This window comes from Quercus lobata, chromosome 11, assembly GCF_001633185.2.
Source record: "Quercus lobata isolate SW786 chromosome 11, ValleyOak3.0 Primary Assembly, whole genome shotgun sequence".
Classification (NCBI taxonomy): Eukaryota; Viridiplantae; Streptophyta; class Magnoliopsida; order Fagales; family Fagaceae; genus Quercus; species Quercus lobata.
The window spans coordinates 22149701-22221789 of record NC_044914.1 but is presented as its reverse complement, the minus strand read 5'-3'; the positions used below and the strand labels follow the sequence as shown (position 1 = coordinate 22221789).

The 72089-nt window shown below is 38.3% G+C and overlaps 3 protein-coding genes and 1 long non-coding RNA gene across 4 annotated transcripts; 2 read left to right on the top strand and 2 right to left on the bottom strand.

Annotated features, from left to right (window-relative positions):
- Window positions 1-44782: 44782 nt before the first annotated feature.
- LOC115966583 lies at window positions 44783-45367 on the bottom strand. Its single transcript, XM_031085792.1, has one exon. The coding sequence runs from the start codon at window positions 45365-45367 to the stop codon at window positions 44783-44785; it is 585 nt and encodes a 194-aa protein (XP_030941652.1).
- Window positions 45368-45594: 227 nt separating this feature from the next.
- LOC115966582 lies at window positions 45595-46245 on the bottom strand. The gene has a single exon (XM_031085791.1). The coding sequence runs from the start codon at window positions 46243-46245 to the stop codon at window positions 45595-45597; it is 651 nt and encodes a 216-aa protein (XP_030941651.1).
- A 6063-nt stretch (window positions 46246-52308) lies between these two features.
- On the top strand, window positions 52309-55791 carry LOC115966581 (putative disease resistance protein RGA3). The gene is made up of 2 exons (XM_031085790.1): window positions 52309-53793; window positions 55669-55791. The coding sequence occupies exons 1-2, from the start codon at window positions 52309-52311 to the stop codon at window positions 55789-55791; spliced, it is 1608 nt and encodes a 535-aa protein (XP_030941650.1).
- A 5791-nt stretch (window positions 55792-61582) lies between these two features.
- Window positions 61583-63964, top strand: LOC115968859. The gene is made up of 5 exons (XR_004086810.1): window positions 61583-61824; window positions 61983-62074; window positions 62210-62292; window positions 62497-62585; window positions 63499-63964. It is a non-coding gene; the product is annotated as an uncharacterized LOC115968859 (long non-coding RNA).
- Window positions 63965-72089: the final 8125 nt, after the last annotated feature.

Sequence of the window (72089 nt, the reverse complement as noted above, 5' to 3'; positions counted from 1 at the left end):
TCTATTATAAAATTTCTTTGGAAGTTGAGAAATGTGAGAAACTAGTAGAAAAAGAGCATTTTCAAAATAAAACCAAACACTTAAATATATTTTCCAAAGCAATTTTCAGAAAAATGCAACAAACACTTGAAAATATTTTCCTTTCCCAAAAATATTTTATACTTGGAAAATATTTTACATGTTGCCAAACACAGCCTAAGAGCAGGAATCAAGTATTGAGGAAAATTTTAAAGTACTATACAAAAAGAAAAAGAAAAAAAAAGGATATAGATAAATCACTTCGCATTCCATGCTCTAAATATTAATTACTATCTTAAATATTTATAATCCACTTAATAATATAAAATTTACAAAAGAAAAAAAATTGAAAAAAAGAATTTACCCAGTACTTGATTTTTTAAAAATAAAGTACCATACAAAATGACAAAAAAGAAAAGAAAAGATAAATCACTCAACAGTTCACAATCTAAATAGTAATTACTATCTTAAATATTTATAATTTGCTTAATAAAATAGAATTTTCAAAAGAAAAAAAAGTGAAAAAAAAAATTACCCAATACTTGATTTCTTAAAATTAAAGTACCATACAAAAAAAAGAAGGAAAAAGATAAAGATAAATCACTTCACAGTTCACAATTTAAATACTAATTACTATCTTAAATATTTATAATCTACTTAATAGTATAAAATTAACAAAAGTAAAAAAAAATGAAAAAAAATTTACCCAGTACTTGATTTATTGAAAATAAAGTACCATACAAAAAAAAGAAAAACTAGTCCACAGTCCACAATCTAAATACTAATTACAATTTTTAATATTTATAATCCAGTAAATAATATAAAATTTACAAAAGAAAAAAAAAGTGAAAATAAAAAAATTTACTTAGTACTTGATTTCTTAAAACTAAAATACCACAAAAAAAAAAAAGATAAAGATAAATTATTCCAAAGTACACAATTTAAATACTAATTACTATCTTAAATATTTATAATCTACTTCATAATATAAAATTTACAAAGGAAAAAAATGTGAAAAAAAAATTTACCTAGTACTTGATTTCTGGAAACTAAAGTACCATACAAAAAGTTAAAAAAAAAAAAAAGGATAAGGATAAATCACTCCAAATTCCACCCTCTAAATACTAATTACTATTTTAAATATTTATAATCCACATAATAATATAAAATTTATGAAAAAAAAAATATGAAAAAAAAAATTTCCTCAATACTTGATTTCTGGAAATTAAAAGTACTATACAACAAGAAAAAGAAAAAGAAAAAAAAAGGATAAAGTTAAATTACTCCACATTCTACACTCTAAATACTAATTACTATCTTAAATATTTATAATTCACTTAATAATATAAAATTTACAAAAAAAAAGAAGGAAAGTTTAAAAATTTTTTACTCAGTACTTGATTTCTTGAAAAGAAAGTACCATACAAAAAGAAAAAGCAAATTACTCCACAGTCCACGATCTAAATACTAATTACTATCTTAAATATTTATAATCCACTTAATAATATAGAATTTACAAAAGAAAAAACATTGGAAAAAAAAATGTACCCATACAAAAAAGAATGAAAAAAAAAGATAAAGATAAATCACTCCACAATCCACAATCTAAATATTAATTACTATCTTAATTATTTATAATCCAGTTAATAATATAAAATTTACAAAAAAAAAAAAAAGAGGAAATTTTTTTTTTACCCAATACTTGATTTCTTGAAAATAAAGTACCATACAAAAAGAAAAATCACTCCACAATCCATAATCTAAATACTAATTACTATTATAAATATTTATAATCTACTTAATAATATAAAATTTACAAAAGAAATAAAAAAGTGAAAAAAAAATTTACCCTGTACTTGATTTCTTAAAACTAAAGTACCAAACAAAAAAAAAAAAAAAAGATAAATCACTTGACAATACACAATCTAAATAATAATTACTAATTACTATCTTAAATATTTATAATTCACTTAATAATATAAAATTTATAAAAGGAAAAAAAATGTGAATTTTTTTTTTACCCAGTACTTGATTTTAGAAACTAAAGTACCATGCAAAAATAAAAAGAAAAAAAATGGATAAGAATAAATCACTCCACATTCCACACTCTAAATACTAATTCTATCTTAAATATTTATAATCCATTTAATAATTGTAAGGACTAAGTTTCGAGCCCAAGCCCGAACTGTACGGAATCCTTGTCCAAAAAGCCCAATACAATGAAATTTGTACAATATGGGTCAAAGGACTAAGTTTAGATGAGTTGAGCAACGGCTTCCATGGGGTTAAAAAACAATCAGATAAGAATAAAAGCTATTATGATCAAAGGACCTTCCGTCCGAGGAGACTAGAGTTTTACTTAGAAATACAAATCACCACCTTAGGGTTCTTTTACATACTACAGTATTCTCTTTTTCTCTTTTTTGTTGTCCCCTCTTCATGGGGGTTTTTCCACATTATATAGGCTCTTCCTGATCATCTAGACCTTATAATTGTTGATCACCTGGGCCCCCACTTGAGCACCCATCCTATCAAACACCCCTTTTAGTCTTTTGTGAGTTGCGACAGCCAAAGCAACATTGTTCAGGGGTCTTCTCCACATTAATGTGGCCATAAAAGTAGCTGCAGTGCATTTAATGTGGTGGTAGCAGCTTTTCCTTAGATATTTTGAGTTTTCTTCCCTTTCATGTGTTCAGGGGACGTACTTCAACTGCTTGAGTATACACTTGGCCTGGGTCTGCCGTGTCCGAGGAGGAGTTCCTTCTCGGACCTTCTTCTCTTTGTCTCCCACTGATGAAGCTTGTAACGTAGATAATCTAAGTCTTGTTTCTCTCCTCGGACTTGTTAGTGTTCTCGGACAAGGCCCAAGGCCCAATACATTATTTTGGGCCATAGTCCCCACAATAGCCCTTCAAAACTCCAATTTTTCTCTCCATTCGAGGAGAAAAGCGGGGTTTTGATTTTTTAAGAGATAAGACCAATTAGTTTTTGATTCACACGTGCGGGAGTGGTTGCTTCTGACGCGTTGTAGATTACGAGGCACTATTAATTGCTCCAAGCAGCTTTGTGTTCCCCACATCCAACGGCGAAGCGTAAATGCAACGGCTGGCATTCCTCCTAGAATTTTGAGCGGGAGCAACCTTTCCCCTCCTCTCCTGCTATATAAAACCTTGAAGAAACTCTTTTTGCCTTTCTTTTTTACGAACATCCAAGAACTTTAGAGAATTTCAACGCCTAGTCTTCATAAAACATACCATACCTTTGAATTTCCATAGTTGTTCCTGTGAGGAGTTTTTCCTCGAGAAGATCTTTGAAAACTTTAGAGATTATTGTACGGATACTCATAAGTTCTCATTCCTTTACATTACCCTATTTTCACCTCGGCCTTCCTCCTCGACCTTTCAGCTCAACTAGATGGGTAAATTCAAGTGTTTAGTAGATACACCAGACACTATGGAGGCTTTTAGAGCTAGGTACCGCATTCCGCAGGGGGTAGTTTTGGAGTATTATCCCCCGGATCGAGTACTGACCGATAGAGATATGGGTGAAGTCGTCATTCCTATGATTGCTTTCATAGAGGGAGGAATGACGCTTCCCATGCGTAGGATTACTTTGGATTATTTGCTCAACCATAGGTTGACACCTTATCAGTGCACCCCCAACCTATTTAGGGTCTTGGGTAGCATAGATTCCCTGAACGAGAAGATAGGCTTAAGTCTCACATAGGACGACGTGGTTCACATGTACGAGTGCCACCATCTTGCCAAAGCGGGGTACTACCTTAAATCTCGGTTCGAGATTGTTAGGCTAATCTCTTGTCTTCCTAAGTCCAATAAGGGTATGAAGGATGACTACTTGATTGCCTCAGGAGAATGGAGCGACGATCTTCATTGTCTAACTCGGGCAGGAGATCTAGGTGCGGTACCTTTAGGATCAATCCTTTGGGAAGGGGATTTAACCCTTTAGTTTTATTCCTTTTGCTTGGAAATTCAAACTTTTTTTTTTTTAAGAAAATATCCTTTTAGCGATTTGACTACAATTCCCTTCTCGGCTGTTTTGCAGATAGAGCCCATGTTGCTCCTCGGCTCAGCCATACAAATGTTCAAGCCCTTAACTACTTCTTGAGGTCAAAGATCTTTGTTCATGAGGACGGATAATTATGTGCTGGCCATTTGATCTTAGGTTACGAGCCCTTCTCCCGTGCTATCTTGGACGTCGACCAATCAATAAGAGCTGGTAGTACGAGGTTATCCCAGATTAACGTATCGAAGCCGAGATTCTTAGCTCGAAGGGACCTTCCGCCGATTATCTTGCCCATTCTTCAGAATCCTCCACCAGCTACACAGCCACCTCTATAAGACCATCTCAGAGCTACGGCATCTGTTGAAGAGGAGACTGAGTCATCTCGCCTTTCACTAGAGGAAGAGATACATGAGTTCTATTTTGAGGAAGACAACCCAAAAGCTCCTCTAATTGAACTCTCAAACGCCGAGGGCCAACCGGATAGCAACTCCGCAATTTACATTCCTCCCCTTGTTATTGCTTGCCATAACGATTCCTCCAATAAAGAGGTGGACAACATGGCTTTAAACAAAGGCAATAAAAGTTTGCGTGAGCTTATGGCTGCTCGGGGTAAAGGGACAACATCTAAGGTGCCCACAAAGTCCCAGACTCTGTCCAACCTTCCTTCTGCTCCTCCATAGGTCCCTTCCAACCTCGGCCTGAGAGTCAATCTTGACTTGAAGATGAAAAGGCCAGTTGAGTCACTTGAGGAAGGCGAGTGGGTCCTCGCCAGGGCGTGAAACAACAAAAGGTGACTCAAGAGCCTCGGGACAAAAGGGCTCCATCGATGGAGAGTCGAGATGAGCTGGAAAGGGCTGAAGTGCGCGTGACATAGCATACTCGGAGCCCTCGACTCGAGGTGGACGGAGCACCAATTCCCTACAATGCCTCAATCTGGGAGTACTAAAAGGGCCAATTAGGGTACATTGTTGAAGCCCTGGAGCAGCCCATGCTCTTTCCCAAGGACATAGACGCTTACAGGCGCTTTTCGAAGAACAAACTCTTCCTGTCCTTGAAGAGGGACCTGGCAATGGTAAGGCAACTTATCCTCTTACAAGCATAATTATTGGATCATATTCTATTTTAATCCATGTCATTTTGTGATCTTTGGGCAGATTACTCAATAGGTTTTTGTGGCTGAGGAGTGGTGTCACAATGCTCGCAAGATGGCTGACACTGAAGCCCTCTCTTGTGCCAAGATAGAGAAGACATTTAGGGCCATCAAGCAGGAGCAGTATGAGCTGGTTGAGAAGTTTAAGGAGGTGAAATCAGGCTGTAAGAGTGCTAAGGCTGGCCTGAAAAATGCTAAGAAGCAAGTTGAGGACCAACACCAGCAGCTGCACGTGACTGAGATCAACCTTGCCACCGAGAAGCAAGTCGTTCTAGATCTTAAAGCCGTGTTGCAGAAGGCTAAGGAAGAAGTCCAGCTAGCCAAGGAAGCAGCCGAGGCCGAGAAGAAGGCTGCTTATCAACTGGGAGTGGAGGAGACGAAAGTAAGGCTCATCGAGGAACTGTCAGAAGTATGTAGGGACTACTGTAGCATTACATGAGATAAAGCTCTTAACGCTGCGAGTGTTCCTGCAGATTCTGCTTGGAGACTGGCTAAAAACTTCTTCTATCCTCCAGAGATCTGGGAGGTCCCTGCTGATGCCCTTGAAACTTCTGAATAGCCTACGGCTATCCCTGATGCTATCCTAATAGCTGAAATTACTAAAGGATCTAGCCAGGTCATCGTCCAAGGTGAGGATACTGAGGGGGAGAAGGGCAAAGGCAAGGGCAAAGGGAAAAAACCCTCCTCCAAATCCAAGGATCCCTTTAAGGAGAATGTTACTGAGGCTGAGGGTCATAGGGTTAACCCAAAAGCCAAGGATGTTCCTCCTCCTCAGACAGAGCAAAAAGAAGATCCCCCTATTGAGGCTTAGCACCTAAGGCTTTTCTCTTTTTTTCTTTTTGTATCATTTTGAAGAGGAGTTGTATTATATTTTTGTTTTCAAAGACTCCTCATTCGATAGTATTGTATTATCTTCGTTTCTTAATATGAATGCTCTTTCTCTCATTTTTTGTTTTTCCACTTGATGTTGATTGGATTTTATTGCATTGTTCCGAGTCAATGTGACCGTGCCTTCTGTTGAAGTTTATAATAACATTTTGCCAATATAACTATATGTTAGGAGTAGGACTGTGCAATGAATTTTAGGTAGTGAAGGCTGCCATGTAGGACTTAGGTTCTGTTTAAAACTTGGATAGATGCTATAAGTTATTAATTTCCCCTAAGCTTGTGGTCCGAGGAGCCATGTAGGACATAGGTTCTGTTTAAAACTTGGATAGATGTCATAAATTATTAATTTCCCCTTAGCCTGTGGTCCGAGAAGCCATGCAGGACTTAGATTCTGTTTAAAACTTGGATAGATGCCATAAATTATTAATTTCCCCTAAGCTTGTGGTCCGAGAAGCCATGTAGGACTTAGGTTCTGTTTAAAAGTTAGATAGATGCCATAAGTTATTAATTTCCCTTAAACCTATGGTTTGAGGAACCATGCAGGACTTAGATAATGGTGAACCAGAAGGCGCACAGTTACCATGAAATATAGTGTAGGCAAAACCGTTTTTATTAATAATTAGGTTATTTACATTCCATGGGTGGGGTATAGCTCTCTCATCTAAGTCTTCCAAATAATATGCACCTATTCCTGCTACTGAAGTGATGTGATACAGGCTTTCCTAGTTGGGTCCCAGCTTTCCCCAGGATGGATTCTTGGCATTACCCAAAATTTTTCTCAGCACTAGGTCTCCTGGCCGTAGTTTTACATTGGTATCATACCCCTGCTTGAGTTTCTGGTGGTAATAGGCCAGTTGGATCATTGCCTTTTCTCTTTTCTCCTTGATTAAATCCAAACTTCTTTCTAGCAGTTTGTCGTTGTTACTTGGGGTGAAGGTGCTTGTTTTCAACGTCGGAAAGCTAGTCTCTAGAGGGAGTACAGCTTCGACCCCGTAAGTCATAGAAAAAGGTGTTTCTCCCGTTGACCGTCGTGGCGTAGTTCGATAGGTCCATAGGACGTGTGGCAGTTCTTCCACCCATCTTCACTTTGCATCATCCAATCTCTTCTTTAACCCATTAACTATGACCTTATTTACAACCTCGGCTTGCCCGTTTTCTTGAGGATAGGTCAGAGTGGAATATCGGTTCGTAATTCCCAGGTTGCAGCAGTATCTCCTAAAGGTCTTACTATCAAATTGAAGGCCATTGTCCGAGATGAGGGTATGAGGAATTCTGAAGCATGTAATGATGTTTCTCTAGATGGGAGGAATTCTGAAGCATGTAATGATGTTCCTCTAGATGAATTTCTTTGCATCCACGTCCCTGATGTTGGCCAGGGGCTTAGCTTCTACCCATTTAGTGAAGTAGTCTATGCCGACCATCAAGTATCTCTTGTTTTCTGCTGCTTTTGGGAAAGGGCCTACAATATCCAAACCCTATTGAGCGAACGGTCAAGGACTGGAGAGGGGATTAAGGACCCCACTCGGTTGGTGGATATTTGGGGCAAACCTTTGACATTGGTTGCACTTCTTGACATATTCTTGGGCCTTTTTCTGCATGCCCGGCCACTAATACCCTTGAGTGAAGGCTCTGTGTGCCAGTAATCTTCCTCCTGTGTGGCTCCCGCAAACTCCCTCATGCAATTCTTCGAGTTACAGCTCTGATGCTTCGTGGTGTATGCATAATAGGTATGGCCCAGAATAGGAGTGCTTATACAGCTTGTGATCCTCTAACAGCCAGAACCGAGGAGCTTTTCTTCGTATTTTCTCGGCTTTTGATTTCTCTTCGGGCAGTACATCATCCTTGAGAAAACTCACTATGGGATCCATCCAGCTCAGACTCACTCTGACTTGATGGATTCGAACCATGTCCTTTTTGATTACATCTACCTTGTACAAATCCTTGACGAGGATGATTTGAGGTAAACCCTGCTCCGAGGACGTGGCAAGAGTGGCTAATGAATCCACATGTGTGTTCCCGCTTCTAGAGACGTGCGTCAAGTTGAAGAATTCAAAGTCCGATTGCAAGCGCTTGACCTGACCAAGGTATTCCTGCATTCTTACATCTCTAGCTTCCAACTCGCCCCTCACCTAGCCTATAACCAGTCTAGAATCCAAGAACACTTCTAATGCCTTTCCTCCCATTTTTTGCACCATGGTCATTCCTTGCAATAAAGTTTCATACTTGGCTTCATTGTTTGTAGTCGAGAATCCTAGTCTCAATGACTTTTCTATGGTAATCTTCATAGGGGATATTAGAACCAGCCCTACCCTACACCCCCTTTGGTTTGCCATGCCATCAACATACACTTTCCACCATGAGGCTCCTTGTGCAGAGATTGTTCCAACCGATTTTCCATCCATGTTTTCCTCCCCTGCTACTGCTTCTATTGGGGGTTTAGTAAACTCGACTATTAAATTAGTGAAAACTTGGCCCTTGACGGAGGTCCGAGGCATGTATTTAATATCGAAAGCCCCTAGAAGCGTGCTCCACATGGCAATTCTTCCTTTGTAATCGGCGCTTCGGAGTACCGACTTGAGGGGAAGTTGAGTTAAAACAATGACCGTGTGTGCCTGGAAGTAGTAGGGGAGTTTCCGTGTAGCATGCACTACTGCCAGAATTGCCTTCTCCAATGGTAAGTAACGCACCTCGGCCTCATGTAATGATTTACTCACATAGTAAACTGGCCGTTGTACGCCATCATCAACTTGTATCAACATCAAGCTTAATGCGTAAGGGGCCACTACGATGTAGGCAAACAGAACTTCGTCAGCCTCAGGGCTAGACATGATGGGTGGCCGTGACAGGTACTCTTTAAGTTGCTGGAAGGCTAAGGCACAGTCCTCGGACCACTCCAATCCTTTCCACTTGTTCATCAGGAGGTAGAAAGGACGGCGTCGGTCTGTAGATCGGGAAATAAACTGATTCAATGCCGCGATCATTCCAATGAGTTTCTGGACTTCTTTTGGGTTCCGAGGAGCTTGTAAATTGTGAATCTCTTTGATCTGATCTGGGCTCACCTCAATTCCCCTATGAGTTACCATATAGCCCAAAAATTTGCCGGACCCAACACCAAATGAGCACTTAGAGGCATTGAGATGTAGTTTGTGTTTTCTTAAGATGCTAAAAATAACTCCGAGATCTCTCACATGCTCGGATACCACTTTACTCTTTACTACCATGTCATCTATGTAGACTTCAATATTCTTGCCTAGTTGCGGTTTGGACATTCTGGTCATCATCCTTTGGTAGGGAGACCCTGCATTCTTTAAGCCGAAAGGCATCACTTTGTGGTGGTAGTTTCCGATAGGAGTCATGAATGCTGTTTTTTCTTGATCTCTCGGGGCTAGTGGTATTTGATGATAACCCTAGAAGGCATCCAAGAAGCTCATTTGAGGGTGGCCTACAGTTGCATCTACTAATTGGTCCATCCAAGGCATTGGGAATGGGTCTTTTGGGCATGCCCTGTTCAAGTCTGTGAAATCTACGTAGACTCGCCACTTCCTGCTCTTCTTTTTTACCACCACTGTATTTACCAACAAATCGGGGTAAAAGACTTCTTTGATAGCCCTTGCCTTTTTTAACTTTGTTACTTCATCCTTAACAGCGTCGGCTTGCTCTTTTGACGGGCGTCGAGGTGGTTGCTTTTTGGGAATAAAGGATGGGTTAATGTTTAGGTAGTGGCAAATGAGATTCAGATCAACCCTTGGGGCATCGTAGGCATCCTATGCAAACACATCAACATTTTCTCTCAGAAACCCAATCAATTCCTCTTTCTCTCAGAGGGGTAGTTCCGAGCCAACTTGAAAGAATTTCTCTGGGTCGTCGTCAACAATAACCCTTTCTAGACTTTTGCATTTTACCTTCTCGGCTGGCTCATCAATGGGTATTGCTGAGGTGGCTGATTGCTATAAGTCCTTTCTTATAGAGGCCGAGGATTCTGAATTGGATTGGCGTGAGATGGCAGCCACTATGCATTGTCTAGCCATGGCTTAATTTCCTACAATCTCCTATACTCGGCCCTCTGACGGGTATTTCACCTTCTGGTGAAGTGTAGAAGAAATGGCTCCTAACGTGTGGAGCCAAGGTCTAGCCATTATAGCTGTGTATGGCGAGTAAGCATCGACCACAATGAAATCCACCTCCACCATGTCTAAACCGGTTTGTATGGGCAATCTGATCTGTCCCCTTGTATAACAGTCTTCCTTTTGAAACTTACCAAAGGGGAATCATATGCCGTTAGGTCTTCAGGCTTTAGGTTCAGCCCCTTGTACAGATCAGGGTACATTACCTCCACAGCACTGCCCTAGGCTACCAGTACTCTCTTCACGTCAAACCCCCCAATCCTAAGTGTAACTACCAAAGCATCGTAATGGGGTTGGATGGTTCCAATCTTATCCTCATCCGAGAATCCCAGCACGGGTGAGGCTCCCTTTTTAGACCTTTTGGATTCCTGATCGTTGTCCTCGGTGGAAGGCCAAGCCACAGACATTACCCTGGAGGGAAAAGAGCTGGTTCTTCCTGGAGTGGCAAGGATGACATTTATCATACCCATGAGAGGTCTTAAAGATATGTCTCTCCGGGGTTCTTGGTTTGCTTGACCCAGATAACCACTGGAAGAATGTAAAAGGTGCTGCAATTTTCCTTCTCGGACCAACTAATCTAGGTGGTTCCATAGGTTCCTGCAGTCTTCGGTGGTATGTCCGTGGTCTTGTTGGTACTAACAATACAGACTCTAGTTGCGTTTTAAAGAGTCTCCAGCTATCTTATTCGGCCACTTGAAGAATGGTTTATTCTTGACTTTCTCCAATACCTGTTGTACCGGTTCTCTAAATACGGCGTTAACCATTTGCATGTCGGCTGATCCAGGTTACCCCACAAAATCTCTTCTTGGATGGTTATTGTTGTATCGTTCCAACCTGAAATCATTCCTCTTGTGAGGAATGATCTTCTCCTTTCCTTTCCCTTGTAGTTGGTCCTTTTCCATCTTTTTGTATTTGTCAATCCGGTCCATAAGTTGACAAACGCTGGTAACAGGCTTACCAATTAGGTATTTCCTTAAACAATGCTCGGTGGGGAGACCACTTTTAAATGTGTTGATGGCGACGTCGTTGTAGTTACCATTCATCTCATTATACATTTTCCAATATCTGTTTGAGTATGCTTTTAAAGTTTCCCCTTCGTGAATAGACAATGACAACAATGAACTCAGAGGCCGAGGAACCCTGCTGTTCGTAATGAAACAAGAGCCAAAGGCTTGGGTGAGCTGCTTGTAGGAATCTATGGAGTTTGTTTTCAAACTGTTGAACCACCTTATCACCACGGGTCCTAGACTGGACGGGAAAAATTTGCACATCAAAGCCTCGTTTTGAGAATGGATGGCCATTATTTGGTTAAACTGGCTCACATGCTTCACAAGGTCCGTTCAGCCATTATAAATGGCGAACGTAGGTTGGTGGAAACGTCGAGGTAGTCTAGCCCCTTCTATCTTGTGTATGAAGGGTGACTTAGAGATCTGATTCAGGGCTTTATTCATGGCATCATTACCCAGGCCCTTACCAGATGGGCTCTTATGTCTCCATCCATGACGCTACTCTTTTTCATAAGAGAAGGTTTCGCTTGGGGGAGTTCTTAATCTCCGCCTGTAACTGACGTTCTCCTTATCATTAGAGGATATATCAAAACTGGAAGGGGACTACCTTTGTTGTGCAGGCGCAATCTTCTTTTCAAGTCATCGATCTCTCGTTGCATGGCCTGACGATTGTTTTGTCTTTGGGATATGCGACTACCTACTTGGGAATGGCTTTGGCTCGTCTGGGTAGTATGCACACTCCCCTCTCTATTCCTTTCATTGCCCCGATTTTGCTTAGGCTCAGAAAAATTACTTTGCCGCTGAGGCCCAATAGGTTCTGTCTGCTGGGGATCGGTTTGGCGTGGGTTTTCTTGGTGTGGACCTGACCCTACCATGTTTAACCGTCGCATTCACTAACACACGAGTTCTTCCCACAGACGGCGCCAATTGTAGGGACAAAGTTTGGAGCCCAAGCCCAAACTGTATGGAATCCTGGTCCAAAAGCCCAATGCAATGAATTTTGTAGAGTATAGGTTAAAGAATTAGGTTTAGATGAGTTGAGCAACGACTTGCATGGGATTAAGAAACAATTAGACATGAATAAAAGCTATTATGATCAAAGGACCTTTTGTCCGAGGAGACTAGAGTTTTACTTAGAAATACAGATCACCACCTTAGGGTTCTTTTACATACTATAGTATTCTCTTCTTCTCTCTTTTGCTGTCCCCTCTTCATGGGGGTTTTTCCACATTATATAGGCTCTTCCTGATCATCTAGACCTTATACTTGTTGATCAGCTAGGCCCTTACTTGAGCACCCATCCCATCAGACACCCCTTTCAGTCTTCTGTGAGTTACGGCAGCCAAGGCAACACTGTTCAGGGGACGTACTTCAACTGCTTGAGTATACACTTGGCCTGGGTCTTCCGTGTCCGAGGATTTCCTTCTCGGACTTTCTTCTCTTTGTCTCCCACTGATGAAGCTTGTAATGTAGATAATCTAAGTCATGTTTCTCTCCTCGAACTTGTTAGTGTCCTCGGATAAGGCCTAAGGCCCAATACATTATTTTGGGCCATAGTCCCTACAATAATATAAAATTTACGAAATAAAAATAAATGTGAAAAAAAAATACTCATTACTTGATTTTTGGAAAGTAAAGTACCATACAAAAAGAAAAAGAAAAAAAAGAGTAAAGATAAATTACTCCACATTCTACACTCTAAATACTAACTACTATCTTAAATATTTATAATCCATTTAATAATATAAAATTTACGAAATAAAAAAAAAAAAATTACTCATTACTTGATTTTTGGAAAGTAAAGTACCATACAAAAAAAAAAGAAAAAGAAAAAAAAAAGTAAAGATAAATTACTCCACATTTCACACTCTAAATACTAACTAATATCTTAAATATTTATAATCCACTTAATAATATAAAATTTACGAAGGAAAAAAAAAAAAAAAATTCCTCAAGAGCATTCACAGGGCACGCGTACATATCCATATTTATAGGATAAAGGCAAAGTTGGACAAACTAAATAAATAATACAGTTATTATAAATAGAAAATAACTATGATTTGTAGTGAGTCATGACCGAGGCTTACTGGTTAAACAAACTCGATTTTTGTCCTCTTTACTATGGTAACATAGGGAAGAAGACAGCTGGAAGGAAGCCAGAACGCATTATTCTTCTTAGGCTGCTAACGCTGATGGAAACTAAGAGTCTAAGATATTTTGATCCTTCAAATTGTTGCTTAAACAAAAACTAGAGTCAAAGCTATCAGATTACTGAAATTATGAATAGACATGTGGAAGTAAAATTTGGAGATGACATAAATTGATAAACCCGTAATCTGGAAATTTCAGGTACAAAGAGGGAAGAAAATTGATTTATAGATCCAGGAGCTCAATATGCAAAGAATAGAACAGCACCCCGGAGCTTCCAACCTTGTCATTTAAGGTGAGGATTAATTAACAGAGTTCAATCAACTGCAGTAAATAAATTCAAAAAATTTTAAAAAGAGAAGTGTTAGAAATACTGAATGAATTGTATTGTATTTCTAAAGTAATAGAATATACATAAGTGCCTTTATATAGGAGGCAGAGTGTGCAGTACAAGTAAGTGTGCTATACAAGTAAACAAGGTGGGCCTAAAGCCCACATAGCCTAATACACATTAACAGCCCTCCTCAAACTCAAGGTGGATGTGAGACCAACTTGAGGTTGTCAACCAAAGTGCGAAGACGTCCCTTAAGATGTGACTTGGTGAAGATATCTGCAAGTTGATCTTTAGAAGAAACTGAGATCAGCTTGAGAGCACCATGGACAAGATGATAACGGATAAAATGACAATCGATCTCGATGTATTTAGTCCGTTCATGGAAGACATCATTGTGAGCAATATGAATGGCACTCTGGTTGTCACAATAAAGAGGAGTAGCAGAGGATGTGGATACACCTAAGTCTTTGAGAAGCCACCGTAGCCAAAGGAGCTCAGATGTGGTATCAGCAAGGGCACGATATTCTACTTCAGTACTGGAGCGGGCCACATGAGTTTGTTTCTTGCTTCGCCAAGAAATCAGAGAAGAACCAAGAAGAAAGCAATAACCAGTGGTGGACCTGCGATTAGTGGGATCTCCTACCCAATCAGCATCAGAAAATGCACGGAGACAAGAGGAGACTGAGAAAAGTAGAAAAGACCATGGAAGAGAGTGCCCTTTAGGTATCGAAGAATGCGCAGAACAGCAGCATAGTGAGTCAATTGTGGAGCAGACAGATACTGACTCACCTGGTAAACAGCATAGGAAATGTCTGGACGAGTGACAGTGAGATAAACTAGGCTACCAACCAAGCATCTGTAAAGAGAGGGATTAGACAACGGTTTCCCCCCTAAAGGAATCAGATGCGCATTAAGCTCAACTGGAGTGTCAACAGTCTTGCTATCAATGAGTCCAGCTTGAGACAAGAGTTCAAAGGCATACTTGGCTTGAGTAATATAAATTCCATCTGTAGAATGAGTGATTTCAAGACCCAAGAAGTAGCTGAGATGTCCAAGATCTTTCATCTCAAACTGCTGACTGAGAAAATCCTTGAGTTCTTGAATGCCACTGAGTTCATCACCAGTTATGATCATATCAACCACATACAGGAGAAGTAAAATAGTGCATTTGTCAGTGCGATGAAGAAATAAGGTAGAATCATAATGACTGGTCATGTAACCTAAGCGAGAGATGGTAGAGTTGAATTTGACAAACCAAGCTCTTGGAGCTTGCTTAAGGCCATAAAGAGCACGCCGAAGGTAACAAACCTTATTTGATTCAATAGAGAGACCAGGAGGAGGTTGCATATAAACTTCTTCACTTAAATCCCCATTAAGGAATGCATTTTTGACATCCATCTGAAAAAGGTCCCATTTTCTGGCAGCAGCAATAGCTAAGAGAGCTCAAACAGATGAGATACGAGTAACCGGAGCAAATGTCTCTTCATAATCAATCCCATACTCCTGTGTAAAACCTTTTGCAACAAGACGAGCTTTGTAGCGCTCAATGGACCCATTAGAGCGAGTGTTAATCTTGTAGATCCACTTACAACCAACTACAGATTTTCCAAGGGGGAGAGTCACCAAATCCCAAGTATAGTTTTTAGATAATGCATCAAGTTCCTCTTTCATTGCAATCTGCCATAAAGGGTCAGTGGAAGCCTCACGATAGGTGTGAGGCTCATGCAGTGTAGCAAGGGCAATGTAACAATGATAATCAAGTAAATGTGTACGAATGGATCTTACCCGAGTTGAGTGATGAGGTGGAATGTCTTATGCAAGATATTCAGGCAGAGCAGGAGTAGGGGACCCAAGCTCAGGGTTGGGTAGCTCGTCTTCAACCTGTTCATCTTCCACCTGTTCATTAAAGGGTGAATTAGGAAAAGGATCAAAGGTATCTGGTGGTTGGACAGAAAAGTCTATAGGAGGATCAGGAGCAACTATAGGAGGATCAAGAGCAGTTACAGAAGGAATATGTGCCTCATCTAGAAAAAGATCTAAAAAAAAGGAGGAAGATAGAGAGGCACAGAAGTGAGAGAGCTCGACAAAGAAGCGATGTTCCTAAAAGACAACATTGCAGGAGACACAAAGACGATGAGAGATAGGATCATAACACCAATACCCCTTTTTAAGTTTTGCCATAACCAAGAAAACAACAAACCTTGACGGAGACTTAAGTTTGTTATGCTCATGTGGCTGAAGAAGAACGAAACAAGTAGAACCGAAGGAGCGAAGGTGGTGATAATCTGGAAGTGACCTAAAAAGGCGCTCATATGGAGTTTGATTTTGAATAACAGGACTTGGAATGCGATTAATAGCATGAACAGCATGAAGGGCAACTTTACCCCAAAAAGGAGCAGGAACTTTGGCAGAGAGAAGAAGAGCACGAACAATGTCAAGAATATGATGAAGTTTTCGTTCGGCTCTACCATTTTGCTGAGAGATACCTGGACAAGTTGATGAACAGTGCCATAGGAATGCAAAACAGCTTGGAAAGCATATTAAGTGTACTCAAAAGCATTATCAGATCGAAAAATTTTGATACGTTTGGAAAATTGAGTTTCAACCATTTTTGCAAAATTAGAATATACTTACAATAACTCAGAACGATGTTTCATATTAAAAATCCAGCTATAGTGAGAGTAGTCATCAACAAAGACAACAAAATATCGAGACCCACCAATACTAGAGACAGAGGAAGGCCTCCAAACATCAGAATGAATAAGGTCGAAGATATCAGTGGATATTGATTCACTAGTATTGAAAGGCAAAGCTGGTTGTTTTCCTAACTTACATGAAACACAATCAAAATTTTCTGTAGACACTGAACCTAACAAACCTCTAGAAGCCAATTGTTGTACTTTAGAGGAAGATGCGTGACCAAGTCGAGCATGCCAAAGTGCAAGGGAAGGAGTAGAAGAAATAGCAGCAGCTGCAACAACAGAAACAGGAGCAATAAGTGGAAGACGAAGGTTGTCCACGGGAAACATATGCCCAACTCTGGGACCGGTTCCAAACTCCTGTCCCGTCCTTAGATCTTGCACAATACACCCAGAATAATCAAAGATAATGTGATAACCTAACTCAGCTAATTGTCCCACAGAAAATAAATTGTAAGAAAGGTCAGGAACATTAAAGACACCAGGAACCGAGAGATTGGAGGTTGAAACGGAACCTATATTATGAGCAGACATAGTGGAACCATTTGCTGTGTGAATATTAAGAGGGTGTGGTGAAGGTTTAAGTTCAGAAAATAAGGACGAGTAAGGAGTCATGTGGTTGCAACAAGCAGAATCCATAAGCTAGGAGGAGGGAGACATACCAGATAAAGCTGAGAGAGAAGAGGAATAAGATGCATTACGAACCATACGAATGACATTGGCGATGATATTTTTAAGGTCATCTGTGGAAATGGTGAAAGTGCGACCTGAAGACTTAGACTGTGCAGAGACGGGAGCCATTGGTTGGACACTCTCAATATTAGCAATAGTAGCAGCGGAAATTGACACAGCTGATTTATTGCGATGATAGCAAGTCTCAATATTGTGGTCAAAATATTTGCAAAAACTGTAAAAACGTTTGCTGGATTGTCGGCGACGATTATTGCAACAAGAAGAAGACCTGGACTACAAAAAGTCAACTCTGACTCAAAGTCAACGGTCAACGGCCGGTCAGGTCAACGGTCAATGGTCAACAGAGGCTAACGTAAGTGCTGACTGGGTCTCAATGGATGATGATGTCAGCAAATGACGTCAGCGAGAGAGCAACTAGGGCTGACGTGACAGATGACGTCAGTAAGTGACGTTAGTGGGCAGCAGGCGGCACGTGTAATGCGTGTGGCACGTAGTTGACGTTGCAGTGACTTTCGGTCGGTGCATGGTACTTTCGATGAGGCCGATTCTTTTCCGGCTATGTAGATCAGAGAAAGACGATTCCAACAGAGGTGGCGGCGATAGGATCGGAGCAATATTGATGGCGCGTGAGGCATGTGGATGATTTTGCAGAAACTTTGACCGGCGCGTGGCAGCGCGTGGATGGTCAGATGAGGATGTTTCCGGTAGCTTTGTGTAGAGGGATTGAAAAGCTACACAGTGATATGTCTTATGTCCTAATCGGAGGTCAGAAGTGATAGATCCGATGATGGCAGTGATTTTGGCGGCAGAGGAGGAACTTCTGGTGGCGGAGATTCAACCCTAAAGGGTTTACTGACCACAGAAGTTGAGGCGGCGGAAAATACTGACAAAACAAGACTGCAAGATACAAGAAAATTAGAGCAGTGGCTCTGATACCATGTTAAATTACCGATTGTCCCAAAAGCTTAAACTGTCAGGAAATGGTGAATTTAATCACTTAACCATTAGTCTAATACTCCCCCTCACTTGTGGGCCTAAATTTCCCCTTAATAAGTGGGGCCCAACAAGTAGGAATTTTACATTTTAAATGGGAGGTAGAGTAAAGTTAGGGATCGAACTCAAGAACTTAGCTCTGATACCATGTTAGAAATACTGAATGAATTGTATTGTATTTCTCAAGTAATAGAATATACATAAGTGCCTTTATATAAGAGGCAGAGTGTAGTACAAGTAAGTGTGCTATACAAGTAAACAAGGTGGGCTTAAAGCCCACATAGCCTAATACACATTAACAAAAAGAAAAGAAAAGAAAAAGAGAAAAAATAAGACAACAATTAAATAATAACCATTTCTTAAAGTTTCACTCCAAATTTTGAGCATCAAAGTTTACTTAGTGTGTTTTACCTTTCGAATCTTCAAGAAGTACTAAAAAAGGACATACCAATTAAGGAAGTAACAGAGAGTATGACTTTAAAAAGAAAAAGAATACATGTGACTGACTCTGACAAGTTTGTTGAGGATTCATGGCAAACAAAAAAAAAAAAAATTCTGGGATTAAGGGCTTGGTGGTGGTAGTTGTTGTTGTTATTATTGTCGTCATCATTGTTGTATTTGGATAGATCATAGATGTAAAGCATTCTTTGGGACTCTAAAACTTTGTGCCGCAGATGAAAAAGGAATTATATTAATTTTGTATTGGATTTAGGTACATTTACATCTTACATAAGGCCAGTTCTAATGTTAAAGTGAATGATTGAGGCACACCTAGACGTGTTAATCTCATATCATTTAACCCTTGAGATTCAGTCAAGTGTCAATTTAATTGAGAATTTCCTGAGAAGTTAGCCTAAAGACTCTTCTGAATTATGCCATGGTAAGGGAAATTTGACTCTATTTAGAAAAAAAGAGTGGTACCATCTATCTGTGAATGGTTTCCTCTCATGTCAAAGAAAGGCAAAGAGCAAAGAAAAGATGCTACAAAATAAGATGATGGCAACCAACCAAAATATAAAAAGGAAGCGAAACCTTCACAATCAGCATAAAAATATTATTTTCAATTCATTACCGTGGGATGAAACCTCTTTCCTTCCGCCCCCATTTTGAGGAAGACTCACCAGCGGAGGCAAGCTTAGAGCATTAGCATCAGAAGATGCTAATGCCATATCTAAGAGTATTTTAGCATAAATGCACCAAATAACCACTGCTTCAGAGAATTGCATAAGGAAGTATTGCAAAAATATTTAGAATTGTGCTACAGTACAATTCTAAAGGTAGAATAGTACTGTAGCACAATTGTAAAAGTTATATTAGTTTTCTATTCCTCATTTTCTGACTCTCTCTCTCCCTTTGTTTCTCTTTTCATTCCTCTCTCTCCCCAACGGCTCTCTCACCACAATGGCTTCTCATCACGTCTCTCTCTCACCACAACGGCTTCTCTCTCTCATCACGTCTCTCTCTCACGGTGGGCTTTTCTGGCGTGGGTCATGGGTTCGGCGTGGAGGTGAGATTGGGAAGTCTGATCAGCGTGGTATGGTGGCGATTTCTGGGTATTTTTGATTTGCAGCGGCAATTTCTGGATTTCTGGTGTGGTTTGCAGCGGCGAGATCGATTTGTAGCTGGGTTTGTGTAAATTTTGACTTGATTTTTTTTTGTGGGTCATCTTGTGGATTTGGAATTTGCTATTGGTTTGATTTGATTTTGGGATGGATTTTTTTTTTTGTGGGTTCATGGTGGTGGTGTTGGGGGTTACCGTGGTGGTGGTGGTGGTGGTGGAAGGGGGTGGGGTTTTTATTATAGGTCATATGTGGGTTCGTGGTGGTGAAGGTGGGGGTTGCCGTGGAGATGTTGGTGGCCATGGGTTTCTGGGGTTGCCGTGGGGTGGTGGCATGGTGGAAGGGGGTGGGGTTTTTATTATGGGTCATGTGGGTTCATGGTGGTGAAGGTGGGGGGTTGTCGTGGTGATGGTGGTGGCCATGGGTTTCGGGTTTGAGGTTTCTAGGTTGCTGTGTGGGTTGTTGTGAGGTTTCTGGGTTGCTGTGTGGGTTGCTGGGGTTTATCTGGAAGAGAGCTGAAAATGGAAGAGAGGAGAGAGATGAGAGAGAAAAGATATAATTTTGATATATATTATTTTATTTTGTAAATATATTATTTTAATGAGTAAAAGAGGAAAATAGAAGTTTGGGATGTGGAGGTATTGTAAAATAAGATGGTATAATGATAAAGTGAGTTTTTAGAATTGTAAAATAGAGTAGCATTAGCATTTCCCAATGCTAATGCTCTTAGGGACCTGTACAGGAAAATATTTTTGAAATCCTAACCATCATTGGTACTTTTGTTTTTGGCTCTACTTTTTGCATGACTTAATTATTATGAGGCACTCTATATATATATATATATATATATATATATATATATATATATATGTATATATATATATATATTTTTTTTTTTTATGTGAAATACGACTAAACTTTATTAATCAGAAGAATTGACAAATACATCCTGGTTGAGAGCTTGTTCAAGAAAACAAGGGGTCTCTTCAACCCAAACAGATAAATCTGCAATGCCTAAAGCATGTCTAGCAAGTGAATGAGCTGGCTTATTTCCATTTCGACCAACATGAGCGAAATCTACATGACGGAAGCTATGAGCAACAGTAATGGAACTAAAAACCAGAGCAGCAACAGATAATGGAGGAGGAGATAACTCCCTCAAAGCATTAACTAGAGACAACGAATCACCCTCAAGCGTGAAGTCATGTATAGACATGTCTTTGGTGAATTTAAGGCCCAGCTCAACAGCCTTAGCTTCAACCTCCATGGCACCTAGAGGAGCATCAAGTTTTTTACTGCAGGCACCGATCATCTGACCCGCTGCATCTCTAATTAAAATCCCCACCCCCGCCATTTTCTGCTCTTTGAACACAGCACCGTCTACATTAATTTTGTAGCGATTAGGAGAGGGAGGCGTCCATACCACTGCTGCAGCAGGCTGCTTCGAATCTGTATCCTCCAAACACGCCTGATACGCAACTAAATATTCCAACGCACCCTGTACTACGGCCTGTGCTGACTTCTTCGCACCGCCATGTCTGTGTTCGTTCCGGTTTGACCACAACGCCCAAGCTATCACAATCAAATGTTCCACCCCACTGTGATCCCATTGAGCAATCATCACTACGTGCCACAGCAAGTCCATGAATGAACCGAAATGGTGTTCCACAGAACCCAAAAACAGAGAGGACGTGCGCCACACTTCTCTAGCACGTTGATAGCGCCAAAATAAATGGCCTGAAGATTCGTCCTCCATCTGGCATTCGTCACAAACACTGTCCAGCAGCACCTTGCGCCTAACCAAATTCTCCTTTGTGGGTAAAACATCCTTGCAAGCCCTCCAAGCGAAGTGGCGGATCTTGTGCGGGATATTATAGCTCCATAAATACTTCCAAAATCTTCTTAACTGACTGCCATTTGATACACTACCCACCGGCACAGTTGAGCTCATCTCCATGGCTAGCTTATATGCACTACGGACACTAAATATTCCATTATGCGTTAAAGCCCAGGCCTGCTTATCCTCTGGCAGATTCGTACTCAGAGCTATACTACAAATTAAATCAGCTTCATGAGGAAGGAAAGTTTGCCGCACCACCTCCTTTTTCCATGCACCCTTCTCTTCGTCAATAAGGGCTGCAACTCGAGAGTCCTCAGGAAGATTTGAGATTGGAGATACTACCTTATAAGTTGAGGGAGAAGGCATCCATTTATCCTTCCAAATCATGATACTATGCCCATTCGCTTGAGCTGCCAAAATACTCCTCCAAGCAAATGAAGGATTTTTTCCAAGATTAGCATCAACAAACTCACACCTCGGAAAATATTTGGCCTTAAATACCTTATACAATAAGGAATCATTCCCAGTCTGGAGCCGCCAACCTTGTTTTGCCAACATGGCCAAATTAAATTGCTTCAGTTGCTTAAATCCCATACCCCCACAAGCCTTTGGGGCACAAAGTTTCTCCCAACTGATCCATGCCATTTTCCATTCCTCCTTACATTGCCCCCACCAAAAATTCCTAATGATACTCGTCATCTCATCACAAAGGGAATCAGGAATTTTAAAGCAACTCATAGTGTACGTCGGAATAGCTTGGGCCACCGCTTTTATCAGAACTTCCTTTCCAGCTTTAGACAATAGCTTTTCCTTCCAACCAGCCAATTTCTTAGCCAGTTTTGTCTTGACTTCCTTGAAAGTATTCTTTTTATTTCTTCCCACCAAAGATGGGAGGCCCAGGTACTTTTCATGCTGCTTAATCACTTGAGCCCCAAACCTCACCTTTATCTCCTCCTGGATCTCCTTTGCGGTGTTAGGATTGAAAAACAGAGAAGTTTTGGCACGGTTCAACTGTTGGCCAGAGGCTTGCTCATACGTAATCAGTACTCTTTGGAGGGCTACACATTCATCAACAGTGGCTTTGCAAAAGATTAGACTGTCATCTGCAAAAAATAAATGAGATAGACAAGGGCCACCCCTACACACAGATACACCTTCCAACAAGCCATTAGCTGTAGCTTTTTTAATTAAAGCAGAAAGACCTTCAGCACAAATCAAAAATAAATATGGGGAAAGTGGATCACCTTGGCGAAGACCTCTGGAAGGAATAATATGGCCACTAGGTTTACCATTGACACAGACCGCATAAGTGACAGAAGAGATGCATTGCATCATCAAGCTTCTCCATCTTGAGTGAAACCCCAATTTCTCCATTATCTTCTCTAAACATGCCCATTCCACCCTATCATAGGCCTTACTCATGTCTAGCTTGAGAGCCATCTCACCTTTAGCCCCTGATTTCTTCAAATTAATCTAGTGCATTGCCTCAAAAGCGACTAGAACATTATCAGTAATCAGTCTACCATTCACAAAAGCACTTTGGGTGTCACTAATAATAGATGGGAGGATTTTTTTAAGTCTGTTGGCAAGGGTTTTAGATGCCAGTTTGTAAATAATATTACAAAGACTGATTGGTCTATACTCCGTTACTCTTTTAGGAGAGGTAGTTTTAGGGACCAAAACAATATGGGTTTCGTTAAATTTTGGCGGAGTAATGCCCAAATTTAGGAAATCCAATACTATCTTAGTCACTACTCCACCTACAATAGCCCAAAATTTTTGGAAAAAAAGAGGGGGCATACCATCCGGACCCGGGGCTTTTAAAGGATACATCTGCTTCAAGGCTTTGTGCACTTCACCTGTTTGGAATTCCTTCACCAGCATGGAATTCATTGATTGGGTGACTCTACGTTGAACGGCCTCCATAATTTTAGTGAACTCTGATGGTGCTGAGGAAGTGAACAAATCAGAGTAGTAGTCAATAAACACCTTCTTAGTCTCCCCTTGATCAACCTGCCCCACATCTTCGACATCTAACACCCCTTCAATTAAGTTCTTTTGAAACCTTGCTGAAGCCTTTGCATGAAAGAAACGGGTATTTCGGTCTCCCTCCCGAAACCAGTTTAGCCTTGCTCTCTGTTTCCACACTGCATCCTCCTTATCGAGCCAACAATTCAATTCCACTCTAGTATCTCGTAAGTCTTTTATAACTGTAGGTGATGACTCTTGCATCTCTAGCCATTCTAGACGTTTTTGTAAGCAAGCAATCTTCTTTCCCACATGCCCATACTCATGCCCATTCCAAGCCTCCAATTTGTTTCTGCATGACTCCATGCAAGATAAGATAGGAAAATCTGAGGCCATGCACAACCCTTCCTCCCATGCCTCTGTCACCACATTCTCACATCTCTCATCCTTCAACCACATCGACTCAAATCAAAAAAATTTCTTGTGTTTCAGGTGTTTTTTCTTGGAGAATAGATGCAGCAGAAGAGGATTATGATCCGAAGCAGATGAGGACTTATGATGAAGCTTAGCATTAGGGAAAAGAGAATGTCAATCTATAGAAGCTAAGGCCCTATCCAACCTCTCCCTAATTTGAGTGCCATCCCGTTTCTGGTACAACCATGTGAATTTAGGACCTACAAAACCAACCTCCTTCAATCCACAATAGTTAATAGAAGCATTAAACCTGGCCATTTGTTGAACCGGCCTAGATGCCCCTCCCTCCTTTTCTGCTTGACATCTAATTTCATTAAAATCTCCAATAACTAGCCACAGCAACTGTGAGCTATCCCTTAGAGAGTTAAGCAATCTCCATGATTCCAACCTTAGTGCAGTCTCAGGGTGGCCGTAGAAGCCTGACAAATGCCAACACCCAATTCTTTCACCCCCCTCAATCAACGCATCAATAAAAGAAAGCGAAGAATCCAGCACATCCACTTTGATATCAGATTTCCAAAATAAAGCTAACCCCCCTTTTAACCCATCACTAGGAACAATAAAACTGTCTTTAAAGCCACACTGATCACGTACAATTTTTACCCACTCTTCATTCGACTTAGTTTCCATCAAGAACACCAACATGGGATCTTCTACCCTAATAACCTTTCTCAAGGCATTAACTGTCTGAGGGTTCCCAAGCCCTCGACAGTTCCAGCTTAATAGACTCATTGGACTCGGCGGGGTTGCCCAGCAACCTCCGCCGATCCCAAATGTGTAGCAAATAGGACACTGAGCCTTTTTGTCTCCTCATCCACTTTTTGCTTCTTTTCAATTTCAATCCCATCCTCCTCTGCATTCCTTCCCTTCTCAGTTTTTCTTTTTGGGCCTGAATTCTCTACTTTCTCGATCTGCATCTACTCAATATTGGGCTTACAAGGAAGCCTAGTCCACGTACCTTTTTTATTTCCTTTGGACAGGACAGCTCCACCCTCCTCAGCTGAAACATTTGACCCTATAGAGACTTGTTTACTAGGACCTGATTTCACTTTTGTCTTCTTCTCTGAAGCTTCAGACCACCCCATCGAAAACTCCACCTTATCCAAACTAGGCTGCATTACGTCTGACTCCTTTAACATTTTCATCGACCCATGCAACTCCTCAGGACCCTCCTTCGTCCCTTCCTTGCTTCTAATGTCACGGATCACCTCAGCCACTAATGCATTCGAAGGAAGCTCACTATCAGTAAGCTCTTTATCCAAATCCTCAATCACTGCTTCAAAGTCTGCTGGCTTTTGTGAATTTTTTGAAGTCCCTGGTATCTCAGATAGTACACCAGCCAACTCCCCAGCCACTCTATCATTCCTAGACTGATCGGCCAACATATGCATTCTACTACTGCCCAAACGGTCCACCTGAGATTCCTGGATCAGTGCAGCTTCAGGTTGAATATCCCCCCTACGGGGAACCCCCATATCACCCCCAACGGATTTATCACTCATGCCTCTGGCCGGCTCAGCATCATACCCCTTTACTTCAACAACAAGCCTCTTGGCCAGACTGAATACAGAAGCTTTAATCCAGTGTCCATATTGTTGACGATCCAGCTGCAACGTTCCATTGCTTTTCAACCATAATTCGCATTCCTTATCATCATGTGACAACATCCCACACCAAAAACATAGATTACTCATATATATTACTCATAGACTTTAGTAGCACAACCAATCTGTATTTTCTATAATTCATGTATGTATGTATGTTCTTTTTTTTAGAAGATTCTAGTATGCATGTGGTTTCTCCTTTCATTAATGAATCACATCTTCCTATAGTTTTAAAAACTGAAATGGTTAAAGTATTGAAAAAAAAATGTTTGGTATTCAATTTTTACCGGTTGAACTAATGGTTTTTACAGTTAAATTTTATCAGATCATAAAAAGTCAAACATTTTGCTTTTATGTTACATAAATGTATGTTAAAAAAGGACATTAGAGCATAATTAAGTGATTAATCGTGGCAGGCCTGCCTAGATTCAATGGTTCCAGCACTAGTATATGACTAGTTAGGCAATAAGGTTATCCATTACTATAACTGAGCTCATTCAACCAAAAAAAAAAACTGAGCTCAAGGCGAGAATATTAATGGGTTCATTATTGGTCCACCGCCATCAGTGAGTTACAAATTACAATACAACAACAGGTAACATCCTGTGGGGAAGAACTTTTGTCAAGTTGTGGACTTTTGTTACATACTTTTTGCTGTCTGGTCACATCATGGGTCTATTTTTAAATTATTTCACATTTGTCCAAAGGAGTAGGGGTCACATTTTTTTTTTGATTTGCACAATTTTTTATATGTATTGCAGCAGCAATAATAATAATAATAATAATATAAGTGTAGATTGCACGCATTGTCAATTGATTGAATCATTTTGGTTTCAAACTAAAAGTTTCCCGTTGCAACAATTAACATAATTCTCATAAATATTGTTTTTTCTCCCCTTCTTTTGTCTAGAATCCCTAACTTTGTTTTTAAAATTTTGCAGTCTAAGAATTTGTTTGGATATCGTTGAAAACTGAAAACGGAAAACACAATAACAAAATAATTTTTAAATATGTGAATAGTGTCATGGGATCCATTTTTAGTGAAAGTTTTGTTGAAAAAGAGGTTTGTAGGTCCCGTGAACAGTGCATGAGACCCACTGAAACTCAGTTAACGCTCTTTTCAAAAAAAAAAAAAAAAAAAAAAGAAGAAGGGTGAAATGCAGACGTGTCTCGCCAGATGTGTATCCAAACAGATACTAAACCTATTGGAGAAGTACACTTTGTACTCGTGAAAATTGTTAAGCAAGGCTGCTTCCCAAAAAGCCTTGTCTTACAATTTGGCACAAGATAGCTAATTGATGAAGCTCCACAGGCAAAGCTCCCTTTTTCATTCGTCCTGAATCATTGACCTCCTGAATCATTGACCTTGTTTATAAAACTCTATGCTCAGTTCATGGATGCAACAAAAACTGATAGATGATGCTCCATTCAACATGATGAATGTAGCATGTCATGGATGTCAAGTAGTTATGCATGAACAAGAAACTGAGCAATTGCCTTTATGTGTATCTGTAAATTATTCTTTCCAAATTTTTATTTTGAATGTGAATGACGTTTATCTCCATCCAGGCATATGCTTGTGTTTGTGGCAAAATTGATTTGTATAAGCAAAATGCTTTTGTTAAATTTCACTTTTCTGATGATTAATATCCTAAGATAGCTTTCTTTTTTTTTAATTTATTTATTATTTTTTTTTAGTATTGCAGCTGAAAGAAGTGTTAGAGCATCTCTAGCAGACTATACAAATTTTTGTACTGTTTGGAAAATGAACAGTGACATTTAGCTTTTGCCTACCTACTTTTCAAATACACTTTCCAACTGACTCTCTATCACATTCTCTATCTTATTTAAATATTATTTCTTCATTCATTCATTATTCATTCTTTATCATCATTTATTCTCCCTATATTTATTCTCAACAATTATATATTTTTATAAAAAGTGTTATATTTACAACATTTTTCGCAATACTTTCACAAGAATTATAACAAAATCTTATATGGAAAGTTATTACTAATTCTAATTTGAACCCACCATTGAAAATATATTTTTACTCACCAATATTAGCTAATAACAATATGTTATTTAAGATTTATTATAAAAATATTGTGGTAGTATTTCCATTCTTTCATCCATATGTTTCCTTTTTTATTTTTTCTTTTTTTTTCCTCTTGTTTTTTCTACACCACACACGTATACCCATATATCTCATCCTCTACTTTTTTTTTTTTCTCTACTTTCCACTTCCAGAACCTCCCTCTCTATTTCTTTCTCTAGCTCTCTCCTTTTCTACTATTTTTCTTTCCTTTTTCTACCATTATCTTCAAACACACACAAACACGCATGGAGAGAAAGGAGAAATCCCCCTTGCTTCACCACACCGCTACTGCTGCTCCTCCTCATCGCTGTTGCTCCACCACACACATATGTCTCTATTTTTTTTTCTTGATCTTTTATTGTTGTTCTAATTTTTTTTTTTTTTTGTGTTCTTGATCTGTTGTTGTTGTTGTTTTGATTTTAGATTTGTTGTTTAAATTAAATCAGTTTTTTATGAGAGCAAGAATTGTTTTGTTAGAGCATGAATTGTTCTGTGAGAAGAAACAAATCAAAGAAGAAAGAGAAAGAAGTGATAAAATATTAAGTGCTGGAATTTTTTAATGAAAAAAAAAATCAGTTGCTAATCTACGATAACCCATCAGACTTGATGGGCTACTGTTCATTAGCCACAAAAAAAAAAATCCAGGTATACCGAATAAACAGTGCACAAATTCTCCAAATTTTAGCTAACAAACCCGGATACCGAACCTGTTGGAGATGATCTTAGAATTAATAATCATCAATAAGCAAGTTGTATGGTTCATGTTTGTTGTGCTTTTGTTTGGATTTGCAAGCTTGTATAACTAAAATTCAAGTGCTGTTGGTGCCGCTTTCCATAAGATTTAGATAGGGACCAGTCAGCATGGTTGATAAGAAATTGATGCCCTTCAATTTTAATTTGTCATTGTGATCACTCGGCCCCAGCATGCTTTTGTTGTAAATGTATGTTAAAAGAACATTAGTGCAAAACTAAAAGTGAAATAATCATGTCACCTCTGCCTAGCTTTAATGGTTACAGCACTAGTAATATGAGTAATTAGGCAATAAGGGTTGTCCATTACTAAAAGCAAAACATCCAGCACTATAACTAAGCTCTAAGCGATAAGAATATTGGTCCATCACCAACAGTGATGAGTGGCTGCAGTACAACAGCAGGCAAAATCCTATGGGGAAGACCTTTTGTCACATTCTTTTGCAGTCTGGTCACATCACAGGTCTATTTTTAAATTATTTCAAATTTGTCCAAAGGAGTAGGAGCCACATTTTTTTATTTTTTTGTGTGTGTATTGCAGAGATAATCAGTCAGCAACAATAATAACAAATTGGCGTAAATGCTCTTTTCATCCCTATATTTTGGGATCATTTCTATTTTGGTCCCTATATTTATATTTTACCACTTTTAGTCCTTAATCCAATTAGCGCTTGTTATTTTAGTCTTTTCCGTCACTCAACTAACAGAAAAAGCTGACGTGGCAAATGGAGTGTACTGTTGACACAGTAAATGCTGACATGGCGAATAAAATAATAATAAAAAAAATTATTTATCATTTAATAAATACCAAGTCAGCATAAAATAATAAAAAAAATAATAATAAATGCCACCTCAGATCCATTTTAATTGATCAATTTTTTTTTATAAAAAAAAACAGAATTAAAAATAAAAAATACATGAATTTAGATCTAACATCATCTTCATCAAGAACATAGAAGAGCACAACCCAGAAAAAATCATACAAACCCAGAATATCAAACACAAAGAACACAAAAAAATCAAACTCAGAAAAATCATAAATGAATATTGTACAAAACAAAATCAATCCACATATATACATAAACCAAATTAATAAATAAATAAAACTTGAATTCAGATATGGTTATTCATTGGTTTCTCCATCTTCATCTCTCTCTCTCAAACACAGAAAAGAAACAAAACAAATCTAAAGTTGGGCTTTGAATCTAACAGCAAACCATGAATACAACAATTACAACCAAATCTGAACAAGGTGGAAACCCAGATCAGCAAAATCATAACCTAAAATTACATGGACAAAATTTTAGAACCCAAACCCAAAATTTTTTTTTGAAATTTGGGTTCTGAAATTTTTTATTTTATTTTTTCTTCTCTTGGAACCAGATTTGGGGAATCTAGATTAGGATTTTAGGGTTTCTTCGTTGATTTTCGATTCCGCCATTGAGGGCAAAGAAATCAAATCCATCACAGTACAACACAGCTACAAATCTGAATGGGGAAGAATGAGTTCCTAACCCCAAAAGCGATCGCGAATCAGATCAAAGCGAAGGGGCTCCAGAAGCTCCGATGGTACTACCAGATGTGCCAGAAGCAATGTCGTGATGAGAAAGGTTTCAAGAACTCCTTATTGGAGTTGTACCGAGGGCTATTCATACCGCCCTGGCCGGACAAGAGCGTGGTGGAGAGCCAAGTGATGCAAAAACAGGAATTCGTGGAGCAGAGGAGGGTGGCATTGGAGAAGTACCTCTAGAGACTCGCGGCGCATTCGATGATCAGGAGAAGCAATGAGCTAAAGGTGTTTTTGCAGGTTCAGGGGAAGCTGCCATTGTCGACAACTATTGATGTGGCTTCGAGGATGCTCGATGGGGCGGTGAAGCTGCCGAAGCAGTTGATGGGGGAGAGCACTGTATTGGCGCCGCACGAGGTGGTGTAGCCGACTAAAGGAGGGAGGGACTTGTTGAGGTTGTTCAAGGAGTTGAAGCAATCCATGGCCAATGATTGGATTGGCTTGAAACCAGCTATGGTAGAGGAAGACAAGGAGTTCTTGGAAAAGAAAGAGAGAGTGAATGATCTGGGTTTCCACCTTAGATTCAAAGCCCAACTTTAGATTTGTTTTGTTTCTTTTTTGTGTTTGAGAGAGAGAGAGAGAGAGATAAAGATGGAGAAACCAACGAATTACTAGATCTAAATTCAAGTTTTATTTATTTATTTATTTATTTTAATTTGGTTTACGTATATATGTGGATTGATTTTGTTTTGTACAATATTCATTTATGATTTTTCTGAGTTTGATTTTCTTGTGTTCTTTGTGTTTGATTTTCTGGGTTTGTATGATTTTTTTTGGGTTGTGCTCTTCTATATTCTTGATGAAGAGGATGTTAGATCTAAATTCACGTGTTTTTTATTTTTAATTCTGTTTTTATTTTTAAAAATTGATCAATTAAGATGGATCTGAGGTGGAATTTATTATTATTTTATGCTGACTTGGCATTTATTAAATAATAAATAATTTTTTTATTATTATTTTATTCGCCACATCAGCATTTACGGTGTCAACAGTACACTCTGTTTGCCATGTCAGCTTTTTTTGTTAGTTGAGTGACGGAAATGACTAAAATAACAAGCGTTAATTGGATTAAGGACTAAAAGTGGTAAAATAGAAATGTAGGGACCAAAATAGAAATGACCCCAAAATGTAGGGACGAAAAGAGCATTTACGCTTAACAAATTCATCCGAATCCTGAGAATCTTGAAAGTGAGTTTTCTTGGTCACTGTCATACTCATTTTCACCAATTGATAGCTATTAAGTATGGTACTTTTGCCTTTTGACTCTACTCTCTCTCTCTCTCTCTCTCTCTCTCTCTCTCTCTCTCTCTCTCTCTCTCTCTCTCTCTCTCTCTCTCTCTCTCTCTCTCTCTCTTCTTTTTTTTTGGTGGTAAAGAACTCTACTTTTCTCACTCAATTATTTAGAGCTCCTTTATAAAGACATTAGTAGCACAGCTTGTACTTTCTAGTGATTAGTAATTTCAACCTCTATTGTTTTTGGTCATTCCAATCCATTATAAAATCTATAGTTGTTTGTTATCATATATAGGTGATGAATTTTGGTAATAAATTTAATTAGAATCTTATTTTTAAGATTTGTGATTTCTAGTCTTTAATGAAAATGTGCTTATTTAGTGAAAATACTCTCATTGAACGAAAACGTACCTATTGAATGAAAATGTACTTATTGAATGAAAAGTTGTCTATCGACCAAATATGAAAAATTTACCAAATATGAAAAATGAAAAAGCACAATTTTTCGATATTTTTAAATGTATACATGATATTAATTTATGTAATCATGTGACACAATGAAAGGTGGCTAATAAAAAATCAAACATTTCGCTTTTATATTACATAGATATATGTTAAAAAGGACATTAGAGCATAATTAAGTGAATAATCGTGGCAGTGCTCTGCCGAGATTCAATGTTGCACTAGTATATAACTAAGGCAAATGTTAACAAGCACTTAGTGGTGCTTGTTAATGTTGCACTAATGTGGGTTCTATTTGATAAAAAAATTAAATAAAAAAAACATAAAATTGACCCATAACTTATTTTAATTTTTTTTTCTTTCTATAAAACTGATCCCACAACTTAAAAACTATAAAAATATGATATAAAGCTGCAATATAGCTGAAAAAAAAGTACAAATGATTACAGTTAATAGGCACAGTAAACACAACCTATGAATAATTAGGTTACCCTTTTTTTTTTTTTTTTTTTTTTTTGATTGGGGAATAATTAGGTTATCCATTACTATAACTGAGCTCAAGGCGATAAGAATATTAATTGGTTCATTACTGGTCCATCACCATCAATGAGTTACAACTTACAATACAGCAACATGTAACATCCTGTGGGGAAGACCTTTTGTCAAGTTGGCGTGTGAGTGTATTCCCTTATTTCATTCCCCTTTCCTTATGTGTGTGTGTGTGTGTTTCTCAAAAAAAAAAGTTGTGGACTTTCGTTACATACTTTTGCAATCTGGTCACATCACCAGTCTATTTTTAAATTATTTCACATTTGTCCAAAGGAGTAGGGGCCACATTTTTTTTTTTTATTTGCACCTTTTTTTTGTATGTATTGCAATTGCAAAGATAATCAGTCAACAACAATAATAACAGGAGTCCGGTTAATTTGTGTCCTAAGAACACACATTAAGTCATTCATTTTTGAAAATATTTTTTCGAAAATTAAAAAAATTGTCAATATTTTTTCAATTTTCAAAATTTTTTTTTTCCAAAAATGAAAAATATTATATGTCCTTGACACACATTAGCAAAATCCTAATAACAATTCATCCAAGAATCTTGAAAGTGAGTTTTATTGACAACCATAGTACATCTGCCTTTTGACTCTACTTTTCAAACTCAATTATTTAGAGCTCCACTACGTATTTAGAGCACAGCCAATCTGTATTTTCTAGTGACAAGTAGTTTCAACCTCTATTAATGGAAAATACCGGTGACACCCCTCTATCAATCACAACTCATCATGTGGGCAAGTTGTGCATAAAATTATGCACAGAGTTGTGGCACCAGAACCACTCTTTATTAATTTATAAAATTTATAGTTGTTTGTTATCATATATTGGTGATGAATTTGATTATCAAAAATATAGTAGGTGACGGATTTTGGTAATAAATTTATTTAAAATCATAATAAGATGTACTTATTTTTAAGATTTGTTATTTCTGATTTAGTTCTCCCAAATATATTTGTATATTTGTATATTTGTATATTACATTACTGCCCTTTGCTCATATTATAACGGTGTACTGTGTACATTATATGTGAAGTAGTCTCTAAAGTATGTAAATTGCTTGGGTTAGTGGCAAATTTAGATAGGGACCTGTCAGCTTTGTTCACGAGAAATTGATGTCCTTCAATTTTAATTTGTCATTCATGTGAAGCCACACTTATCTAACTAGTTAATCATGATTTTCATTTTTTAAATACCGCGAAACAACCTGAACACTTGTTTTTTAAATACTATTTTACACATGAACAAGAAACTAAGCAATTGCCTTTATGTGTATTCGTATGTGTAAATTATTTTTTCCAAATTTCTATTTGAATGTGAATGACTGGATATCACGTTCATCGCTATCCAAGTAGATGCTTATGTTTGTGGCAAAATTGGTTTGTATAAGGCGGATGCTTTTGTTAAATTTCACTTTTCTCATCATTAATATCCTAAGATAGTATTGCAACTGAAAGAAGTGTTGGTATTAATAATATTCAATAAGTGTTGGAATATTCTCATAAAATTATTATATATGTACTTTTAAATGGTCTTTTAAAGGAAACAATATAATCGTTTACAGTTAATAGCCGCATTAACTTACCTTATTAGCTGTTGAAAAACGCATAATGCATAGTTTATGCCAAATAGTAATTGTCACCAATATTAGCTACATAATTATTAGTTTACCGTTGATAACTTGATATATTACAATAAATTTCCATAACCATTTACTATTGAATTTAGTTAGTCAAAACTCGAAAGGAAAGTTAATTCTAATATCTATTGAATAAAACATGATTTTAGTATGGAAGGTTTTACTAGTCTATATTAAATTCAATTCCAATTATTTTAGGTATTAATTAGGAGTTATTTTAGAATATATTTTCTTATTTGTCAAGTTTTATGGAGTCCCTTAAATAGGGCCCTAATTTTTTTTAACAATTATTCAATTAATAAAATTCAGACCTTTTGTTTCTATTTTCTGGTGAATCCCAGACCCTTTCTCCTTGTAGATTCAAGAACCCTTTTGGATTAAAGGAACTCTTGTAGATTAGAGATTATTTTCAGAAGAAAACGTGTTTTTTTTTTTTTTTTTTCTAGAAATAAACGTATTTTGTTTCTTGACGCTTCTGTATCCCGCATTACAAGCAGTGTAGGCTTGTAATGATAATCAGCAAGTTTGCTGGACTGTTATATCTTGGGAGCAAGCACGCATAATTGCTAGTCTACTATACCAAAATTTTTGTTGACAACATGTATCATCTCAAGAGAGTGACCTAGTCCATGCCTCAACTTCCCATCTAAAAACTCATGGAATTAACCGTACTAATTTGTATATAATGTTACGAGATATGTTGAAGTACCAACGAGGTAATCTCTCAAATATGTTCTTTAATTTTAAGGTGAACTCTAATTTCTATGAAATATTATTATTTAAATGATAATTTGAGGATTATATAAATTTAATTTACTCATCAGTCATTGTTCAGGCAATAAGGGTTGTCCATTACTAAAAGTAAAACATTCCGCAGACCCACACTATAAGAACGTTGGCCTATCACCATCAGTGAGTGGCTATGATATGATAACAGATAACATCCCTAGCGTGGACCCTACTCACAAGCAAGTAGAAATCACACACATCTATTTGTGCAGATGATCAATGATATATATACATGGAGACCCCAGGTCTTTTAATTGTCTTTTTCCCTTGTTTCACATGCACATGATTTATTCGATGGCAAAGATTTTCCAAAAAAGTTGTCCCTACATAATACCTATTAGATAGGGACCTCAGCTTAATTGGTTCGTGAGAAATTGATGTCCTTCAAGTTTTAATTTGTCATTCATGAGAAGTCACACTCATCTAATTTAACTAATTAATCATATTGAGTGGCCGAGTTGAATTATTCTTTGGAAGGAATATTCAAACTCTAAAACTCTCACTTGATATACTAAAAAGCATAAATTGACTTAAAAATTATTAACAAATAAATTAAATTTACAGTTGATCATGTAAGACCGCTTTAAGAGAAGAGTTCTTAAATGACCATAGACAATTGCAATTAATATCAGCCAATGTTGTGTGGACCAACTCTGCCCTAGTAATTTGCAGGGTTTTAAATTTTATTATGAATAAAATTTTTACCTTAGCGTTAAAAAAAATAAAGGGTAAATTTCTTTTATAAATCTTGAAGTTTAGACTAATGTCAATTGTGCAATTCGGGGTCCAGGCCTAACAGGTATGAGGTTCTGGCACAAGGAGTCCGAAACAATGAATTTACAGAGAGTGGGTCACAGAATTAGGCTCTAACAAAGTGCATACTAGTTAACATTGGACCATACAACAATTAAAAATAAGAAAATCTCCTTCATGTCCATTAGATGTACGGTCTGAGGAGACGTGGAGGATGTATCTCTGTCTCTGCTCAAAGGCTATGATTCTCATCCTATTCTTCTGTTCTAAGTTCCTCTTTTTTCCATCCCCCTCTTCATGGGACTCCTTTCTCTTATATAGCCCCCTTGAAGTCATTAGGGCCTTACACTTGTTGATCATCTGGACTTGAGTGCCCCGTCCCATCGGACATCTCCCCCATCTTTCTGTGAGTTATGGTAGCCAAGGCAACACTGTTCACAAGTCCTCTCCACATTAATGCGACCAAAAAAGTAGCTGTCATGCATTTAATGTGGCAGTTGTAGCCTCTCCCTTGGCATCCTACACTTTCTTCCCTCTTACGGCCTTGTAGGACTCATCCTTGTTACTAATACTCATAGGAGTGGATCCTTCTAGCAGGCAGAGTGCATGTTTGAGCTATATTTGGTACGTCCGAGGAGACATTTCTCCTTGGACCACCTTTTAAATAATTTTGGGCCCATAAGAATTGGGCCGGGAGCCCTTTTGGCATCCACTCCTTCTCCTTGGACGTGGTCGAAATTTTATATGGGACCTAAGGCCCATTGTATGATCTTGGGCCTTTACCCCTACAATAACCCCTCAAAATTCCGGTTCTTTCCCTCTTATCCGAGGAGAAAAGGCGGGATTTTGACACTTATGAGATTACTTATTGTAAATCCTTAACTTACGCGTGTGAAGGTACAGCCTCACGTGCCTTATTATTGCTACTGGCGTTTCGTAACCCACGAGGCACTAATTATTGCGCTAGGCGGCTTTATGTCCCTCGAATCCAACGGTGGGGCGCCTAATCAACGGTTGATATTTCCCCAATTCTTTGGGCGAGAGTAAGCCCGTTCAGTTTCTCCCCACTATATAAGGCTTCTAAGGGGAATTATTTCCATTTTTTGAAAAAGCACGCAAACGTCCCAGAGTACTCCAGTACTTCCTTTTGCAAAGCATTCAAAATTCTACAGCCACTCCCTTGAAGATTTCCGGTGAGTTCTTTGCAAGCTTGAGAGGTTTAGGATCCTATACGTGCTCATTTCCCGTATTACTTAGCCTTTCCCCTCCGTTGCCCTTCCCGGCTTCCTTCCCTAAGTAAATCTTCTTCGTGTCGCCTAGGGTTAGTGGGATGGGTAAGTTTGAGAAACTAGTAGACTCTCCGGCCAGTATGGAAGTTTTCAAGGCCAAATACCGTATCCCACCGGAAGTAGGTCTAGAATATTGCTCCTTGGACCAGATCTTAACCAAGAGAAAGACGGGGCAGGTCGCCATTCCAATGATAGCTTTCATAGAAGGAGGAATGATGATCTCCATGGGGAGAATAACTAGGGATTATTTGCGTGGTCATAGGTTGGCCCCCTACCAGTACGCCGCGAACATGTTCTGAATCTTGGGGTGCGTAGACGATCTGAACGAACAGATGAACCTTGGCCTCTCATGGCACGATGTAGTTCACTTATATGAATGCCGTTGCCTCAATGAGTCATATTACCTGAAATCCAGGTCCGACAAGGTCTGATATCCTGCCTTCCCAAGTCCAACAAAGGCCTGAAGGACGACCTTTTGATCATCTCCGGAGCATGGTACAACGGTCTTCACTGCCCAGTTAAGGCGGGAACACCAGATGGGGCACTATAGGGTTAGATCCCTTGGAGGGGATCTTAATTTTGAGTTTTTCTCTCCCTTATTTCGATTTTAGTTTTGATTATTTTCCTCCTTGGACTAACATAACCCTTCCTTTGGGTTTTTGCAAACAAAGAACAAACAACTTCACGGATAAGTTTGGTTAACGTCCATGCCCTCAACTTCCTTCTAAGGTCCAAAATTTTTATGAGTGAGGACGGGCAACTGCGTGCCACTCCTCTTATCTTGGACTACGAGCCCCTTTCTCGTGCTTTTGTGGACGCCGGTCAAGCCATCAGGGCTGGAACTCCTCGATTAGCTCGCATCGACATTTCTAAACTAGGCTTTCTTGCTCGGAAAGACCTACCTCCAGTCCAATTGCCTGTTCAACATGTTCTCCCAGAGGTAGCCGCCCCAGGAGAAGGAGTTGACTCCTCGCATTCATCTCTTGAGGCTGAAATTGACCAGTTTCGCTTCGCTGAGGAGGGAGAGGTGTCAACCAGGCCTGTAGAACTCTCAAATTTCGGCTCGGACATTGATCGCTTATCAGCGACTCACACTCCTAGCTTGGTAATTGTTCAGATTGACACTAGCCAAGAGGTTGAAGAGGAGGATATGGATCTGAAGCCGAGGTTCGGTTTAAGGGGCCTTTTATCCAACAAAAACAAGAGGCAGTCTTCCAAGGATGCCCCCAAGAAGCAAGGTTCAGCCAAGCTCCTCCCTCCTCTTCCTCCCTCCACTGACCCCGCACTACAACCCCTTTCCAATCTAAGGCGGAAGAGGCTAGTGGAAGAGTTGGAAGAGGGTGAGGTCGGCCCTGAAAAGGCAAAGCAACAGAAGAAGGGTAAAGAGCCCAAGGAAAAAAGAATAAGGTCTATTGATAGCCAAGATGAGGTGGCTATGAGAAGGGAACAGCGCACCTAGTCCCACCGCTTAGAGCTGGACGGCGCCCCTATTTCGTGGGATGCAACTCTCTAGGAGTCCCAATAAGGGCAGGCGTCTTATCTCGCCAAGGCCCTACAGCAGCCCCTCATCCTGCCTCGTGACATGGAGGGGCTCTAGGCTACTCGGCAACTGGATCTCTTCATGTCGCTGAAGAGAGTTCTGGCCATGGTAAAACAGAGACTCCTCCTTGTTCAGTTTCTTTATTCTGCACTTGCCTATTTGTTATTTTCTTTTAATGATTCATCCGTTACTCCCGTGTAGGTCACTCAACAAATCTTCGTAGCTGAGGAGTGGGCTAAGAAATCTTGTGAAGATCTGAACACTGAGGTTCAGTCCCGCCTTGCCGCGGAGAAGGCTACGGGTGTCCTTAGGCTGGAAAAAGATCGCCTGAATAAAGAAATAAAGGAGGTGCTTAAGGCCCGAGACAGTGTTGAGGCTGGCCTTAAAACCACAACTAAGTAGGCTGAGGACATGCGCCAACAACTTCATCTGTCCGAAATAAACCTCGCAACTGAGAAGTAGATGGTCTTGGACCTCAAGGTAGAGCTAATAAAGACAAAAGAGGCGGCTCGCTTGGCCAGGGAGGCGGTTGAGGCTGCAGTGGCAGCCTCCTATGAATGCGGAATGGCGGATACCGGGGCCAGGCTGACCGAGGAGGTGGCTATGGTTTGTAGGGACTACATCATCATGTCCTGGGGGGTGGCCTAGGACCGGGCGGCAGTTCCCGCAGACTCCGACCTTAGGAAGAATGAGAATATCTTCCTTCTTGAAGATATTCGCGAGATTCCGGGCTCAGTTCCTGCTGAGGAGCCCCTCTCTACTAGGGTCACTACCTCGGATTCCCTCATACCTAAAGCCGAGGAGGTGCAGCCACTTGTAAAGGATAAGTCGCCTGAGGACGCCCTCACTATTAGGGATGTTGTTGCGCAAGCCAAGGAGGTCATACCTGAGCCTAAGGCAAGAGGCGATCACCCCGAGGCAGAAGTCCCTGCAAAGAGTTCTATCTAAGATAAAGCCTAGGACATTAGTGTCGGAATTTTCTTGTAGTTGTCTTCTTTTATCTTTTATTTCCTTATTTTGCCAATGTTTGTAAGAAAATACATTTCGGAGCCTAATGAATGATATGATCTCTTCTTCGAATCTTGTTTTACTGCTTCCTTTTCTGCCTTTGTTATGAATGAATTTCAGTTATGTTACTAACTTTTGAGGGCCAAATGTTACTCGAAATTTAAGCAATACGGCTAAGCATGAATGAAAAGAATGAAAAAATGATAGTTAATACTTAGATAAAATTGCATCGAGGTTAATTTCCCCCAAGCTTGTGGTTCGAGGGGCCACACAGGACTTGGGTTCTATTTAACACCTAGATAAAACTGCGTAGTAGTTAATTTTCCCCTAGCTTGTGGTCTGAGGAGCCAGACAGGACTTGAGTTCTGTTTAACACTTAGATAGAACTGCATCATGGTTAATTTCTCCCAAGCCTGTGGTCCGAGGAACCAGGCAGGACTTGGGTTCTGTTTAACATTTAGATAGGACCACGTAGTGGTTAATTTCCCCCTAGTCTGTGGTTTGAGAAACCACGCAGGACCTGGGTTCTGTTTAACACTTAGATAAAATTGCACTGTGGTTAATTTTCCCCAAGCCTGTGGTCCGAGGAGCCACGCAGGACTTGAGTTCTATTTAACACTTAGATAAAATTTACAACGGTTAATTTCCCCCAAGCCCGTGGTCCGAGGAGTCACGCAGGACCTGAATTCTGTTTAACACTTAGATAAAACTGCATCATGGTTAATTTCCCCCAAGCCTGTTGTCCGAGGAACCAGGCAGGACTTGAATTCTGTTTAACATTTAGATAGGACTGCGTAGTAGTTAATTCCCCCCTAGCCTATGGTCTGAGGAGTCACGCAGGACCTGGGTTCTGTTTAACGCTTAGATAAAATTGCACTATGGTTAATTTCTCCCAAGCTTGTAGTCCAAGGAGCCACGCAGGACTTGGGTTTTGTTTAACACTTAGATAAAATTCATAGCGGTTAATTTCCCCCAAGCCTGTGGTCCAAAGAGCTATGCAGGACCTGGGTTTTGTTTAACACTTAGATAAAATTCATAGCGGTCAATTTCTCCCAAGCCTGTGGTCGGAGGAGCCACGCAGGACCTGGGTTCAGTTTAACACTTAGATAAAATTGCACTGCGGTTAATTTCCCCCAAGCCTGTGGTCCGAGGAGCCACGCAGGACTTGGGTTCTGTTTAACACTTAGATAAAATTCACAACGGTTAATTTCCCCCAAACTTGTGATCCGAGGAGCCACGCAGGACCTGGGTTTTGTTTAACACTTAGATAGAACCGCATCATGGCTAATTTCCCCCAAGCCTGTGGTTCGAGGAACCAGGCAGGACTTGGGTTCTGTTTAACATTTAGATCGGACCGCGTAGTAATTAATTTCCCCCTAGCTTGTGGTTTGAGGAGCCACGTAGGACCTGGAATTTGTTTAACACTTAGATAAAATTGCACTGTGGTTAATTTCCCCCAAGCTTGTGGTCCGAGGAGCAACGTAGGACTTGGGTTTTGTTTAACACTTAGATAAAATTCACAACGGTTAATTTCCCCCAAGTCTATGGTCCGAGGAGCCACGCAGGACCTGGGTTCTATTTAACACTTAGATAGAACTGCATCATGGTTAATTTCCCCTAAGCCTGTGGTCCGAGGAACTAGGTAGGACTTGGGTTCTGTTTAACATTTAGATAAGACCGCGTAGCAGTTAATTTCCCCCTAGCCTGTGGTCTAAGGAGTCACGCAGGACCTGGGTTCTGTTTAACACTTATATAAAATTGCATTGTGGTTAATTTCCCCCAAGCCTGTAGTCCGAGGAGCCATGCAGGACTTGGGTTCTGTTTAACACTTAGATAAAATTCACAGTGGTTAATTTCCCCCAAGTCTGCGGTCCCAAGAGCCACGCAGGACCTGGGTTCTGTTTAACACTTAGATAAAATTCACAGCAGTTAATTTCTCCCAAGTCCATGGTTTGAGGAGCCACGCAGGACTTGGGTTCAGTTTAATACTTAGATAAAATTGCACTGTGGTTAATTTCCCCCAAGCCTGTAGTCTGAGGAGCCACACAGGACCTGGGTTCTGTTTAACACTTAGATAAAATTGTACTGTGATTAATTTCCCCCAAGCCTGTGGTCCAAGGAGTCATGCAGGACTTGAGTTCTATTTAACACTTAGATAAAATTTACAGCGGTTAATTTCCCCCAAGCCTGTGGTTCGAGGAGTTATGCAGGACCTGGGTTCTGTTTAACACTAAGATAAAATTGCACTATGGTATAGAGACAAGAATTACAAACTTCCATTAATAATAGTACCTTTTGAGGTTATTTACATTCCAAGGATGTGGTACTACATGTTCATCCAAATCTTCTAAAAGTAGGCCCTTATGCCGGCCACCGAGGTGATACGATATGGGCCTTTCCAATTTGGTCCGAGCTTTCCCCACGCGGGATTTCTTGCAGTGCCCAAGACTTTCCTCAATACCAGATCCCCAGGTGGTAGGGGTCTTAGCTTCACCTTGGCATCATAACCTTGCTTGAGCTTATGCTGGTAGTAGGCGAGTTGGATCATTACTCTCTCCCTTCTTTCCTCGATGAGGTCTAAGCTTTTTTCCAGTAGCCCGTTGTTAGCATTGAGGCAGAATGTGCTGGTCTTCAGTGTTGGGAAATTTGTTTCTAGAGGAATAACAGTCTCAGCCCCATAGGTCATTGAAAAGGGGGTCTTCCCTGTGGACTTGCGTGGCGTGGTGCGGTACGTCCACAAAATACGGGGCAGTTCTTCTACCTACCTCCCTTTCGTGTCATCTAATCTCTTTTTCAACCCATTTACTATGACTTTATTGACGGCTTCGGCCTACTCATTCCCCTGTGGGTAAGCCGGTATGGAGTACCTATTCGCTATTCCCAACTCACTACAATACCTTCTGAAAGCTTTACTATCAAACTAGAGACCGTTTTTTGAGATTATGGTGTGAGGGACTCCGAACCTGGTGATGATGTTCTTCCAAACAAATTTCTTAGCATCAACGTCTCTAATGTTTGCCAGCAGCTCAGTTTCGACCCATTTTGTGAAATAATCCGTGCCAACAAGAAGAAATCTTTTGTTCCCCACTGCTTTAGGAAATGGTCCGAGGATGTCCAGCCCCCACTACACGAATGGCCAATGGCTGGACAGCGGATTAAGGGTCCTGCCTGGTTGATGTATATTCGGGGCGAACCTTTGGCATTGATCGCACTTTTTCACGTATTCCTGCGCCTCTTTCTGCATGCTCGGCCACCAATAACCTTGCGTTATGGCCCTATGGGACAAGGACCTACCCCCAGTATGGCTCCCACAAATTCCTTCATGTAATTCCTCCAAGATAAGCTTAGTGGCATCTGGGTGTACGCATAGCAATTACGATCCTAAAAATGAGCGCTTATATAGTTTGGAGTCCTCGGACAGCCAGAATCGAGAAGCCTTTCTTCTAATCTTGTTGGCCTCGTTCTTATCTTCGGGTAAGATGTCGTTCTTTAAAAATAGTACTAGAGGGTCCATCTAGCTAGGCCCTGCCCTGACGTTGTGAACATGTACCAACTCGGTTCTCACCATCGATGGCTTGTATAAATCTTCTACGAGTAAAACCCGAGGAGGTGGCGAGTATTGCAAGGGAGTCAGCGTGGGTGTTCCCACACCTGGATATGTGCATTAGGTTGAAACGGTTGAAACGCGCCTGCAAGCGCTTGACTTGGACTAGGTACTCTTGCATTCTTTCATCCCTCACCTCCAATTTCCCATTTACTTGTCCCACGACAAGTCTTGAGTTCGAGAACATGTTTATAGATTTCCCACCCAGTTTCTGGATCATAGACATTCCTTCCAACAATGCCTCATACTCTGCCTTGTTATTCATGCCAGAGAAGCCCAGCCTTAACGATTTTTCGATGGTAATCCTATCGGGGAAAATTAGGACGAGCCCTACCCTGAGCCCCTCTGGTTGGTCGTGCCATCAACGTATGCTTTCCAATAAGTGGGCTCTTGCTGAGAGACTGCACCGATTAGCTTTTCGTCTGAGTTTAGTGGCCCTCCTCCTTTTCCTGACGAGGGTTTGGCAAACTCAGCTACCAGATCCGCGAGAACTTGGCCCTTCACGGCGGTACGAGGCATGTACCTAATGTCGAAGGCACTAAGAATCGTCCCCCACTTTGCTATTCTACCTGTGTAATCGGCACTTTGGAGTATTGATCTGAGCGGGAGTTGGGTTAGTGCAACAACGGTATGTGCTTGGAAGTAGTGGGGGAGCTTTCGCTGGCTTGTACGAATGCCAGGACGACCTTTTTGAGGGGGAGGTAACGAATCTCTACCTCATGCAACGATTTGCTCACGTAGTAGATAGGCCGTTGTGTGTCGTTGTCCTCTTGGATTAGCACTAGGCTCACTGCGTGAGGGGCCACAACAATATAGGCAAATAGAACCTCGTCGGCTTCAGGACTGGACATGATTGGTGGCTGAGACAGGTACTCCTTAAGCTGTTGGAAGGCTAAGGTGCATTCTTCAGTCCACTCGATCCCCTTCCACTTGTTTAATAAGAGGAAGAAAGGCATGCACCTGTCCGCCAAGCGGGAAATAAAACGGTTTAAGGCGGCAATCATGCCGGTGAGTTTTTGGACCTCTTTGGGGTTCCGAGGAGACTGCAGGCTATGGATAGTTCTAATTTGGTCAGGGCTGACTTCAATACTTCTGTGGGTCACCATGTAACCTAAGAATTTCCTTGACCCTACTCCGAATGAACACTTGGACGCGTTCAAGCGCAGCCTGTACTTTCTCAGAATTTCAAAGACATCGCCGAGGTCTCTGACATGGTTGGACACTAACTTGCTCTTCACCACCATGTCGTCTATATAGACTTCAATGCTCTTACCCATCTGTAGTTTAAACATCCTAGTCATCATCCTTTTGTAGGTCGACTCGGCATTCTTCAAGCCAAAGGGCATTACCTTGTAGTGGTAGTTTCCAACGGGGGTGACAAAAGCTGTTTTTTCTTAGTCATTGGCAGCTAGGGGTATTTGATGATAGCCTTGGTAGGCGTCCAAAAAACTCATTTGAGGGTGTCCCACGGTCGAATCCACCAATCGGTCTATCCGAGGCATAGGGAAAGGATCCTTCGGGCAGGCCTTGTTCAGGTCTGTGAAGTCCACGCAGACCCGCTATTTCCCACTCTTCTTCTTCACCACAACGGTGTTGGCCAGCCATTCGGGGTAAAATACCTCTTTGAAAGCCCTCGCTTTCTTCAATTTTATCACCTCCTCTCTCACTGCATCCGCATGCTCTTTTGACGGTCGCCGAGGAGGTTGCTTCTTAGGTGTCACGGCCGGGCTGACATTAAGATGGTGGCAAATGAAATTTGGATTGACCCCCGGAGCCTCGTAGGCGTCCCATGCAAACACGTCCACATTCTATCTGAGAAAGTCAATCAGTGTTTCCTTCTCTTGGGGCGGCTGTTCTGAGCCGACCTGAAAAAATCTTTCCGGATTGAAGCCCATAAGAACTTTTTCCAAATCCTCACAACTCGTCCCCTCAGCAGGTCCACCACTACCCGAGGTAAGAGCTGGGGCTGTTAATTGCTATAAGCCATCCTCGGCTGAGGTGGAGGGCTCAATACTTGGTCGTTGCGAGATGGCGGACACCATGCATTGTCGGGCCATGGCTTGATCCCCTATTACTTCTTTCACTTGACCTTCTGATAGGTACTTCACTTTTTGGTGTAAGGTTGATGACACAGCCCCTAGGGCGTGAAGCCATGGTCTGGCTATAATGGCGGTGTAGGGCGAGTAAGCGTCTACCACTATGAAGTCCACCTTCACTATGTCCGAGCCTGTCTGTATAGGCAATCTAATCAAACCTTTCGGAGTGAAGGTTTTCCCTTCGAAGCTCACTAAAGGAGAGTCATATGCTGTCAAGTCCTTTGGTTTCAGCTTCAACCCCTTGTACAAGTTGGGGTACATTACTTCCACGGCGCTGCCCTGGTTGACTAGCACCCTCTTCACGTCATATCCCCCAATCCTGAGCATTAAGACTAGAGCATCATCGTGGGGCTGGAGGGTTCTAAGTTTATCCTCATCCGAGAATCCGATTAGGGGCGTGGCCATCCCTTTCGCCTTCTTGGACTCTCGATCGTCAGCTTTAATTGGGAGTCGGGCTACCGACATTACTCTAAAAGGATGGGAGCCAGTTCTTCCTGGTATGGCAAGAATGACATTTATCGTGCCAATGAGCTTTGCCTTGTTTCGACGTTTGACTGCTCCTGTCGTCCAACAAGATGATGCAAGAGATGTCTCAGCTTTCCTTCTTGGACCAGCCGGTCTAAGTGGTTTTTCAGATTCTTGTAATCATCGGTGGTGTGGCCCGACTCTTGGTGATATTCGTAATATAGTTTCTAGTTGCGTTTTGCGGGGTCGCCTGCCATCCTACTTGGCCATTGAAAGAATGGTTTGTTCTTCACTTTCTCTAGGATTTTATGTAATGGTTCTTGAAACACAGCATGGACTGCCTGTGTCCCTGTGGATCCAGATTGCTCCGAGTAATCCTTTCTCGGCCGGTTACTGTTGTTAAAGCGATCCGATCTGAAGTCCCTCCTTTCCTGAGGGACAACCTTCGCTTTGCCCTTTCCCGTCTGTTGGTCTTCTTCGACTCTCTTGTACTTGTTGATTCGGTCCATGAGTTGGCGCAAGCTGGTAACCGGTTTCCCAGTCAAGGATTTTCTTAAACCATGCTCTGTCGGTAGGCCCCTCTTGAATGTGCTAATGGCGACATTATCGTAATTTCCCTCTATCTCATTATACATTTCCCAATATCTGTCTGAGTAGACCTTCAAGGTCTCTCCCTCTCGCATGGACAAGGACAGGAGGGAGTCTAGTCGAGGAACCCTACTGCTAGTTATGAAGCGAGAACCAAAAGCCTGTGTTAGCTGCTTAAAAGAGTTTATGGAGTTTGGCTTGAGGCCACCGAACCATCTCATCGTCATGGGTCCCAAACTGGACGGAAACACTTTGCATATCAACGCCTCGTCCTTGGAATGGATGGCCATCTCTGGTTAAATTGGCTTATGTGCTCTACTGGGTCCGTCCGACCATTATATATGGCAAAAGCGGGTTGGTGGAACCGCCGAGGAAGCTCAGCCCCCTTTATCCTGCGCATGAAGGGTGACTGGGAAATGCGGTCCAAGGCCTTACTCATGGGGTCGTTTGCTAGGCCCTTGTAAAATGGGCTTTTGTGGCCACGTTTGTGAGGTTGCTCTTCCTCATAGGAGAAGGTTTCACTTGGCGGGGTTCTCGATCTCTGCCTGTATTCATTGTCCTCCTCATCGCTAGTGTCCGGACTGGGGGAAAGACGCCTTCGTTGCGCTCAGCGTAACTTCTTCTTCTAGTCATCGATTTCTTATTGTAGAGCCCTATGATCGTCCCGCTTTTGGGATGCGTGACCTTTCCCCTTTGAGCGACTTTTGCTCGTGTGTGAGGTATTCACACTACCCTCTCGTCGCTTGTCTTGATATCTCTCTCGTTCGAGGTTTAAGAAGTTGTCCTGTCGTTAGGAGTCTACGTTTCCCGTTTGGCACAGACCTGATCCTTCCATCTCTAACGGTCTCACTTGCTGAGGCACAAGTTCTCCCCACAGACGGCACCAATTGTGGGGTCGCAATTCGGGATCTAGGACCAACAAGTATGGGATTCTAGGGCCCAAAGAGCCCGAAACAATGAATTTATAGAGAGTGGGTCACAGAATTAGGCCTTAATAAAGTGCATACTAGTTAACATTGGGCCATACAACAAGTAAAAATAAGAAAATCTCCTTCATGTCCATTAGATATACGGTCTGAAGAGACGTGGAGGATGTATCTCTGTCCTTGCTCAAAGGCTATGGTTCTCACCCTGTTCTTCTGTTCTAAGTTTCTCTTTTTTCCATCCCCCTCTTCATGGGGACTCCCCTCTTTTATATATCTCTCTTGAAGTCATCAGGGCCTTACACTTGTTGATCATCTGGACCTTCACTTGAGTGCCCGTCCCATTGGACATCTCCCCCATCTTTCTGTGAGTTGTGGTAGCCAAGGCAACACTGTTCGCAAGTCCTCTCCACATTAATGCGGCCAAGAAAGTAGTTGTCATGTATTTAATGTGGCAGCTGTAGCCTCTCCCTTGGCATCCTACACTTTCTTCCCTCTTACGGGCTTGTGGGACTCATCCTTGTTACTAAAACTCGTAGGAGTGGATCCTTATAGCAGGCAGAGTGCATATTTGAGCCATATTTGGTACGTCCGAGGAGACATTTCTCCTCGGACCGCCTTTTAAATAATTTTGGGCCTATAAGAATTGGGCCAAGGGCCCTTTTGGCACCCACACCTTCTCCTCGGACGTGGTCAAACTTTTATATGGGACCCAAGGCCCATTGTATGATCTTGGGCCTTTACTCCTACATCAATCAAGTTCAAAATTTTTCAAAACTTATTGATTTAGTTCTTAAAGCGAATTTATTCCCTTAAAATTGTTAGTCCAATTAGTTATTTTTTTCAACTATTTTAGGAACTAAGTTAACTTTAAGAACTCCTTCTTAAAAAAGAAAAAAAAAAAATTTACTTTAAGAACTAAATTGATTATACAAAATGTTGTGATATATTACCCTCGTGACTTTGCCTTAAAATGGCAAATAAAAAAAATAGTATATGATATTGTGAATTATAAAAGAGTAGCCAATAGAATACGTTTTATTTATTTATTTATTTTAACGGAACCAATAGAATAAGTTAATAATCCTCAATGTTCAATGTAAAAACATTACTACAAAAGACCAGTGACTATATATATATATAAAGTGCTGTGACATGTTATCAAGTAACTTTGCATTGGAATGGTTAATAGAATAGTATATGATAACCATAAAGTTTAGTCTCAAAGGTGGGTTCCATTTAGTTTTATTGATAAAATATCTTATTGTTGAATAAAAAATTTTGGGTTCAATCTTCATTTATACAAAACAAAAAAAACTAAAAACTAAAAACCCGGTTTGTTAATGGACTATTTTAATATTTTTATACTACTTTTATGAAAAATATAAAAACTTGTAAACAAAAACAGTTTCTTTTTTCTCTTTTTATACATATAAAAAGTTTCTATTACTATTGTATCTTTAAAAATGTGAACGCTATAGGTTTGAAATACTATTGTATCTATTATTAAAAAAAATTAGTTCAAAATTATAATTAGTTTTTCCCTCCTAGACTCCTAAGCACTTTGTACCATGGGCGAATCCACTTAGAGCTTAGGAGATTCAAATGAACCCCCTGAATTGCCCCCCCCCCCCCCCCCCCCCCAAAAAAAACCTATATATATAAAATTTTTTTCGACCCACTTAAAATATATAAAAAGCTGAACACCATGACCTTAAATTTTTTTTTAAACCCAACTAAAATAAGTTTGAATATAATCCTCTTAACAATATTCTAACATTTTTAAACACAAAAAAGAAAAAAACCTCAATAACAAACCAATTTGATATAAAATCTTAGAAAACAAATTAATAAGATCAACAACAAAAGTAGAAATTTGCTAATCTTAAAACTTAAAAAATCTCATTTAGATCTAAAAAATTTGAAATAAATAAATCAAATGGGAGATCAATGGATAATTATTGCTAGACTGTGTACATTGAAAGAGATGTAGCTTGTAGGACCTCGATAATGAAAATATCATGCAATGATTTCAAAATATGAACATCGTATAAAGAAATTATAAAACTTTATATATTATGGTGGTGGTTGTTGTTGTTGTTGTTTCTTTTCTTTTCTTTTTTTTTCTTTTTTTTGGTATCGATGTATTCAACTTCTCTTTTATTTTAAATTTTGTATAATTCATATTTCTTATTGACCCTCCCTAAAAAATAATCCTAGAACCACAACTGCTTTGTGCATGGAAAGGTATCCATTCAACTAGAAAGCCCTTAGCACCAATATTTTCTAGCTCTAAACATAACCTACTATTCCTTGGAATGGTTAAAAAACAGTATATGATTTCGAGAATGATTAAAGAGTAGTATCCAATAGAATATTTTAGTTATTCACTTATTCCTTAATCTTAATGATCCACATAATTCATCCATGAATAAAAGTAATTAAATATAAGACCCTAGACATCCTTGGATTTATGCCAATAATCAAGGTTAACAACTTTCTATCTTTATCGTTTACATATATATATATATATATATGTATTTTTTTTTTTGTTCTAATTCTTGATTGATTATTTCTACTTGTATTAATCTTTACCGACACAATTAAATCTTATAATATTTTCATAACAAATTGAGTTATTAAACTAACTACCACATGTCAAAATAAAATAATAATAAAAATACATCGGGACTATCATCATGATTTTGAAACCCGGACTGGACCGTACAATCCGACCGGGAAAACCTTGAACCGCTCCTTTTTGCGGTTCTTTTAGCCTCTAGAGTCATTCAATAGGAAAAAAATAGGGACTCGTGTGAACCGCGGTCAGACCTCACGGTTTTGAGAAACGTGATCAAACCGCTTCTCACGGTTCCCTACTTCCCTTTGAATCTGAACCTTAAAAATTAAAAAAAAAAAAAAAAACACAGAAAAACGGATCCTCACCGATGAAACTGTACCGAGCTTTGGACCGACTAAACGAACCGATGCCGGCGAACGGAATTTGATGACCTTTTCGACGCGGGTGCGGTGACACAGTCAGAGCTGATTTTCAAAACCAACCCATATATAGAAATAAAATTAAGGGAAAAAAGAGAAAAACATTCTTAGTAAATTACAAGAAGGAAATCCTACTTATGCCCCCTAACACAGAAGGTAATTTTTTTTGGTAGATTACATCTTAGCGTCGCCGTTGATGCTTCTTCCGTATCTGCAAAAGAGAGAGTAGAGTTAAACTTAAAAACTAACGAAGAGAAAAGAAAAGACTAAAAAGTAGAGAAGAATGAGGTAATCAGATAAGATTAAAAGAAAGTGGAGGTAGGTGGGGGCATTAAAAGAAAGTGGAGATAAGTGGAGGTAATTAGATAAGATTAAAAGAAATGACAATGAATGCCACTTTTTTTTTTTGATTTCTAAGCTATTCAATTTTTTTTTTTTTTTTTTTAGTTTTATAAAAATTAGAGTGCCACGTTGATCTGAAAAATATAAAAACAGAAAATCACTACACTTTTTTTGATAATAAGTCCACAATTAACCAAAAAAAAAAGAAAAAGATAATAAGAATACTCCTCTATTAAGTTTAATTAATTTATTTATATTTTAAATAATTATTAAATTAATTATGACGTCATCATGGTTCGACCCCGGTTCAACCTCGGTTTGACCTTAAAAACCTTGAACCTCTCCTTTTTTACGGTTCAATGAACAGTTCGGGTCTGAAAACCTTGACTATCATAACTCAAAGAAAAGATATTACAAAAATATTGTAAGATATTTTTATGTCATAAGACTTTTTCTTTATACTAAATTCTACTTTGATGGTTTTCTTAGAAAATATAAAAAGTAAAAAGTTCTACTTGATGGGTAAGATGGTTGGTTAATGCTCCTTAAGTATATATTTTTTATCTTTTGCTGATCTTTACTTTCTTAATTGTTTTTTTATTTTTAAGAACTGCACAGATCCTAATTTAAGTATTGATTTAAAATAAAAAAAAAAAAGAAAAAGAAAAAATGAAATGAAAACAATTTCACTGATGAAGCTAGAAGGACTATTGTGGTACAAGGTTTTCAGACTCGGACCGTTCATTGAATAGTAAAAAGGAGATGTTCAAGGTTTTTAAGGTCGAACCGAGGTTGAACCGGGATTGAACCATGATGACGTCATAACTAATTTAATAATTATTTAAAATATAAATAAGTTAATTAAACTTAGTAGAGGAGTATTCTTATTATCTTTTTTTTTTTTTTTTTGGTTAACTGCAGACTTATTATCAAAAAAAGTGTAGTGATTTTCTGTTTTTATTTTTCAGATCAACGTGGCACTCTAATTTTTATAAAAATAAAAAAAAAAAAAAAAAACAACAACAACAACAACAACAACAACAACAACGTGGCATTCATTGTTATTTCTTTTAATCTTATCTAATTACCTCCACCTACCTCCACTTTCTTTTAATCTTATTTGATTACCTCATTCTTCTCTACTTTTCAGTTTTCAGTCTTTTCTTTTCTCTTCGTTAGTTTCTAAGTTTAACTCTACTCTCTCTTTTGCAGATACGGAAGAAGCATCAACAGCGACGCTAAGATGTAATCTACCAAAAAAATTACCTTCTGTGTTGGGGGGCATAAGTGGGATTTCCTTCTTGTAATTTATTAAGAACGTTTTTCTCTTTTTTCCCTTAATTTTATTTTTATATATGGGTTGGTTTTGAAAATCAGCTCTGACTGTGTCACCACACTCGCATTGGAAAGGTCATCAAGTTCCGTTCGCTGGCATCATCTCGTTCAGTCAGCCCAAAGCTCGGTACGGTTTCGTCGGTGAGGATCCGTTTTTCTGTGTTGTTGTGTTTTTTTTTTTTTTTTTTTTTTTTTTTTTAAGGTTCAGATTCAAAGGGAAGTAGGGATCCGTGAGGAGCGGTTTGATCACGGTTCTCAGAATCATGAGGTCTGACCGCGGTTCACACGGGTCCCTATTTTTTTTTTCCTATTGAATGGTTCTGGAGGCTAAAAGAACTGTAAAAAGGAGCGGTTCGAGGTTTTCTTGATCGGACCGTACGGTTGAGTCCGGGTTTCAAAACCATGTTGTGGTATAGAATTGTAGCGTCCATTCCCGAAAAAAGACCTGTTTCTTTTTGTTAAAACGTCATTTCTCTTTACATATCCTGATCAATGCCCTTTAATTAGTATATATTGAACCACATTACTACCGTTGTGTATTGGGGCACGCGCGTATTACTATCACATGGACAAAGTCAAAGATGCTGCAACTTGATCTTTAAGTAATTTAACATGTTCCAACATGTACCACTTACTTCCTTATAAAGAGCTGAATATGAGAAATGAAGAAGCACAAACTCAACCGCACTATTTCCTATCTGTTCATTTCTTGCTTTGTTATCAATCCAACTTAACTTTCAGTCTCCAATAACTATGGCTGATGCACTACTTACTGATCTCTTTAATCAGTTGGCTTCAATCACTGTTCAGCTGGCTAAAGAAGAGATCAAGTTGCTTGTTGGCGTTGATGAAGAAGTCCAAAAGCTTCAAGACAAGCTCGGATTCATCAAGGCAATGCTGGATGATGCCGATAAAAGACATGCAGTGAAGCTGTATACTGAGAAGCTTTGGTTAGAGCAGCTCCAAGACAAATACTACGATATGGATGACGTTTTGGACACCTGGAGCACTGCAAGGATCAAAGCAGAGATAGAGAAAAAAGAAGGAAAACCAGCTGATGTTAACGCTCCTGCTGTTGTGAAGAAGGTATGCTCCTTCCCATCTCCATCATGTTGTTTTAACCTTCCACTGCGTCATGATCTTGGTCACAAGATTAAAAACCTGAATGAAAAATTAGATGAGATTTTCAATGAAAGAGAGAAGTATGGGATTGACTTTAACAGGCAACCTGAAGTGGTTGAGCGACCAATAACTACGTCCTTTGTGGATGAGTCCGATATAATTGGTCGTGATAGATATAGGGATGACCTACTAAGCGTCCTCTTAGGCAAGGGTAGTCCAAAGGAAAGAAAACCCCATGTCATATCTTTAGTGGGCATGGGAGGTCTTGGAAAAACCACTCTCGGCCAAATAGCCTACAATCATGGTGAGGTGCAGGCCCATTTTGAAAAAAGAATGTGGGTTTGTGTTTCTGATCCTTTCGATCAGTGCAAGGTTGCCAAGGCAATCATTGAATCTCTTGAGGGCCAATCTCCCAACGCTATTGAATTGCAAAGTTTGTTAGGTAAACTTTGTAGTTTGATTGGGGGAAAGAGGTTCTTTCTTGTCCTAGATGATGTGTGGACTGAAGACTCCACAAAATGGGATCCCTTTAGAAATGTACTCAAATGTGGTGCTGAAGGTAGTAGAATTCTAGTGACCACACGTAAAACTAGGGTTGCAAACATGATGGAGAGTTCCCCCATAATCGATTTGGGGGTATTGTCCCCCAATGACTGTTGGTTGATTATCAAGAAAATAGCATTTTCTGATGATTATGGAGAGCAATATATGGATTTAGAAGACTTGGGCAAACAACTAGCAAATAAGTGTAAAGGTTTGCCACTTGCTGCAAAGACTCTAGGGGGTCACATGCGTGGCAAAATAAGTAAAGAAGAGTGGGAGAAGGTTTTGGACAATGGTTTATGGGACTTAGAAGATATTGAAAAGGGTCTTTTGGGACCACTTTTGTTGAGTTATTATGAATTGTCTTTATCAGAGAAACAATGTTTCTTATTTTGTGCTGTTTTTTCGAAAGATTATCATTTCGATAAATTTGAGTTAATCATCAATTGGATAGCACAAGGATATATCAACTCAAAAGAAAATATGGAGAGGGAAGCAGAGCACTACTTTGAAAATTTAGCCATGCGCTCTTTTTTTCAAGACTTTTGGAAAGATGATAATGATGGTAAAATTGTAAGTTGCAAAATGCACGATATTGTGCATGACTTTGCAGAATTAATGGCAAAAGATGTGTGCTTCACAATCAATTATAGTGGTGACAAGGTCGAGAAAGACTTTAAGAGGGCTCGCCATTTGTCATTACTAGTTATAAAAACATTTCCTAAATTTGTCTATGAAGCGAAAAATCTATACTTTTTAAATTTGGATTTTATTTCTTCTCCGATTGTCCAACCCAAGTTATTCGACCATTTGACATGTCTACGTACATTACATTTGGAAGGTAAGTTCATTTTGGAACTTCCAAATGAGGTGAAAAAATTGACACATTTAAGATTACTCAAGTTATCTTGTGAAGAGATAAAAGAATTGCCTGAAAGTATATGTAATTTATGTAATTTACAAAGTTTGGAATTTAGTAAGTGTTTGAAACTAGAGAAATTACCCAAGGGGATAGGTAAACTAATTAATTTAAGACACCTCCTGATTAATGAAGATGTTACGAAAATAAGAATAAAGTCGTTTCCAAAGGGAATTGGGAGATTAACTTGTCTTAAAACATTAGGATATTTTCCTGTAGGTAAGGGCGAAGAAATATGTAAACTGGGAGAATTAGAACATTTGAACCACATTCAAGGGAAACTTCAAATAGTAGGGTTGAGTAATGTGGTAGATTTTGGTGCGATCGAGAATACATTGAAGAAGAAGAAGGACCTCCGTTATTTGGGGCTATTTTTTAACACATTAGAGGAATCGAATAGCGAATTTGAAAAGGAAGAGGAAGAGGAGACAGAGGAAGAAAGAAGAAGAAAAATGGAGAAAGATGTAGCCATTCTAAATGCCTTAGAGCCACCTCCCCGCTTGGAATCTTTACGAATTGTTTTTTATGAGGGCACCACAATGTTTCCTAATTGGATGATGTCCAAATTGACCTATTTGAAAAGGCTTTTTCTTGATTCTTGCGAAAACCTGGAGTGGTTGCCTCCTTTGGGGAAGCTGCCGTTGCTCAAAGAATTAGAAATATGGTATGCTCCAATGATTCAAAAGGTGGGAGATAAATTTTTGGGAATAGACATAGAAGAAGAAGAATTATCAGAATCATCCAAAAACAATAACAACAAAGACATCATCATGTTCCCAAATCTTAAATCTCTCAAATTTTATGGATTGGAGAAGTGGGAAGAATGGACAGGGATGGGAGGAACAATAGAAGAAGAAGAAAAAGATAATAGTGCTAATGCTTTTGTTACTAATAATACTCCAAAAATAAAAATAATGCCACGTCTTCATTCCTTGAAAATTTGGGGGTGCTTCAAGCTAAGGTCTCTGCCAGACTACCTGCGTAATACTCCATTACAGTTATTGGAAATCATTGGATGTCCAATTCTCAGGCAGCGTTGCAAAAGAGGGAAAGGAGATTACTGGCCCAACATTTCTCACATCCCAAACATCGAAATTGATTATAAATATGTGCGAATAGACGGTCAACCTCGAGACAGCATTGATTAAGAGGTAACTCTTCTTTTCTTGCAAAACTATCCTATCAAATATATAAATACTAATACATATACGGATTTGTGCAAATAGACGCAATTAACTTAACTTCTATTTTTATCCCATAAAAACCAATTAATTATAATACCAACCACGTCCCTTGATAAATTTTCCCAATATCACAAACACACTACCGCCACCAAATCATTCTATTTGTTTGGGTTGTGATCCTTCTTGCTCTAATCTCTCAGTCGTATGGTATGGGTTCTATTATATTTTATTTTTCTTCATTTTTTTGTTTAATATTATTATATGGGTCATTGTGGGTTTTGTTCATTTTGGGTTATTTAAACTAAGCTGACAGCTGGTATGCTTTTCTTTTGGACATGCATGTAGATGCATGATGATGTGGTTGAGGTGGACAAGATTGAGGACAGTAATCATGAGGAAGATGATGGGGCTGGGTTTGAGGCGGATGAACAAGTGGTGGAAGTAAACATTGATGAAAGGGATTTGTGAATCTGGACAGTATAGGGTAGTTGACATGCACTGAAGAAAACAGATACATTGTTATGAGTCTGGGCAGTAAGAGCAGAGCGTTGAAGAAGACAACGTTTGAAGACAATGAAGGAGGAAGTCAGATTCCCTTTTAAATTGCTTATATATTACCATTAAATCTATGTTTATATTGCAACTTTATGTCTCTTATTTCTAGTTACCTTTAATATGTCTATCTTGGATTAATTGGTCTAATTCCATTGTGTGTTTAGATCAATGATTATACTCGTTAAAAATATATTAACTTTTTATTGATTGATTTCATTAAATTTTTGTGTGGGCATGTGTGGGATCATTAACTTTTAGCTACAAGTAGAGTGTTTTTGAATGATGATGGCGAGAGCAAAGAGAGATATAAAGCCTTTGTTTATGAAACTCTTTCCATGTTTTTTCTTAATATAAGATGTTCTTGAATAGAGAATATAAAGCCTCTATACAAGGTGCAAACTTAAGAATCATCGACTTAGCAGTTTACATGCTTTTTTTTTTTTTTTTCCGAGTGAAATCTTTAAGGTCCCTAACACATTTTTTAGTTGTGTAGCAGATTGAATTATTATTTTTTTCTTTCATGATTTGAGACATAATGATTTTGGTGCATTGGGGAGAACATGGTAAGAGCAAGGCTTAAGCAATGATATAAAAGTTGTTTTTGGGTGAAGATTTAAAAAAAAAAAAAAAAAAAAGTTAATGGAAAATCTCTACACCCATTATCCTGAGCTAAAAATAATATAAAAGCAAGGCGGTGAGAGTAGTTTGTCAAGTTGGTCTGGTGGGGTGCCTATCAGGAAAGATGTTCAACATGAAGTAGAGGGGGAACCGCTTGTAACCTGAGTAGGATTGTGAAGATGAAAACTTGGTCAAATGTAGGTGATTTGCTGAGCTGAATAGTACAAGATGATTGATATATATACACTGAAGAAGACAGATACATCTTATGGGACAGGGTAGTAAAAGGAAGGTGTTGAAGTGGATAGAGACTTTAAAGATGAATGATGAGGTGAAATTCCTTGATTACATTGCATGATCATCATTTTCAATCAGTGTTTATTGCTACTTTGTGCCTATCATTTCTGGTTAGCGTTAATATTTTTATCTTCGATCAATTTTTTTGAATCCAATTGTGTTTAGATTAATGATTATAGTTGTTAAAAATATATTAGCATTTTATTGATGGTTTTATTGAATTTTTGTGTGTTTGTATTAGGGATCATGAATTTTAGACACAAGATGAGTTTTTTTGAAGGATAGAGAGAGAGAGGAGGGATTTAAAGCCTTTGTTAACTCTCCTTTTTCTAGGATTTCTTTGAATATTGCTTCAGAACTAGAAGGATCAAACCCTCCCTTGCTACTCTTAGGGTTTGTTCTCTATCCTTGAGATGGAAATGATCATTATAAAATAGAGACAGAAATAATTGCTAGTCATAGCACGTGGTTTTAATAAAGCCCTGTTTCATGCAGGAAATTAGGAGGTGTGGGCTTACAGTTGCAGTGGTAGTGTACTAAACTCAATTTGAATTTTTTGTCTTCTTCTGAGACTGTCCAACTCAAGTTATTCGACCATTTGACATGTCTACATTCTTTCTATTTGAAAGGTGAATTCATTCCAGAACTTCTAATTAATAATGTGGAAAAATTGATACATTTAAGATACCTCAAGTTATCTTGCTTTGATTTAAAAGAATTGCTAGAAAGTATATGTAATTTAAAGTTTGGATGTTGAGTGTAGTGAACTTGAGATATTATCTCAAGGGGTGGGTAAACTAATTAATTTAAGATGATGAACTTGAGAAATTGCCTGTTTGATGATGATTTTGATGAAATTGGAATAAAATTGTTTCCAAAAGGAATTGAGAGATTAATTTGTCTTAGAACATTAAGTTACTTCCCTGTAGGTGTAGGTGGTGAGGGTGATGAAATATGTAAATTGGGAGAATCAGAAAATTTGAACCACATTCAAGGGAAACTTGCAATAGTAGGGTTGAAAAATGTGCTAGATTTAGGTGAGGTGAAGAATGCATTGAAGAAGAAGATCCACCTTTGTGCTTTGTATCTATTTTTTAAGAGCAATGAAGAGATAGAGGAAGAGATAGAGGAAAGAAGAAGAAGAAGCAGAAGAAGAATGGAGAATGATGTAGCAGCTTTTGTAGTGTAGATTAATATTATATCATTTATATTTTGATTAAATTTGATTTTTCATATTATTCATTTATGTTTCAATATTATATCAATATGGGTATTGCAAATTGTCTTGATTTTGGGTATTTATTAGACTAATATGACATATAACTTCTTTTTTTGGGCATGTAGTTGGACAATAATGAAATATGAAGATAGAGAAGAGGAATTTAAAAGCCTCTTTTCTTTTATGGATGTTTGGTTCTTTCTTCTTTCTTTTGCTTCATAACTTCATTCTCACTTCAGAATTAAAACAACTAAACCCTGCCTGCCTCAGACTTAATGACTTCAGCATATAATATAATACTTGCATAACTGAGAGCAGGTAAAACCACAATAGAGAGCAACAGATTTTCAAAATTATAGCACTGACTTCCTAGCTCCTACCAGAGTTTCTGTGTGTCCAACTACAATGTACTTATGAAACTGTCTATAACACCTTGCTACTTCTCAAATTTTACAACACTTACACCCTGCACTACATGGGGGGTGATATTTTACTGGAGAGGAGGTTGAACTTGTAGGGAAGTTTTTATGGAGTATGGGAGTGAGATTGCCTTGGTTGGTGATTTGCTAGTTACAAGTCAGCCTACTATTGAGCAGAAACCAGATCAAATCTAGTCCAAAAAAAAAAAAAAAAGAAGTGTTGGCCAAGGATGATGCAAAAAGTCATAAACCTCGATGGCTATCAATGGTACTATAAAGTATGTTCTTTTATTATTTAAATCTTTCAGTTGTAACTTCTTCCTTTGTTCTCTTTAAAATGTTGACTTATATCTAAAAAAATGTCAAGAATCCTTAAATGACCATCATTGGTCAATCCAAGGTGCTAAGTGGGGCATAGCAATTTGGTAACCTAGATAAAAATTGTGTTGTCACTAATGCTCTTATTTCTTTCCATTTAATTTTCTTATATCTTTTTGACCTATTTCTCTTCCATATATTCTTAAACAATGTTCCTAAAATTAGCTTACCTTAATCTGATAGTTGAGATATTTTCATGCAAGATTCATAACAATGTAAGCTACTCTTGCTAACAGTGATTTGGACTGTTGCCTGATTCCTGAGTCACCCTTTTACCTTGAAGGAGCTGGAGAACAATTTGAAGAAATAACTTAAAGAAAATGTATACATGGTTATAGTAATAGCTAAAAAGGGCAGGAAAAAAGCTTTTCTATAAGCATGAACACCAAAGACCTGCAGGATTCTTTTGCAAATAAGCTACTCTAGGATGTGAGTTTGGATATATCAAAATTTTAGGTATGGGTGCTAAGATGTATTGTCTTCCTTTAGTGTTAAATGTGTTGTTTGCCATGCCTGGTAATTGTAATGTTAGTAAAGAAAGAACTCAAAGAGGTATATTTGTGTAGCAACTAATTCTAAATTTAAGACTTGGCTACAATTAACTTTGTTTTGCCTTCAGTCCCAGTAAGACATATAAAATAATTTCAACTGTTTAAGGCACCCCTTTTGACTAATAGTAAATTTACTTGCACTACAACATGGTGAACTAGGGTCCTTAGCTTCCATTTGGAAACACTTAGAAGTTTTCAGTCCTTATACAACATGAAAACATAAGAACCAGCAATTTAACTGTAGGAAAATTATGCAGGGGTTCATGAGAAGTTCTTTGAAGTAATCACAACTTTTTTGCTACTCATTATCAATTCATGAAATTGAAGATGGCTATTAGCCTTAAGTTTTTAGGTTTGTTTATTTTTATCTTCATATCATTTGTTTCTTTTGTGATTTTTCCTACAATCTGATGGGCAAAAAATAAGACTTTCTTTTGCTTGTGTTGCAGATCCCATATATGTGCTGTTCCAAGCAATGCATTGGATAATGTGTTTTAAATCCCCCTAGTGCACAACCATTTGTGGTGCAGTGGCAGGGTATACGAGCTCCTATTAATGGGAGACATGCTTAGATACTATTTGTAAAGTTGTGATTTACAACTATTTTGTGTTGGCTTTAATTCCGTGCCAAATTTGATTGTAATTATATTAAATCTTTTGTACCTTGTATTTTATGTGGGATTTTATTGTAAGGGTTGTGTGTGAGAGAGAGTGTGAAGACTCAAGGCAATTGAAGTCCAAAGAAATTTTCGCGGGTAGCTTGCGAGTATCCTTCCCGCGAAGTGAAGCATGTGCTCAGCACATAACTGGAATGTGAAGAGTCATGACAGATGGTGACAGCTGGTTTTCGCGAGTGTCTAGTGGGTAAGGCCTTCCCGTGAGATACCCGAGAAACATTATGTTTTGCCAATTTGTCATATCTAATACACCCTGTCCCTACCCACACTATATATACTCACATTACCCACATATGTTGAAGAGTGCTTTTTAGAGAGAAAACCCTAGTTACAACCCTTGAGAATGAGAGATTGTTATACTCACAATTCTCTATACAATCCATTGTGGTTTTCCTCAACTCTTACCTCTGCATTTCCAAATCCTTGAGAGGTTGATAGTCCAAACACTTACCACACCCATCTTGAGTGTAAAGTGAGGTTTTGGTGCTGCTGAGAAACATTGGAAGAAGCAATTTGTTTGGTAGATGCAATCGGGCTGAATTGCGTGATTCAAAGAGCTAGAGAAGACAAGGCTTGGCAAAGTCAGTTGGTAGCAAGAGCTTGGAGGGCTCGAGTACATGGGGTAGACTACACTTGGAGGGTTTTTTGTTATTCGTGTACTCCAACTTATTCTTTAGTGGATTGATTTACTGCTTGGAAGATGGCGGAGAGGTTTTTCGCTGAGTTCTTCGGTTTCCTCTTTGATAACACATCGGCATGTTATCTTGTGTTTGCATTTTTCTTCTCTACTCTTTTAGCTTTCATTTTACTACTGTGATTTGATGAATATGGTTTAGAGTAGTTATATTGCTTATCCGCTCGTATTTACTCTATTCCACACTTAGTTTAAGTTAGAGTAAAATCAACCGAGCCATATTTTTTAATTTGAGGATCTAAACAGCTCTTGTGTTTTCACACATTTTCGAGCTTTCACCATTCTATGTAAGTTCCTTCATGATTTGAAATACATTCATATTTTCCTTTGATTACAAGTATATATTTAAAATTTCATTAATTGGTAGATGCAGAAAAAACAAGCTTAATTTGGGATGCTGGTTCTCTTTAGTAGTTAACTCCTATTTCCAACCTTGAATGTTTTGTCTCATTCAAGAACTTCTAGCAAAAAAGTTCCATTCTCTTTCTGCCTCATCCAATCTATACATCACACAGAAGGCTCTGTGTACAAATGGATCACTTCTGCAATGCAGCAGAAACAAGTTTAACCTGGAATGCTGGTTTCTATAATAGTCCATCTTGTTTAATAATAAATGAAAAGTAAACTAGGTAATTTATTACTAACACCTTTATGTAACCTTGTCTATGATTTTGATACTGTGAAACATTTTTTTTTCATTTTTTTTCAAGTAACAATTTTTTTAAGAAGAAAGAAGGAAGCTCTCATAGCTCAAATATATGCTAATCATCTAGTCCTAATGTTATAGGGTTGGGTATTTGGTATTTATCAAGTTTGTAAGTCAATATCTTATGCTTGTTCTTTGTCTCAGAGCCAGAGGTGTTGCATAGCATGGAAAAGAAGCGACCAGCAGTAGGGATGAAGATATTATGAATACATTGGCTTCATTAGTTGGATTAGGTAACAAGCACAAAATGTCTATATCTGGAACAACATTCGTGGAAGTGAACTTAATTTCTTATTGGTTTACTGGGACTTCTTTGCTGTCTCAAGTCAATCATGCCACACTAAAGGAGTTCTTTCCATAGTTTGGTTTATTTCCTTCAAGATAGAGGTAATTCCAAAACACAAGACAAACAGAAGTAACCTTCTCTCTTCCTCCCCTCCTCTGTTTTAGGCAAATTATGTTTGTCCAGAACTCTTCCTGCCTTTTCTTTCTCTCTGTGGTGGTGTTGTTACTATTAATTGATGTTTTTTTTTTACCATGAATAGCACCTCTATGCGACCAAACAAAACCCACTTTACAAGGGAGCTCTGACGGCGAGCACTTGACATATGAGAAAGGATTCTGAGCTACCAAAGAAGTAATTCTTCCCTTTGTACATATTACTATTGCCCCAAATTTTTCCTACAAATATTGATCTAATGCCTCATTGGGTTCAGTTTCTTCTATCTTTCTCTCGATTAATTTGTTGGTATGTTTGTCACTCATGATTTAGATCACTGGCAAGGCTCATTAAGCTGGTACCACAACCCATGTTTGAAGTTTAAAGGATGGAGAACGATGTTGTATGCTATGAGGGTGAGTTTTATAGCGATGATGATCTGTAACATGGCATCCAATTTCATTCTTTATAGCCTTAGTGTACTCTGTTTTCTCCCAGTCATTCTGTTTACGTTGATGGTTTGCATTTTTTTCTCTGGATTTTAAGTATCTTGAGCATGTATTTATGGTGGCTGTTCATAGAGATCTTTGTATTTTAGTAATCAAATCTTCCTTTCGCAGCCCAATTGCCCATACTGTTTGTGGAGTTCATGCACGGTCTGCCACTTATAAACTCTGGGTGCACGTATTGCATAGATTATCTAGTACAGGTAACTATATATTCTTGTCTTCTTTTCTTATGAGGTGCTTTTCTATTAGCCTTTTCATATTTCCTAAGAAATAAATACTATAAATGTGTAACTATCATTAGTGATTTCTATATTATTACTATAAAAATTTCTCAACATCTTCCTACCATGTAGTTCCACAACAATAACAAAGCCTTAGTCCCAAAATTTTGGGGTCTACAAGGGATCCTCCTACCATGTGGTTATCTATGTTTTCAATCATCTTGGATTGGGTAACATGTAAAATTACAAATTCCATAATCATCTTTAGCATATATCTAACTGGGCGATCCCTTCAGGCAAATTGACTACGCATAATCAGCTTTAGCTTTTATATAATCCATTTATACCACTGTTATGTCCTGTTGTGTGTGCAATAGTTGAATTGCTGATTAAGAGCTCTAGTCCAACCTTCCTTTTTCCATATTGTTATCCAATTCAACAGAATATCAAACTCTTATTTTTAGTGATCTTGAATTGCAGATTAATCTGAATCATGCCCATTTTTGTAAAATTTTTCCAACTATTATTGGTTTGCTTTTGGGCGCAAGTCCATATAATGTTTAATTATAAAAATGGTCTTAAATCCAGCATAACGAAATATTTGCTACAATATTCAATATCGTGTGCTCCACTCCTTATTGAGGATTTGCTACAACCAGTGGGTAGGGGATCAAAATACCATAATGATCTTCAAATGGTGTCTAGAAGAGCTTACATGTATAGTGTATTAATGTTGTTTACTATGGAAAATTGATAGAATAATTTTGGTTTCAAAGTAAAAGTTTCCGTTGGGGTTGCAACAATAAACATAATCAATTTGCTTATAAATATGTTTTTCTATTTTCTCCCCTTCATTGTGCTGAATCACTGATCCTGTTTGTAAATTTTGCAGTGTAGAACTATTGGAGAGGCACATTTTATAGGGGTCAAAATTGTTGAGCAGGGATGCACCTCAAATAAGCTTGTCTTACATTCTGATGCAAGATAGCTAATTGATAAAGCTTGATAGGCCCTGCATACGTCAGATTAATGAAGCTCCCTTTCTCTTTGTCCTGATCATTGACCTTATTTATAAAGCTCTAAACTCAATTCATGGATGTAAAAGTGCTGATAGATGTGTCTCCATTCAAAATCATGAACAAAGCATGTCATGGATGTCAAGAAGAAACTGTGTCAAGCAGTGACACATGAACAGGAAATTAGGCAAATGCTTTTATGTATATCTGTAAGTTCATTCCAAAGAGTTTGTTGTTTAAATGTGAATGCGTGGATAAAACGTTTATTGCTGTAGGGACAGGTTTTGATTTCAAGAGTATGTAAATTGCATGTGTTAGTGGCAAAATTGATTTGTATAAGCAGATGCTTTTGTTAAATTTCATTTTTCTGATGGATAATATCCTTAGATAATTTTGCTGCTAAAAGAAGTGCTAGAGTGTTAATAATCTTTAATAAGCCAGTCGCTAAAAAGCTATCAACAAAGTGACCTTTAGAAGTAGTTGTTTATATATTTTTAAGCTTCTCATGTTTATTATTCAGTGAAAAAAAAAATCATGTTCGTTGTGCCTTTGTGTGGACCTATAATCAAATGATAAAAAATGTGCAACTAAAATTCAAGTGTTGTTGCTCCTGCTTCCCTTGTTGTTACATAAGATTTAGATAGGGACCAGTCATCTTGGTTCATAAGAATTTGATGTCCTTGAAGTTTAATTTTTTATCATAGCTAGAAGAATTGGCCCACGCTTTGTAGAGAAACACTTCTCTTGAAGAAAAGTAGACATGCTTTTGATAGAATGCCATGAACTTGCTTTAAGTTGTTGAGCTGAACACAGAAGAATTCCTACACAGAATTTCAAAGTCAATCAAAAATGTTTTTTAGACAAGGAAATGAATGCAGTAGATACTGAGGATTAACAACAAAAATTTAGGTGCCAAGAAAATTAGCTCTTAATATGCTTTGGAAAAGTTTGAGTAGCTTTCACTTCTTTGAGCTGCCACAACCATGACTTGTTCTTCAACAATTTATCAACACATTACAAACCTTTTTCATATTACATTGTCAATAGATATTGCTCTTCTGAATCTTGACAAAAGTATCTAATTCTAATCATTCGAAGAATTATGCCTACTTTGCAAACTTCTTACTTATAATTGATGCTTGTTACCTTAAATAACCTCTCTATGGTAGACTGTGCTTCCAATCCCCCCCAACTCTTTACTATATTTGAAATTAGAGTATTCACATGGACCTAATCTTATGGTTCAATAATGCAGTAAAAACGATAGGTATATGGAAAATTAGAATAATCCACATCCAGCATATAGAAAATTTAATAAAAAATTCAAAGCACCCAGTTTATCTTAAAATGGAATTTAGAAGTCTTTAAACCTCACAATTATTACTGTTCTTTTTCTAGAATAGAAGAGTACTTTGCTCATTAGTGTCAATTGAATTGAATCATTTTGTTTTCAAAGTTAAAAAATTATGTTGGGTTTGCCCTAATAACCTATGGTTAAAATTTTGTTTCTCAAAAAAAAAAAAAAGAAAAAAAAAGATGTGCTTTAATTTTTTTCCCCCTATTATGTCCTCTCCTTCATCCTCAATCAATGACCTTGTTTGTAAAAATTTTGAAGTCTAAACCTTATGGAGAAGCACAGTATATATTGGTGAAAATTGTTAAGCAAGGGTGCATCTCAAATAGCCACATCCTACAATCTGGTACAGGATAGCCAAATGAGAAAGCTCCATAGCAGAATGGCAAAACTCTATATGGCAGAACAATGAACCTCCCTCCCTCTCCACCCTAATGCTATGTTTGAAAGTTTGGAGGGAGAGGGGAGGAGAGTAGAGGGAAATGATTATCCGCCATCTCGTTTGGATTTTTTAAAATTAAGTAAGGGGGAGAGGAATAATTATCTTTTTCATAGTTTGTAATTTTGTTAATATGGTAAGGGTAAATTTGGTTATTCATTTGGTCAAGCATTTCTATACTCTACTCTCCTTCCAAATCTCTCTAATTTTGGGGAATTAAAAATGAGGGGTTAGAAGTAGTTAGAACCCCTCCAAATCCCTCCCCCTCCTCCCTTAAAAAACACCCAGACAAGGTAATTTAACTTACTCTCCCTCTCTTTACTCTACTCCCCCTCCATCCAAACAAGCTATAAATCTTTGTCTTTATTTACAAAGCTCTATGCTCAAATTCATAAACAAACTTTAGCTAATAGATGAGGCTGAAAAGTTGCTATGTTAAGTGTTAACAATATAATGTTACTCTATTCCCCCTCCATCCAAACAAGCTATAAATCTTTGTCCTTGTTTACAAAGCTCTATGCTCAAATTCATAAACAAACTTTAGCTCATAGATGAGGCTGAAAAGTTGCTATGTTAAGTGTTAACAGTATAATGTTACCCAACTATCATATTCAAATTATTTTATGTTTATTTACTACTAAGATTATTATTCCATATTTGGTTTTTGGCAAAATTTACGAGATAGATTAACTAAAAATATGTCATCATAATGGAGTCTACCTGATGAAACTCTATATTCTCCTAGCCTGTAGAGATTTATGTTTATATGTGTTAAAAGTCATGGTTTTATTATGATTTTTGTTTCCCTTTTATTTATAGTACCTTGAGCTAAAAGTTAAATAAAATGGGCATTGGTGTGCGTTTGGCATTTGGCATCAACTTATCAATTTATTTAATTTTTTGTTAAAAGTGTGCTAAAGTATACTTATACTATAAAAAAGTATAAAAAAAGTGTGAAGTTTTAAAAATTGACACCCCCCTCACTCTGATTCTCTCTTCCTGTTGCTTCGCAAGCATGTGCTATCACTCTGTCTTGTGGTTTTCTCTAATTAAGATATTCTTCATATTGATTTGATTAGATTGAATTCCATAGAAAATTTGTTATTCTTCACAGCTATCAAATAATACATATGAAATTTGTTCATTATTTTAAGATGATTGTTGATTTGGGCGGTTCTTAATTATTAGGTTAGGGTTTTGAGACGAGAAGTAGCCTTACCTTTTACCTCTGGACCTTCTTTTATCCTACAGAGTGGGTGTGTTGAGTTGTCGATGCCAATTTCTGAATTGACAACATCATCATCATCACCACCATCTTCACCATCTCCATCAAAGAAAAAATGTAGAAACCGGTTCTACTCTTGCTTTGGAGTGGTATGCATTTAACCTAGGATTGCTTTTTTATACTAGTGCTTTGGTAGTTATTATAGTATAGATTGCCCTTTCACTAATGTAACAGTAGTGTTTGAATATTTTGCTGTGCTTTCAATATTAACTTCCATGGACTACGGCTACTGTCTCTGTTGCTCATCTTTGTTAGTTGTAGCTAGCTACAATGTAATTCTTGTAATTGTTTCTAAAGTTATGTGAAGCCCATTTCAGGAAATGGAGAATCTTGGATTCTTGAACACTGATGTTCCCTTTAATGTGCTATCCTGTTTTCCAACAAAGATTCTTCTAGGATTAAAGTGTGTTTCCAAAGGCTGGCACCAACTCATATTTGACCGCTCCTTCATCTAGGCTCAATTACAAAAGCAAAAGCCCATTGTATTAGGATTCATCTTCCAAGGGAAGTATCAGTGGTGCAATGAAGATATGCTAGCTACATTCCTGCTGTTGAATCAGAAGATGAAGGTAAAGGTGGTGAACAGTGCGGCAAAAGGTGATTGATTTCCTTCCTGAGGATGTAGTGATGTTAGCATCATGCAATGAGCTTGTATGTTGTTTGAGTTGCTTTCCTGCTCAAGCTCAAGACCCTACTATTTATGTCTGCAATCCCACCAACAAGGGGTGGATTAAATTCAAATCACCTTCTGCACTGGAAAATCTTACCCCCATAGGAAACTCGGGATCCTGTTTACAGTTCTACTAAATTCAAACTGGTTAGAGTCAGGCAGTTGGAGATTGAGACTGAGACTGAGGAGGAGGAGGAGGAGGAGGAGGAGGAGGGCTTATATTATACTTTTGAAGTATACTCATCATAATTTGGGGCATGGACACAATCAAATGAGATTTGCCACTGCAATAACAATTTAGTCAAAAAAAAGTCTGTTGAAGGGATTTTACATTGGCTGACTGATGGAGATAAAGTGCTCACATATTATGTAGAGAAGGAGCCTCTTGGTTCATTTGGGTACCAGTCCCCGCTAAGGAATTCGAGGCCATCCCTTAGGCATGCATTGGAGATTCTGAAGGGCAATTGCATTATGTGAAATGGGACTTCACATATGGTTCCTTGAAGATTATTTTGAATTCAAATGGACACTAAGACACTCAAAGTCTGTGCTGGAAATTGAAGAAGAGCATCCACGGTTTTGCAATCTACATCAAAGAGTGACACAAGGGGTGACTTATGATATGGACCAAGGGATGGTTCCATTGGCCTTTAAAGATGGATTGTTGTTAATCAGGGTGTCTGCCAAGCTATGTTTTTATCACATTGACACATGTAAGATGAAAGAAGTTTGCACTCTTTCCAAGTTGAGTTCGAGTTCCTTGTTTTGTCTAGTGGTGCTTCCCTATTCCATGAGCTTGGTTCCATTAAATTCGGCATAGGAAGCTGCTCAGTTGAGTTTTGTCTCTTACTATCAGTTCTAAAAGACAAGACCCCGAAGAAAGTCATTTTGTGGGTTCTTTAATTCAATCTTTCTACTCTCCTCATGGATATTTAGTTATTTACTATAGTTAATGGTTTGAGGATTACTATATGCTTGTGTTTCCTTGGATTCGTAGGGTTACATGCAATGAAAGATGTGTTATGGCTATTAGGATTTTTGGTTTTGGGTAATAAAATGTTAATTACAATCTCCAAGTTTGATTTTAGTCTCTGACAATTCAAATTTGAATTCAATCTCTAATAGTTGATAGTATTTTGAATTCTTTCCTTTCTGTTCATGTATGTCAATGACATGCCTTTTGTGGGTTCTAGTTAAATCAACCTTGTACCTCTAAAATTGTTGACAACATTTAGGCTTGGGCATGAATTAGATTGACTTGTCTATTTTCTTTTATAGATCCAGATGTAATTGTCAGAGACTAAAATCAAACTTAGAGAGTGTAATTAATATTTTAGTACCCAAAAACAAAAATCCTAATAGCCAACACATCTTTCATTGCATGTAACCCTGTGAGTCCAAGGAAACACAAGCATATATATATATATATATATATTTTTTTTTTTTTTTTTTGAGAAAGAAACTGATAGATTTTATTAATAAAATTCAACTACATCCAATTGTAAAATCGAACCAATATGAGATGGGACATCTTCCATCCATACTTGAAAATCTGGTATGCATAATGCATTTTTAGCCAGACTATGAGCAACCCCATTGTCGTTTCTCTTAATGTGAGAATATAATAATCCTTCTTTACGAACATATGAAAACCTAATACAATGAAATAAACTTGCAAAATATTTAACATCATGACTAAGTAAACCAAAGGATTCCAAAGACTGCAAATCTGCATTCAAAGCGTTCATTGCAATCACTGAAACTCCCTCTGGGGTGACATCTTCCAAACTTAGATCAGCATCAAACTGTAAAGCCTTCGATATAGCCAAAATTTCAAGCTCTATGATAGTTAAGGGGAGAGGGATGATTCCGACCATGTGTGCCAGGCCTTTTCCTTGGCATTCTCGGATGATCACTTCAATCCCTGCCCTATCATCTTCTTGAAACATTGTATCGATATAATTTGTGCCCGAACCCTCCACAATTACATCAATAGTCGATCTCCAAAACAACACTAATCCACCTCCCATATCCAAAACAACATCCACAGAATTTTGTTCTCGGAAAATCGCATCATCAGATTTCACCTTTAGGATCGGCCATGGATGTGTCCCTAATATCCAAAACATGACCGAGAACAACTTTTTATTTTGTTTTGATCTGATCATCCATGACAGCAATTCTTTGAAATCCATGAAAGCTACTTCCATAATAGAATCGCTGTTAATCAAAGACTTAGTCGTACTGAGGATGTGCTCTAGCCTTGCTTCATCTATCCATGTTTCGGCTATGAACATGGTAGAGGGATCTTTTGCCCGTGATATTTCACTAGGCTCTCTCTCTGTCCATGGGTTCCCAAGTCCATGGCAGATCATTACTAAGAGAATCATTTCATCTGGTGGGGCTGTGGTACAGCCTCCGCCAATATTTGTGATTGAGAGACATCCTCCTTGCAAACTTGCCTGGTCCACCAACAAGATTGACGAATGATACGCTTCCATGACCTAATGTTTTTTGGCCATTCCCCACTCTCCACCGTTGATGGACTTAATTGTTTTTTCTCCAATTAAGTCCATCAAGAGTTAATAGAATAAAGAGTTAACAGAATAAAATTCATTCATTTGAATAGCTTTATTTTAACAGAATAAAGGAACACTTGAGAAATTGTTGGATTGATCTAAACCTTACTTAGCTATTGAAAAGAAAGTTCTTTAAAATTGGGCTGTAATCTTATATTGATTTTGTGTCTCAAGTAATTACCTTTGAGTTAGAGCACTAAATGCTCTCTAAATAGAGACCAAATCAATCACCAATCAATATATATATAAAAGCAGAGATCTCAAGTGAGAAAGAATGAGGTTCTGCCAAGTGACACCTTCTTTGATAACATAGCCATTTGGTTTTTTATTTTTATTTTTTCTACTTCCATCTTATCATTTAACACTGCTACTCTACGTTTCTCTCAACTCTTCCACTTCCCTATTAATTCCATAGGCTATTCAGAATTCTAAAACATTTTTTTAGTTCTCTCAACTCTTCCACTTCCACGGTTATAAAATGCTCTCAACAATCTCAATGACGATGCAAAGCATGCTGCATCATATTTACAAGCATGGAAGTCTAAGCATGTCAGGTGTGAAGTTAACAAGGCTGCACACCGAATAGCAAACAAGGTTGCATTGTTTCTGGATAGTCCTTCCATTTGGTTTTAGGATGTGCCTGATTGTATTGCTAATATTGCTGAAGTTAAGTCTAATTCTCATATGTAAGGACTAAATCATAGTAACAGAATGCCCTCTTACCATCACTTCTCTCTTCTTTTTAAGTTTCTCCTTTTTATATTTATTTTTTTCCCTTTCTAAAATTTTTAGTTTGTCAATGCCATTGCTAGCTTTGCATGATTAATGACAAGTATGCTATAGTGGTGATTCAAAAACATTGTTTTTATTACTCACAGTTTTATAACCTAACATTTTGCTTGTGTAGGCTAGATAGTGCTCTAAATGTGACTAAATTCAAACATGGTGAGTAAGTGTTTAAAATCTTGTTCTTTTTTCCCATTTCAAAAAAGGCATAGCATTCTTGGATAAGTAAGAGGAAATATAAATTCAATAGTTTATTAAATATGAACTAAATTTATTTATTATATAAAATTTATCTATATAAACCAACAAGAAATTGGTCATTGAAGGAAGAAAAAAAAAAAAAAAAAAAAACCAGATTGTTAAGGTTTTGTTGCGTTGATATTAATGTAAGAGAAAAGTTAACGGATGTCTTAAGGGCTTTGGTTTATGATATATTTTTAAAAAATTTCTATAAGTATAGAAAAAAGTAACCGCTTTCCATAAAATTTTGCATTAAAATTTTCCTAAATCCCATTGTCCACGTCCTAAATCTAATATATAGGGTCTGTTTGGATATTGCTTATTTTACCGCAATTAAAAACTTATTGCTAAAAGTACTGTAGATAAAAATAAAAGTTAGTTGAAATAATATAATGGGGCCCATGAATAGTACCAAAAAGTGCAGTGAGGCCCATGAATAGTACCAAAAATAAGCTGAATAGTGAGATAATTTTCATTTTTAAGTGGTATCCAAACGGAGGCATAGTTTACAATTTAGACGTTTTGTTGAATTACAGTCAAAAGAATAGGCATATATATATATATATATATATATTTATATATATAAAGGAGGTGACTTATGAAATCCCATAACAAGGGCAATAGCGAGGAGTTCAAGCATATCCAAGTCCAATTATTCTCTTTCTACTCCTTCACCAAAATTGCCTATGTATCATCACAATTGAATTTTCCCTTTGAAGTCAAGCTTTTCTTATATATCTTTCATTTTTATGTTCTTCATCAACTATCATATGCCAATATCAATGGTTCGTGTCTAATATCCTTTTTTCTAGTTTGGTTAGGATTTGGTTTGCCTGTGATGAGAATGGGTGTTTGGGATTTTTAAATCTCTACAAAGTCCATAGATTTTTACACTTCTACTGGCAAACTTAGTAGATTTGGTTTTTAATGATAATAAGATTTGGTTTGTCTATTATTTTACACTTTTACTGGCAAATTTCGTACATAAACTTTGACTATTGTATTAAGAATAATAGTATTGATAAATCCAACGAGTTTAAGATAACTTCTTACAAAATATTTAAAATAGACCTCATATGAGAAAGCATGAAGTTCTGCCAAGCGGCACATTCTA

Coding starts and splice junctions, on each gene's coding strand:
- LOC115966581 (XM_031085790.1), top strand. CDS start 52,309: ATGGCTGATGCACTACTTACTGATCTCTTTAATCAGTTGGCTTCAATC. Junction 53,794..55,668: donor ATGATAATGATGGTAAAATT/GTAAGTTGCAAA, acceptor ACATGCATGTAG/ATGCATGATGATGTGGTTGA.
- LOC115966582 (XM_031085791.1), bottom strand. CDS start 46,245: ATGGCCATCCATTCCAAGGACGAGGCGTTGATATGCAAAGTGTTTCCG.
- LOC115966583 (XM_031085792.1), bottom strand. CDS start 45,367: ATGTCGGTAGCCCGACTCCCAATTAAAGCTGACGATCGAGAGTCCAAG.